The 72,089-nt window shown below is 44.1% G+C and overlaps 3 protein-coding genes across 3 annotated transcripts; 1 reads left to right on the plus strand and 2 right to left on the minus strand.

Moving 5' to 3' along the window:
• Positions 1-34,830: 34,830 nt before the first annotated feature.
• On the plus strand, positions 34,831-36,362 carry LOC136462414 (leucoanthocyanidin dioxygenase-like). Its single transcript, XM_066461516.1, has one exon. It carries the CDS (start codon positions 34,923-34,925, stop codon positions 36,132-36,134), a length of 1,212 nt encoding a protein of 403 aa, XP_066317613.1. The 5' UTR covers positions 34,831-34,922; the 3' UTR covers positions 36,135-36,362.
• A 1,784-nt stretch (positions 36,363-38,146) lies between these two features.
• On the minus strand, positions 38,147-39,708 carry LOC136462415 (uncharacterized). Its single transcript, XM_066461517.1, has one exon. The coding sequence runs from the start codon at positions 39,529-39,531 to the stop codon at positions 38,419-38,421; it is 1,113 nt and encodes a 370-aa protein (XP_066317614.1). The 5' UTR covers positions 39,532-39,708; the 3' UTR covers positions 38,147-38,418.
• Positions 39,709-43,192: 3,484 nt separating this feature from the next.
• LOC136464969 (transcriptional regulator SUPERMAN-like) lies at positions 43,193-43,801 on the minus strand. The gene has a single exon (XM_066463891.1). The coding sequence runs from the start codon at positions 43,799-43,801 to the stop codon at positions 43,193-43,195; it is 609 nt and encodes a 202-aa protein (XP_066319988.1).
• Positions 43,802-72,089: the final 28,288 nt, after the last annotated feature.

The raw sequence follows: 72,089 nt of genomic DNA on the forward strand, positions 1-72,089 counted from the left end.
CCAGGGCTCCCTCCTGTACGAGAATCTCCTCCTCGTACTCTTCAATTAATTCCTCGTACTCCTACTAGCCCACGATCACGAACTCTACCAACTCGTTATCTGCATGCATGAAATGATGATGCAACACTTAGCAATACGGCAACAACAACTCTTAAAATAAGAATACATCTACCAAGCTAACTCTAATGACTAAGATGCTAAGCTACCCATCCTTTCCACTAAACAGGTATGAAACATTTGAGTATTATCTTAGGAATCAAAATGCATTTCTTACTTTATTTATGATTTCATATATACTAAAACAAGGAGTACTTATCTACCCTATTTATCAACCTATCCTAAGGCTACAAAAATTATAGTGACCACATAATAATACAATGAACCTACTGTAAAAATTTCATGGTCAAAGCTATTACCAATTTGCCACAAACATTCCTATAAATATTAATCTAAATAATGCCAAGCTTTCCTAAATGAATTAATGAACCTAACATTATCATAGATAACTATAAACTAACTACACCAACAGACATATCACATTTTTATAAACCTAACAAATTTTGCTTCACTATTTTTGGACACCTACAAAATTTACTATAATTTTCCAAAGATCAACTCAAAACTAAATTAGAAAAATATTTGCTAATTTGCTAGAAAAAGGAAAACCAATCCTCGTGCGTCCCATCCGCGTGGTCCACATGTGCACACGCATGACCCATAGACGCGGCCCACATAGGACGTGGCCCATGCGAGCAAACGGCCCACGACGGAGGAGCCCGTGTGCGCGTCGACCAACTTGCAAAAACACCCCTAAACTCTAGACAACTAACCCGCAGTCCATGTCACTATTCCTAGAGAGAGCAACTATGCAACAAAACCCTCTGACACACCCTCCTTTACAACGGCGTGGTCCTCAGCCACCCATGCGGCGGCGATGGCATTAGACGGCCACGTCGGCCAGTTTTGACCTGCGCTAGCTCCACTAACAGGCCGACCCACCATCTACAACCCTAGCGCCTACACTAGCCTAGGTTACAGGAGCGGCAGAGCTCACAAAAGTGGCGACCATGGCATGCGGCCATGCGCGATAGTGGCACGACCATGCTAGCCAGCCTCAGCCACCATGGAGAGAGCTAGCTAATGCTATAGCATCACTATCGTACCTAGGTTGTGTCTATCTTGATGGTTTGGCTGAGGATTCCCTAAACCGGGCTGGCCACGTGCGGGTGGTGGAATGGGGTGGCGCTCTGAGATGACACGGTCGAGTTAGCGGTGGGGTGGAGCTGGTAGCGACTAAACCAAGGCATGCATGATGAAGAGGAAGGCAAGGCACACCTACAGGCGTGGGCAATTGGGCTTAGGTGGAGAGATGGGAGGCATGCCCTCGGTCATGGCCGCGGCGTGGCCTTAACGGCATACCAGCGGGAACCATCATCAAGATGGTGAGGGGTCGAACGATGAGGAGACATGAGGGTGGAGGTGCAGACGAGACGAATTGAATAGAGGTGACCTATCTCTGGCGCACTCATGGGCGTAAGGCGATGGCGGTGGCAGAGAGAAATAGAGGGGGAAAGAGGAAAAGAGAGAGACAGCGTGGTAGTGAGCTCGGCTCGTCCACGCCTTGGTGGGACACGAGCAGCGAGACTAGGAGGCCCACACGCTAGCGCTAGCCGACGAACGTGCATGCCCGACTGGCGTGGCCCGCGTGGCCGTAGTGCCATAAATGGCATAGCGATGGCAGCGCGCCCATGTGCGCATGGCATCAAACTAGGCCAGCGACGAAGAGCGGGCGCAACAAACAGACATGAGCTTGATGGATGGGATGACAACGGCAGTGACTAAGATGTGGCATGAGGCGGTGGTGGTGCATCAGCGTGCGGAGCAGGGCAATGCCACCTAGCCGTGCGAGCAGCAGCAGCGATGACACCACGTAGTCGAGCCTAGGCAGCCAAGACAGGGCAACCATGGCTAGCTAATCATGGCAACACGTGTGCACAGACAGAGCACACCGACCCGGCAATGACGTGCCCCCGAGGCACGGTGACCGCGCCTACGTGAGGAAATCGAGTAAGGACGTGCCATGCACACTTTTTAAAGCATCCAAATCAACTAATCGGTTGGCGAAACACCCAAACCATCTTTGCTATACCTAAGAGGGTATATTAGGCTACAAAAGCAAACCATAATACAATACCACTCCTTAACCCCATTTGTCTACAAAAATTACCAAACATATCTTTGTCAATTTGTTTTGAGACTTAAGAAATCGACTAAGTCTTGAGTTGGATTTGTTTCAAATTTGATTTCCAAGCTATTTGAAATGTTATCTATTGTTACAATATTGTGAAAACAAAAATTGCACTATCTTCTACAAAATGTGTGCTTCAAACTTTATTAAGGTGTCACATATATGTTTCATAGCACTTTTGCTTAATAAAAATTGGTTTTAAACCCTAAGTGATACAACATAACTATCAAAAGAACTTTTGTTTCGCATTTCTATCGATCGTTTTGAGTTACGGAATTTGATCTACACACTCTATTACATGCATTAACACATAAACAAGATGCTCATGACATGTTTTAGTAAATGATTTATAGTGTAACACAGAGGGTGTTACAAACCTTGACTTGTTAGATTTCTCAGTGCTCTACTCAAACTCATTGAGTATATAGCATGTTGCTTAACTACCAATCTAAATTGAGGCATTGATGGATATAGTGTGTCTACAGACATGTCAGGATTGTCTCTATCATAGAAAAACAAGCTAGGGCTCAGTTGCTTCATTGTCATCAACAGGGATATCTGTTGTATCCATTTCTTCTTACAACTCAGGAGGAATCTCTAGCACTGGAATCTCTGTTGGACCATAACCACCTACTATCCCCTCATCTATAGCTTTGAAACCCATGGCTTTATAGATTTGTTCCTCATCCACTAACACCGTAGCATCCCCATCCAAGTCTTCCTTAGGTATTATTGTGAAAGCTGACCAATCAATAACAACATCATCTGATTTAATATGGTATGGACTACTACAAGCATCATTTGTGCATTCAACATTTCCTTGCTCTACTGTTACACCAGATGTGGCATGAACACTATGCTCATTTGGCACATTTGCCTTTCCTGCATCCCTATTGTTTCTGGATGAGACCTTGTCCTTGTCAAGCACTTCATAGCTCACATCCATTTCCTTCTCATCCCATCTAGCCTCTATCATCTCCCTGAACTGCTCATAAGTAGTAACCTTCCATTTTGTCCCACTTTCTTTGTCTAAACCCCAAAGAATTAGCTACTGGTCCCTACACCAAATGATCTTTCCAGCCATTTCATCCACAAACTTAGATAGAGAGCAATGACTGGTAAGATCAATCCAAACATCATGCTCCTGGTCATCCATTTCGATAGATCCATAATCAACATTGGTTGTGTACTTAGCAATGCTAACAAAACATGTAGGAGTTAGGAGACGTCCAACTCCAAAACACTATGGGATCCCATAAACTATAGCACATCGAACTTATCAAGGAGGACACTCAGTCCACTTCATCTTAACGCATACGTATGAATAACAAGGGCTACCACAACATCACTACAATCAAATCGACCACCAATCAAATCAAACCCAAATCAAATTGAAACCTTAGCATACGAGATTGGGGAATGAAATTGGAGAAATTTGGTTTAGGGGAGTGCGGGCAGTACTTAGTATGGTCGTCATGCGTCTGTCTCACCCAATTTTGCATAGCAAAACCAAGTACTCATATATGTGCACCTAGGATGTCCAAACACACACATATATCACAAATTGCAATAGTATCAAAGTAAAGTACTTATTACATCGCATATCTCATCATAAAGTTAATACAAAGTTTGCTCAAAGGCAATATTATTACAATCACAATGGAAATAACTAGCCCAAACTGCCACAGGGACTCCAACTGGTGAACGTCTCCCTAATAGTCCTGGACATCCTCTGGAAACTCTTCATATCCATTATCTGTTACCCATCTGGGATTTTCATTGTATGTAAAGCAAGTGTAAGCTCACCATGCTTAGCAAGTATATCAAAGGGATCTATGAGGCTAAAAAAGGCTTGACACTGTTTGACTGTGGTTCGCAATTTTAGTTGATCAATTTTTAGCATCCTAAAATACTACTTTAATGAACAGTTGAAAGGTCCTAATGGCTAGAAGGGGGGTGAATAGCCTATTAAAAATTTCTACAACAATACTTAACAAAATGGTTAGACAATTATGAGGCGAAGCAAGTGTTGTGCTAGCCTACTCAAAACGCAAGCCACCAATCACAATTCTAGTTTAGATAGTGTCTATTCACACAATAGCTATGACACTACTCTATGTTAGTGTGCTCTCAAAGGCTAACTAAAGAGCCACACCAACCAAGCATGCAAGCTCTCACAACTAGCTACACTAAAGGGCTTGACAACTAGTTTGCGGTAATGTAAAGAGAGTGATCAAGAAGATTATACCACCACGTAGATGAAGGAACCAATCAATCACAAGGATGAAAAACAATGAAGGCCAATCACCTCGAAATCAATGATGAACACAATGACTTTTTACTGAGGTTCACTTGCTTGCTGGCAAGCTAGTCCTCGTTGTGGCGATTCACTCACTTGGAGGTTCACACGCTAATTGGCTTCACACGCCAAACCCTCAATAGGGTGCCACACAACCAACACAAGATGAGGATCACACAAGCCACGAGCAATCCACTAGAGTACCTTTTGGCGCTCTGCCGGGGAAAGGTCAAGAACCCCTCACAATCTCCACGATCAGAGCCGAAGACAATCACCACCCTCCGCTCGACGATCCTCGCTGCTCCTAGCCATCTAGGTGGCGACAACCACCAAGAGTAACAAGCGAAACCCGTAGCGAAACACGAACACCAAGTGCCTCTAGATGCAAACGCTCAAGCAATGCACTTGGATTCTCTCCCAATCACACAATGATGATGAATCAATGATGGAGATGAGTGGGAGGGCTTTGGCTAAGCTCATAAGGTTGCTATGTCAATGCAAATGGCCAACAGAGTGAGCTTGAACCGGCCATGGGTCTTAAATAGAAGCCCCCACAAAATAGAGCAGTTGTACCCCTTTACTGGGTACAGCGCGGGGTGACCGGACGCTCTGATCCGATCAACTAGACTTAGGACCAAGCTTCCAGTCACTCGATGTCAGCCACGTGTCACACTGCGTTCAACAGGAGTCGTCTGATCTCAACGGTCATCTGTTGACCAGACAATCTGCTACAACTGACCGGACTATGAGCCTCCAGTGTCTGGTCATTTCCAGTAAGGTTCCAGAAACATATTTTGCCGACCGGACTCGTCCGGTCAAGCTTGACCAGACCTTGCCAGCGTCTGATCAGACAATGTCTCCTCTATGCGCCTCATGTCAGCGTACGTCAGCACTGACCGGACGCACCCTGCCAGCATTCGATCGTAGAGCGACCTAGTGTCCGGTCATTTGACCGACGCCAGCGTCTTCACTGTTACACCTGACCGGACACGCTGGTTCAACCATGGCCAGCATCCGGTCACTCCCAGTGACCTCTGTCTTTTCTGTCTAGGGCGTCGGTGGCACCATCGGACTATCCGCACTCTATGGGCGGACACTTCGCCGGTGGAGTTTCTTACCCTTGCTCCCAAACTTCACCACCCTTGATCAAATGTGCCAACCACCAAATGTATCACCTTGTGAACATGTGTTAGCATATTTTCACAAACATTTTCAAGGGTGTTAGCACTCCACTAGATCCTAAATGCATATGTAATGAGTTAGAGCATCTAGTGGCACTTTGATAACCGCATTCCGATACAAGTTTCAACCCTCTTAATAGTACGGCTATCAATCCTAAATGTGATCACACTCTCTAAGTGTCTTGATCACCAAAACAAAATAGCTCCTATGGTTTATACCTTTGCCTTGAGCTTTTTGTTTTTCTCTTTCTTCTTTCCAAGTCCAAGCACTTGATCATCATCATGGTATCATCATCATCATGCTATGATCTTCATTTGCTTCATCACTTGGAGTATGCTACCTATCTCATGATCACTTGATAAACTTGGTTAGCACTTAGGGTTTCATCAATTCACCAAAACTAAACTAGAGCTTTCAATCTCCCCCTTTTTGGTAATTGATGACAACCCTTTCACAAAGATATGAATTGAAATTCAATTGAATCCATGTTGCTTGCCCAAGCATATTTACCATGTGTAAAAAGATATGGACAAGTTTCATGAACCCCAAATGGTAGCAATTGCTCCCCCTACATATGTGCTAAGAGTTTGGATTGTAGCTTGCACATATGCTTGGATAGGAAATATAGGAGTCAATGTCTACCAAATGATGCTAAGGTATAAAAGATGGACCTTTGAAGCATGATACCAATCAGAGTGCACCATTATACCATCCTTAGCATCATGGTTAGCTTGATACCACTTGGAAACAACACTTTGAAAATGAAATCAATATATAACCTATGCATGCTAGTATTTCATTTCATCATTCAAACCTACAACTAGCATACACCACACAAGCATGGATATCAAAATTTAAAACTTGTGCCATGCAAGCAAACATATGAAATGCACATTCAAATACACCATACAAGTTCATGAGCTTGCTCCCCCTACTTGTGTGCTCAAAATTTTAATTGATTCCTTTCCTTTGTCATATCTCTCCCCCTTTTTACCATCTTAGTACACTAATATATCATTTGTCTTTTCTCCCTATATACTAATATCTTTGTTGTTTCTCCCCCTATCACTTATATCTTTGTTTCTCTCCCCCTTTGTCATCAATGACCACAAAGGTTTAAAAAGTAGATAGGTTAGGATTATCAATGTCAATCAATGGGGTAAGGATCATATTCCCACAATTTTGGTCCAATCTAGATCATTTGCCAAAGATATTTAACTCGGTTTGATCCAAGGACAAGCTTCTTCATACCTCCAAATAAGGGTTATCTTGTACCATGTTGAGTTAAACACTTAGAGCTCATTTTCTAGATCAAACACTAGGTTTACAAGCCCACAAACATGTCATATGCTACCACTAGATCAAGTTAGGCATAGAAGCAATAGTGGTACCATACAATCATCAAATTCATTTGATTTTCATGAATAAGCCTAATTAAATAGAACCACTTGAAAGGTCCTAATAAAATTGAAAATGCGACTAGATGCACTAATCATGTCCTTAGCAAAGATGTATGTCATGCCAATCAACTTTTACCTTGGATTGCTCGAAGGAGAGGCATATCATATGAGTGGGAGGTGCATCAATACATATTTGAGAAATCCAATATGTTCAACTCATTCCTTAGCTTGCAAAACCTTTTCTCATCCAATGGCTTGGTGAATATATCGGCAAGTTGATCTTCGGTGCCTACACTCTCAATGCAAATGTCCCCTTTTGTTGGTGATCTCTTATGAAATGATGGTGGACATCAATGTGCTTTGTTCTTGCATGTTGAACTGGATTGTTGGTCAATTCGATTGCACTCTCATTGTCACATAACAATGGCACCTTATTGAACTTGATTCCAAGATCACTTAAAGTGGCCTTCATCCAAAGTATTTGTGCACAACAACTATCGGTGGATATGTATTCGGCTTCGGCGGTTGATAATGCAACACTATTTTGCTTCTTTGATAACCATGAAACAAGTGATCTTCCCAACAATTGACATGTGCCCGAGATGCTCTTCCTTTCAACCTTGCATCCCGCATAGTCCGAGTCAGAGTAACCAACTAGCTCAAACTTTGCTCCTTTGGGATACCACAAACCAACATTTGGTGTATGCTTCAAGTACCTCAATATCCTCTTTGTAGCCTTCAAATGACTTTCTCTTGGTGAGGCTTGAAATCTTGCACACATGCATACACTAAACATGACATCCGGCCTTGATGCGGTCACATAGAGTAGGCTTCCAATCATAGACCGATACAACTTTTGATCCACCATATTTCCACTTGCATCACTATCCAAGTTGCCATTGGTTCCCATTGGTGTGCTAATGACTTTGCTATCACTCATGCCAAACTTCTTGATCATGTCCTTGATGTACTTGCCTTGACTCACAAATGTACCATTCTTCAATTGCTTGATTTGAAGACTAAGGAAGTAACTCAACTCTCCAATCATGGACATCTCAAACTCATTAGCCATCATCTTTCCAAACTCATCACAAAAATCTTGATTGGTTGATCCAAATATGATATCATCAACATAGATTTGCAAAACAAATAGATCTTTTCCAATCTTCTTGATGAAAAGAGTGGTGTCCACCTTGCCCATTGTGAACCCTTTAGAGAGTAGGAAATCCCTCAATCTCTCATACCATGCTCTAGGTGCTTGCTTTAAGCCATACAATGCTTTCTTCAACTTGAACACATGGTTGGGCTTCTTGTCATCTTCAAAACCAGGAGGTTGCTCAACATATACTTCTTCATTGATGTAACCATTGAGAAATGCACTCTTGACATCCATTTGATATAGCTTGATGTTGTGGGCATAAGCATAGGCTAGCAAGATTCTAATTGCTTCCAATCTAGCAACCGGGGCATATGTTTCTCCAAAGTCAAGACCTTCAACTTGTGTATATCCTTGTGCTACCAATCTTGCTTTGTTCCTTACTACTATCCCATCTTGATCTTGCTTGTTTCTAAAGACTCATTTGGTTCCAATCACATTGTGTCCCTTTGGTCTCTCTACTAATTCCCATACTTGATTTCTTGTGAAGTTATTCAATTCTTCATGCATAGCATTCACCCAAACAACATCCTTCAATGCTTCATCTATCTTCTTTGGTTCAATGGATAACACAAATGAGAAATGCTCACAAAATAATGCCAATCTTGATCTTGTTTGTACACCTCTAGAAATATCACCAATGATAGTATCTAATGGATGATCTCTTGCAACATTGGTTGGTTGGAGGATTGGAACTTGATTGCTTGCACTTGCTTAATCATTGGGTTGAGATGATGTACTAGCCACTTGATCTTGTTCATTGTCATGAGAGCCACTTGCACTAACTTGATTTGTATCATCTTGCATATTTGAGTTAGAGAGCACTTGCACTTGATCATCTTCATCATCATTCACTTGCCTAGGCCTTGATTCACCAATATCCATGTTCTTCATGGCATTTGAAAGTTGAATGCCTCTAACATCTTCCAAGTTCTCATTCTCTACTTGTGAACCCTTGGTTTCATCAAATTCAACATCATGAACTTCCTCAAGAGTACCACTATCCAAATTCCAAACTCTATATGCTTTGCTTGTAGTGGAATAGCCAAGTTGGAATCCTTCATCACATTTCTTGTCAAACTTGCCCAATCTTGTGCCTTTCTTCAAGATATAGCATTTGCAACTAAAAACCTAAAAATATGCAATGTTGGGCATAATAGTACGGCTATCAATCCTAAATGTGATCACACTCTCTAAGTGTCTTGATCACCAAAACAAAATAGCTCCTATGGTTTATACCTTTGCCTTGAGCTTTTTGTTTCTCTTTCTTCTTTCCAAGTCCAAGCACTTGATCATCATCATGGTATCATCATCATGCTATGATCTTCATTTGCTTCATCACTTGGAGTATGCTACCTATCTCATGATGACTTGATAAACTAGGTTAGCACTTAGGGTTTCATTAATTCACCAAAACCAAACTAGAGCTTTCAACAGTCCCAATTCCCAAGTGGTATTAAAGTATAATCATGTTTATCTCAATTCCCAACCATCCATAGTAACCACTAATCTTGAAGGATCCAGACCGCTCGTATCCGTGAGCACGGCTATTATAACAGGTTAATTATTTCTGTAGAAATTGTACATCTTTACCCACCGAGCCATGATCCCTAATGCCGGGGTTCACAAGACCCACTACACCTCTTCCCAGGAAGTGTGGCAAAGTTTCACTATGAAACCCTTAGCTAGTTCCACTAACAGTCGTAGCTACAAAGGAATGGCACACGTGGGCATCGCAGCACGATGCACACCCTAACAGAAAAAGGAAAGATACCCTCTTACCCCTTACTGGAGCTACAGACGAGCTAGTGCAATCTAGTTAATAGGTTAAAGTCAGAGCCATATGACACTCGGGGTTGTACGGTCCCTTCTGGGTTGCTACTTCAGGATTAAGTCCTTATGGTGAGGCACTAGAGTACTCAACCCCGTACTCCAGCCCCCTATCTGTTGCTAAAAAGCTTCATTTTATCACATTGCATGTAGCCTTTAATCATGTTTAATAATTATTTCATGTTAAGCACTGCAGCATCTATCCAAAATGCCTACCCAAATACCTTAGGTATCAAGGATATTTGGTACAAGTAATCATCTAGGTAAAGTCCTTAAAGGCATTTCAATTAAACACATGCATGAATATGAATGGTAATAGTTCATAGGTAACAAGGGGCCTTTGGTACACTTGCCTTCCTCAAAGTCGTCCTAGGAGTACTGCTGATCCTACTGTGGGTCCTCAGTCACCTCAGAAGGCTCACCCTCTAATCGTGATCCAATCATCAATCAAGCATCATACCAATCATTACATGCATACAAGATAGACTTTCATTAGAATAGTACACCAAACAATAAAAACATAAGTTGAAAAACTTATAAATCTATTCTACGTACTGCTACGAACACATGAGTGAAAGAATCACTCAAATCAAACTTAAAATGCAAAAGTTATGCATGAAATAAGATGTAATGGCATTCCTGTAAATAAACTAAATCTATTTTTGAATTAAAACAATTAAAAATATGAATTCCCACGGTTATAGGACTGCGGGCACTAAATCTAGAAAGTATAGGGTCTAAATTGGAAGAAAACAGGACTACATAGAAATATTTCTAAACTGATGAGTACCGCGGGTTGATTCTGAGAAAACCGAAGGGCTAAATCGCAAAAGTGCTTGGCGGGTCACGGTTGACTAACTGGGCGGACGCGTGGCACCCTCTGGTTGGTGCGGTGCAACACGCATGTGTGGGCGCGCTGATGTGGCGGGGTGGACCGGGTCCATGGCCCAACTGGTGGACCGATTACGCATCAAACCGGTACATCTAATCCTGACCATCCAACATAGATCCGATGACGCCAGTGCATGCGGTGATCCTCCGGCGACTGTACAGTGACTCTGGTGAACTTGCCATGGCTGGCGGCGATGGTGAACCATGATACGGCATTCTAGCACACGAAACAGAGAACGAAAGGCACGGGAAGGGTCGAGAGCTCACCGTGAGTCCGGTGAAGGCGTTATCGGCGTTCGAGATGGCTTCAGAGGCGAGGTCGACGGCGGCGATGGGATTCGGCTATGAATAGAGGATGGGAGAGGGAGAAGGGATGGCATAGGGATTTATAGGCCAGGCGGTGAGCGCTAGAAGGAAGGGAAGCAGGCAGATTCGGGCGGGGTTGGCCGCTTTCCTTCTATGGGCGACGGCGGTGGGATTTCCTGCATGGCCGCGCCATCGGCGGTGACTGGAGAAAGGAAGGTGTCGGGCGGAGAAAGGAAACGCGGGGAAGAAGAAAGGAAAGAAAGAAAAGGGCGCTGACAGGTGGGGCCGGAGCATAGTGAGAGAAAGGAAGAGGCGGGCGAGCGGGCGCACTACGGGCGATGAAGGCCGAGCGGGCCGATGTGGCAGGCCGCCGAGTGGGCCACATGGTGCAGTTGCGGTGTGCACGCGGGAGAAGGAAAAGGGCCACATGGCGTGGGCCAGTGCTGGCAGAAAAGGAGAAGGGAGGAAGGGCGCTACTGGGCTACCAGTGGGCCAGTGCATTAAGAGAAAGGAAAAATAGAAACTAGGCTGATTCCTGGGTTGGGCCAGAATAGAAGAAGGTAATTTTTTTCAAAAACAAAACCTTTTTCCAATTCCATTTCCTCTATTTACAATTCTAAACCAAATTCAAATAAGGTTTGAATTCAACTTCAAATCAACTAGCCCTACACTCATCCAAAAACCATATGCTTCGGCATGAATGCAACAAACATGTTTCTAAACCTTATAGTTTATTTTATTTATCCAATATTTATTATTTGGCCTAAGTTAAAAATATCTAGAAAATGTAATAAAGGTTAAGAATAAATTGCTAATTTGTAGTAGAATTTTTGGGGGTTACAAACCTACCCCTCTTAAGATGAATCTCATCCTCGAGATTCAGATGGTTCAAAGAGATTGGGATAGTCAGTTCTCAGATCTTCCTCTCTTTCCCAAGTTGCCTCATCCACAGAGTGTCTGTTCCAGTGGACCTTGCACATTCTTATAATCTTGCACCTTGTGATTCTCTCTGCTGTTTCCAAGATTCTCACTGGATATTCTTTGTATGATAGATCCCCTCGGATATCCAGTTCTTCCAAAGGTACTTGTTCCTCAGGTACTCTTAAACATTTCTTAAGTTGCGACACATGGAAGACATCATGAACACCTGAGAGCTGCTCCGGTAATTCTAGCTGGTAAGCAACTTCTCCTCTTCTATTGATGATCTTGAATGGTCCCACATACCTGGGTGACAACTTCCCCTTGGTATGAAATCTCTTAACTCCTTTCATAGGTGAAACTTTGAGATAAAGAAAGTCACCGATTTCAAACACCAAATCTCTTCTCCTCGTGTCTACATAGCTTTTCTATCGAGACTGTGCAACCTTCAAGTTTTGCCTTATTGTTTGTACTTGTTTTTCTGCTAGTTGTAAAACGTCTGGTCCAAAGACTTGACTTTCCCCCGTTTGATTCCAAAACAATGGGGTTCTACACTTCCTGCCATACAATGCCTCAAACGGTGCCATCTTGAGACTCTTTTGGTAGCTATTATTATAGGAGAATTTGGCATAAGGTAAACTCTTATCCCAACTTGTCCCATACTGCAGAGCACAAGCTCTTAGCATATCCTCTAAGATCTAATTTGTTCTCTCGGTCTATCCATCTGTCTGCGGATGGTAAGCTGAGCTAAAGTTCAACTTCGTATCCATGGACTCATGCAATTTCTGCCAAAAATGTGATGTGAACTATATACCCCTATCCGAAACAATCTTCTTTGGTACTCCATGTAAACATATAATCCTTTCCATGTATAACTCTACCAACTTTGCACCCGAATAAGTTACCTTGACCAGAATGAAATGTGCCACTTTTGTCAGATGGTCTATAATCATCCAGATAGAGTCAAATCCTCTCTGTGTATGGGGTAATCCAGCTATAAAGCTCATTCCAACTTCTTCCCATTTCCACTCAGGTATCTTCATAGGCTGTAGCAAACCTGCTGGCCTCTGATGTTATGCTTTTACTCTTTGGCACGTGTCACATATGGCCACATGTTCAGCTACATCTCTCTTTAGTCCATACCACCAGTATCTCTCTTTAAGATCAAGATACATTTTAGTACTTCCTAGGTGTATGGAATAGGCTGAGTCATGAGCTTCCCTCAAGATAGACTCCCTAATAGATTTCACTTCTGGCACACAAATCCTTTTGCCAAACCATACTGTCCCTTGATCATCCATGTGGAATACTAGGGCTTTACCAATCACTATATGCTCTGCAATATCCTTGATCCTCTCATCATTCAACTGTCCCTTACGAATCTCTTGTTCTAGAGTAGGTTCTACCTCTAACTCCATGGTGTTGGCCACAATACCCAAATTTAGGTATTTGAACTCCTCACACAACTCTTTAGGTAGTTGAGTTGTATAGGCCATGTTCACATAACTCCTTCTACTCAAGGCGTCTGCTACAACATTAGCCTTTCCTGGGTGATAGTGTATATCCAAATCATAATCCTTGATTAACTCTAGCCATCTACGCTGCCTCAGATTTAGATCTGATTGTGTGAATATATACTTTAAACTCTTATGGTCCATATAAATCTCACACTTATGACCAATCAGGTAATGCCTCCAAATCTAGAGAGCATGTACCAAAGCTGCTAATTCTAGATCATGAGTCGGATAATTTAACTCATGTTTTCTCAGCTGTCTAGATGCATAGGCAACAACTCTGCCTTCTTGCATAAGAACACCACCTAGACCTTGCCATGAGCCATCACAATAGATGGAGAAACTTTTGGTGAGATCAGGTAAGATGAGCACTGGGGAAGAAGTCAATCTCTTCTTCAACTCCTCAAAATTGTCCTGACATTGCTTAGTCCATACAAATTTGGCATTCTTTTCTAACAAGGCAGTCATGGGCTTGGCTAACTTAGAGAATCCCTCGATGAATCTCCTGTAGTACCCAGCCATACCCAGAAAACTCTGAATCTCACTAACATCCTTAGGTGGCTTCCAACTCAACACATCTCTAACTTTCTTGGGATCTACTGCTACTCCTCCATTAGAGATTATGTGACCAAGGAAAGATACTTCTTTTAGCCAAAACTCACATTTGCTAAACTTGGCATAAAGCTGATGTTCTCTAAGCTTCTGCAACACCAACCTCAAATGTTCTTCATGTTCTTCTTCATTCTTAGAGTACACTAATATGTCATCAATGAACACGATGACAAACTTGTCAAGGTACTCCATGAACACTTTGTTCATCAGATACATGAAGTAAGTAGGTGCATTCATTAGACCAAAAGACATGACTGTGAACTCATATAGCCCATATTAGGTCACAAAAGCAGTTTTGGGGATGTCAGTACATCTTATCCTCAACTGATGATATCCAGATCGAAGGTCGATCTTGGAAAACACACAAGCCCCTTTCAATTGGTCAAACAGGTCATCAATCCTAGGTAGTGGGTACTTGTTCTTAATTGTGACCTCATTAAGTGACCTGTAATCTATGCACATTCTCTGTGTACCATCTTTCTTCTCTACAAATAGTACTGGTGCACCCAAGGTGAATAACTAGGTTGAACATAACCCTTATCTAACAATTCCCTTAATTGTTTCTTAAGTTCTACTAATTCATTCACTCTCATTCTATAGGGTCTCTTAGCTATGGGTGCAGTTCTAGGTAAAAGTTCAATTATAAACTTGATGTCTTGTTCAGGTGGCATACCTAGCAATTCCTCAGGGAGGACATCTGGGTACTCATTTACTATCCTTATATCTTCTAAGGTTGTGCCCTCCAACTGATTAACCCGACATATTTCTGCAGCTGACTGAGTTGCCACATACACAACTTCCTCTCTAGATGAAGTGGTAAGATTTATAGAGCTATTGCCATAATTAATAACTGCTTTCTGCAACCTTAACCAATCCATACCCAAGATGACATCAATACCGGTGGAGATTATGACTATAAGATTTGCTTGAAATTCTACCCCCTTATGCTGAGACTAGCAGCTAAGCATATCCACTCTGCTTTCATTACCCCTCCAGGTGAGCTTACTAACATGTGTTTCTTCATAACACTTACTGGAATACCATGCTTCTTTATGAATGTATATGCTATGAAGGAATGCGAAGCACCATAATCAAAAAGTACTATAGCAAAGTTTGAGTTGACCGGAAACGTACCGATCACCACATCTGGTGCCTCCTGAGCTGTTTCAGCAGTCACATGGTTCACCTTCCCCTGAACATAATTCTGCTACGAGTTAGCCGTCTTCTTGGGGCATCTATTGGAGTAATGTCCCGGCTCTCCACAATTGAAGCATTTATTATCATTAACTGTATTTGGCGCTTTTGGTGTGCCATTCCTCTGTGGAGCATTAGGGGCATTGTTCCTCACAGGTACATTGTTGGGCTGCTACTGGCGCTGAGCTGGTGCCTTGTACTATTGCTGCTGTTGTGCATGTTGGGGTTGCTGGTTGCGGTTGGGACCTGCCTGACCTTGATGGCGTTGCTGAGGTTGAGCTTGTTGAGGGTTGGTACGGAAGTGAGAGTTGCTCCCGGATTGCTGTCCTTGAAACTTCCTCTTTTTGTCCTCCATCTGGCAGCGCTTGTTCTTGATCACTAATGCCTTATCCACCAGCTGCTAGAAGTTAGCAAAAGTATGAGATAGCAACTGGTACTGGAGGCCATCATTTAGACCCTCCATAAACAGCTCCTGCCTCTTTCCATCCTCATCTACATCAGTCGGTGCATACCATGACAATTGTATGAACTTGTCATGATATTCAGAAACAGTCATGCTCCCCTGCTTGAGAGCCAAGAACTCCTTCTTTAGCTTCATCAGTCCCGCAGGCACGTGGTGAGAGTGGAAGGCACTGCGGAACTCAGCCCAAGCGATGGGATTAGCTTCGGTACGGCCGAAGTGGAATGAGTCCCACCAGTCCAGTGCAGCTCCTTGCAACTGTCCATAAGCATATAAAACCTTCTCCTTATCATCACACTGGGCAATCTCTAGTTGCCTCTCAATGGCATGTAGCCAGTCGTCTGCCTGGAGTGGGTCGGCCGAGTGCTTGAATACAGGTGGGTGTCCTTTCAGGAACTCTCCCCTCTTATCTCTAACATGAGGGGGTGCATTCCCATTCCCTTGCCCCATGTCTTGCATATTCTGGGCCATCTGCTGAAGCAACTGTGTCTGCATCATCATCAGCTGCTCCATGGTGACTAGGGGAGGTGGTGGCAGTTCCTCGCCTCTCTGGTTGTTCCTCCTGGTGTTCACCATCTGTAGATGCATCATATAAGTCTCACATGTCCAAGCATATAACTCTTAAAAGATACTGGTGTAACAAGAGTAGGTGTCACAAGATCAAGACAAGAGATATATGTAGAGTATACAAGAGGATATTTGTGCTGATTTTTCCGGCGAGTTGGACATCAGCAGTACAGTAAAACGAGCATATCTCACTCTATGTTTATCACCTGATTACATATTTTACCTTTATGGAAAGCTTATGAAATTCTCTACAACTTTCATTTAGAATACTTTTTCATATTCTGATGTTTACTTAGTCAAATACAGACGACAAGCAGTACTGTTTCAGAATTCTGACAGCACAGAAACCTCAACTTACAACAGCTGTATCTCACAATTTATAATAGGTATTGAGGTGATTCTAGAGCCAAAAGAAAGATGTTGAAGTCTACTTATCTCCATAAAAATTTCATGATCATTGGACATGTAGATTATGAGATATGAACTGATAAAGACAGACTGCTCAGAATGATACAGAATGGACAGCATGATAAAACAAAACCCAACTATTTATTCATAATATCCTTAAACCTTAACCTTAACTAAATGACCGTGGACATGCCCACAAGTCATCACAATCATATCAAAGATCCAAATCAAACATTGTTCATAATGATAAACATCCAACCATGAAAGTAACACTTGTTCAACCACTAAAAGAAACTAAACACTCTCTCGCGTAACTACACGTGTTTATTACATATTTTTAAGACTCTCCTATGGGTACGGGTTGACGTTGGTGCTGGTGTTGGGGTCTCCAAACTCTTCTCTGTTCCTCAGGGGTGACTGAGCAGGTACTTCTGGCTCTTCCACATCTAGACCTCCTAGCTGCTGCTTCAGTGTAGCGTTCTCACGGGCAAGCTGCATATAGGCCTTCCCCATGACATCAAGCTCGTCCAGGGTCTAATCCAAGTCGGTGTTGGTCTCAGCCAAGCATAACAAGGTAGGCCTCAGCCTCAGGTTCACCTCTCCAAGTTGTGCAGTGATGTTGCATGTAGACTGTCCGCTCCGACGGCGGGGAAGATATCGGTCGTCCTCCCAGGCAATGTGGTCGAAGTGGCAGTCGCGGTTGACCAACAACGCCTATCAAGCTACATCCCTGATGACGGCCACACGTGTGAGCCATGTAGTGATGGCGCGGTGGATGTAGCGCACCTGAGTCCCCTCTCGGATGTACACTTCTATCTCCCAGAAGCTGGTGTAGTCGGGGTGGGTCCAATGCTTTGTCCTGTACTGAATAATGCCTCCGGGGTGGTAGCGATGTATAAGTGCGAAGTGGTAGTAGGCATCACCCTCCAAGTCATAGTGGATCTCCGCGGTCCATCCCTGAGCCAACAGTGCATTGTGATCATCATCACTGTCATCACCCCCATTTCCACCGTCTCCACCATCTCCACCACCATCTCCACCATCTCCACCATCTCCACCGTCATCACCTCCATCACCATCAGAATCATTAGAGTCATCTCCATCATCAGGGTCACCAGCTCCCTCCTAGCCACCTTGTTCATGCTTCTCCATAGGATCCTCCTCAGACTCCTCTATCTCAATGGGCTCCTCAAACATGGGTCCCTCTTATGTTTCTTCATCCATTGGATCTTACAGCAAGTCCTCTAGAGGTTCCCCCATGGGCACCTCCATAGGCGGTTCCTCCTCCTGGTTCCTCAGAGCTTCCACAAGATGTGCCAAGACACGCTTGCCCAATGTGAACCTGGTCCTCCTGGTGGGCATCAGAATGGTCCTCTTGCGCGGGGTCTGCTTGGTACGGGCCATCTACAAGAATGAAAAGGTTGAGTATTAGAACAAAATAATTTTTGGCAATAGATAAAGAACAGAATATAAGCAAAAATTTTATAGCAAATTAAAGGTAGTAAAATAAAGATAATGTGATCCTAGAAATGTCCATTTCTAACTAGGTTGTTCATCCTACAGTCAGTTATAGCTTTGATACCAATTTGTCGCACCCAATTTTGTATAGCAAAACCAAGTACTCATATATGTGCGCCCAGGATGTCCAAACATACACATATATCACAAATTGCAATAGTATCAAAGTAAAGTACTTATTACATCGCATATCTCATCATAAAGTTAATACAAAGTTTGCTCAAAGGCAATATTATTACAATCACAGCGGAAAATAACTAGCCCAAACTGCCACAGGGACTCTAACTGATGAACGTCTCCCTAGTAGTCCTAGATATCCTCCAGAAACTCTTCATATCCATTATCTGTTACCCATCTGGGATTTTCATTAGATGTAAAGCAAGTGTAAGCTCACCATGCTTAGCAAGTATATCAAAGGGATCTATGAGGCTCAAAAAGGCTTGGCACTGTTTGACTGCGGTTCGCAATTTTAGTTGATCAATTTTTAGCATCCTGAAATACTACTTTAATGAACAGTCCCAATTCCCAAGTGGTATTAAAGTATAATCATGTTTATCTCAATTCCCATCCATCCATAGTAACCACTAATCTTGAAGGATCCAGACCGCTCGTATCCGTGAGCACGACTGTTATAACAGGTTAATTATTTCTACAGAAATTGTACATCTTTATCCACCGAGCTGTGATCCCTAATGCCGGGGTTCGTGAGACCCACTACACCTCTTCCTAGGAAGTGTAGCAAAGTTTCACTATGAAACCCTTAGCTAGTTGCACTAACAGGTCGTAGCTACAAAGGAATGGCACACGTGGGCATCGCAGCACGGTGCACACCCTAACAGAAAAAGGAAAGATACCCTCTTACCCCTTACTGGAGCTACAGACGAGCTAGTACAATCTAGTTAACTAGTTAAAGTCAGAGCCATATGACACTCAGGGTTGTACGATCCCTTCTGGGTTGCCACTTCAAGATTAAGTCCATATGGCGAGGCACTAGAGTACTCAACCCTGTACTCCAGCCCCCTATCTGTTACTAAAAAGCTCCATTTTATCACATTGCATATAGCCTTTAATCATGTTTAATAATTATTTCATGTTAAGCGCTGCAGCATCTATCCAAAATGCCTACCCAAATACCTTAGGTATCAAGGATATGTGGTACAAGTAATCATCTAGGTAAAGTCCTTAAAGGCATTTCAATTAAACACATGCATGAATATGAATGGTAATGGTTCATAGGTAACAAGGGGCCTTTGGTACACTTGCCTTCCTCAAAGTCGTCCTGGGAGTACTGCTAATCCTGCTGTGGGTCCTCAGTCACCTCAAATGGCTCACCCTCTAATCGTGATCCAATCATCAATCAAGCATCATACCAATCATTACATGCATACAAGATAGACTTTCATTAGAACAGTACACCAAACAATAAAACATATGTTGAAAAACTTATAAATCTATTCTACGTACTGCTACGAACACATGAGCAAAAGAATCATTCAAATCGGACTTAAAATACGAAAGTTATGCATGAAATAAGATGTAATGGCATTCCTGTAAATAAACTGAATCTATTTTTGAATTAAAACAATTAAAAATATGAATTCCCATGGTTATAGGACTGAAGGCACTAAATCTGGAAAGTACATGGTCTAAATTGGAAGAAAATGGGACTAAATAGAAATATTTCTGAACTGATGAGTACCGCGGGTTGATTCTGAGAAAACCGAAGGGCTAAATCGCAAAAGTGCTCGGTGGGTCACGGTTGACTGACTGGGCGGACGCGTGGCACCCTCTGGTTGGCGCAGTGCACCACACGTGCATGGGCGCGCTGATGTGGTGGGGTGGACCGGGTCCATGGCCCAACCGGTGGACCGATTACACATCAAACCGGTACATCTAATCCTGACCATCCAACGCAGATCCGACGACGCCAGTGCGTGCGGTGATCCTCCGGTGACTGTACAGCGACTTTGGCAAACTTGCCATGGCTGGCGGCGACGGTGAACTGTGATACGACATTCTAGCGCACAAAACAGAGAACGAAAGGCACGGGAAGGGTCAGGAGCTCACCGTGAGTTCGGTGAAGGCATTCTCGACGTTCGGGACGGCTCTAGAGGCGAGGTCGACGGCGGTGGTGAGATTCGGCTGTGAACAGAGGATGGGAGAGGGAGAAGGGATGGCGCAGGGATTTATAGGCCAGGCGGTGAGCGCTAGAAGGAAGGGAAGCAGGCGGATTCGGGCAGGATTGGCCACTTTCCTTCTGTGGGTGACGGTGGTGGGATTTCCTGCATGGCCGCGCCATCGGCGGTGACTGGAGAAAGGAAGGTGCCGGGCGAAGAAAGGAAATGCGGGGAAGAAGAAAGGAAAGAAAGAAAAGGGCGCTGACAGGTGGGGCTGGAGCGCAGTGAGAGAAAGGAAGAGGCGGGCGAGCGGGCGCACTGCGGGTGACGAAGGCCGAGCGGGCCGGTGCGGCAGGCCGCCGAGTGGGCCGCGCGGTGTAGTTGCGGTGTGCACGCGGGAGAAGGAAAAGGGCCGCGCAGCGTGGGCCAGTGCTGGCAGAAAAGGAGAAGGGAGGAAGGGCGCTACTGTGCTGCCAGTGGGCCAGTGCAGGAAGAGAAAGGAAAAATAGAAACTGGGCTGATTCCTGGGTTGGGCCAGAATAGAAGAAGGTAAATTTTTTTCAAAAACAAAACCTTTTTCCAATTCCATTTCCTCTATTTACAATTCTAAACCAAATTCAAATAAGATTTGAATTCAACTTCAAATCAACTAGCCCTACACTCATCCAAAAACCATATGCTTCGACATGAATACAACAAACATGTTTCTAAACCTTATAGTTTATTTTATTTATCCAATATTTATTATTTGGCCTAAGTTAAAAATATCTTGAAAATGTAATAAAGGTTAAGAATAAATTACTAATTTGTAGTAGAATTTTTGGGTGTTACAGCGTCCAAGGAAGGGGAAGGGGAGGCGCTGCCACGTACGCCCCAGCCGTCGTCGCCATCGCCAGAGAAGATAATGGGGGGAGACGGGCTCAGTTGCGGGAGTGGACTGGGTTTGACCTAGGTTGGTCCGTCTGGAGACAAAAGAAGGAGGTGAGAGCAGCTTGGTCATTTCCCATGCTAAGTTAGGGCTTCTAGGCTCGCTGGCGTGCCCACCTGGCGTGCCACATCAGCGAAAATGGCAAAAATGTAGGTGGTTTACTATTTGTGATGACAATTGTGTAGGAGTGCGCGCAAAAGTGGCAAACAAAGGAGTATCCTCGGTAAGGATGACAAAACGTTAAATATCCTGTTTTATTCCCACATATTGTTTTTGTTTCCCTTCTTCTATAAAGAAAATTACCTCTCCACTATTTGTGTGTGTTGCTCGCTAACGAAAGAAGTCCTTTTTTAAACTCGCACGAAAGAAACAACTTTCTAAATGGTTGTTTAGCGTACATGGTGCCCCACTCCAGCCATCCTATACACAGCACCACGTCAGCCTTGAGGGTGGTAAACTTGGTCGTGTTAATAGTTCAGCGGTCAATGAACTTAACAAAAAAAAATATATACAAATATTTTTTCTTAACAAGGTTATGCAGTCTAATCGGCTATCTTTTTTTCGGCTGCTGCCCGCTAGGCCGCTAGAACAAAGGCAGCCGATCGGATTGATCCTAAAATCTAGTTTAATACTCCCTTCGCCCATAAAACATATAAATCTCATTTTTTAAGCTAGATTAGTGAAAATGTAAAAGTACACATGTGCCCTTCATATATCATTCTCTTCACGTGTCAAAACTCAAAAGCAATCATACTAGAAAGATAGTGATACCCTCAGGGCGTCTGTCCTTCTAGACGGGACTGACCCACCTACCACCATGCTTCGCGCCACGTGCCTCTCACTGTGGCCGCGATCCATCCACCTGCCGCAACCACTTCTGAGGTTGTGGCCCGTGGGCAACCACCTCCGCGCCACTCCTTGGCATCGAGCTCCGCGCCAACGTCGAGCTCAACGTCAACGAGCCTTCATTGGGCAGCAGCAAGTAGATGAGCACATGTTGCAACCGAATGTTTTATGTGTTTCAGATATATGTTGCATATGTTTCATCTGGATGTTGCAAAAGTAAATATGGTGTTGTTGCAATGGCTATCCACATATGTTGCATGTGTATATTTCAAATGTTTTAGCTGTTTCAAACATATATTGCAAGTGTGTTTATCCGGATATTATATATGTCGCATAGGTTATACATGTATGTTGCAAGTCTATGTTTCAAATGTTTTAGCTGTTTCAAACGTATGTTGCAAGAGTTTTATCTAGATGTTGCAGATGTTGCAGTGGTCATACATATATGTTGCAAGCGTATGTTCTAAATGTTTCATCTGTTTCAGACGTACGTTATAGCAAATTCTTCATGTTGCAAAGTGTTCAATGAATAGGCGTGGGGAGTGGGCGCAGGTGGAGGTGGTCCCCGCGTGCGTGCGGGAAGCGAAGCAGACGCAGCGGCCCCCACGTGCATGCACATGCATACCGCAGCAGCGGGCGGGCAGGCGGGCAGAAGCTGCATGCATATGCGTGGCGGACAACAGGTGCGAGTGTCCAGACACGGCGTCCATCCGATCGAGCGCTACCGGCGCCAAACTAGAATGTTCTTATGGTGTGGCAATTTTCCAATTGCATGTGATGCTTTTTTTTATTGGTGTGTTCCACCTAAAAAGCTTGTCTTCAATCCATGTTTACATTAATTTGAGGATAAGATTTAAATCATAGGATCACGTTCTTTCTGGGACGGAGGGAGTATTATAAAATTTATGAAAATTTTGTTTTGCCTAAGAAAAAAATTAAAACAGTTTCAAAAAATCCCTAAATTTTTTTTTGTTCTATGCTATAGTTCCTAGTTTTGAGTTATTTGAATCTTCTAGTAGATATTTCGTTGACATCGACACCCGGACTAAGGCTACGCAAGTTTGACCGAATTTTTTATTTTTAGCCCCTTTTTTGAAAAAAAAATCACAAATATGCCCCTGGAGGTAAGATTTCAAAATCTAGACCCTTAGCCCGGCGCCATCGTTGTTGGCGCTGAGCTTACACGTCTGACATGGCAGGAAGCTCGGCGCCAGTCACCCTGGCGTCAAGCTTGGTGCTGTAGTTCCTGGCGCTGAGCTGGGCGCCGTAGATCTTAGCGTCGAGCTTGGCGCCATGATCTATGGCGCCGAGCTAGTGTTTTAACCTCGACCCTAACCTTTCTACCCGAGCCTTCTTCCTCTTCTTTCTCCTCCCTCTCGGGGTTTTTCTCTCCCCACTTCGCCCTACCTCATGAATCAGCATATTGGACCTTGGAAACTTTGATTTGATCTGTAGATCTTTGAGAGCAAGGTATCCTCGCTCCCCTCCTAATTTTTTTCGTATCGATTTGATATATATTAGTCAGATTTTTTAACCTAAGAATCATCATTACTTAGGGTTTCATGCAATTTTTAATATTTACAATATACCTAGGTAACCGCAGCGCATGTTGTTATGTTTTATGGGTTCATTGTTGTGCATAACATTGGAAACCCTAGGTTTAGGGTTTGATGTTAATTGCTTTCGGTTCTTAGAATAAAATTGGTTGTATTGTAGTTATGGTTCTCATTGACATTAATTTGTGATGTTTTGATTTTTGTTTGTTAAATTACATCCATTTTGTTAGATGCAAGAAATGTATCGGGAGGAGTTTTGGCAAAAACGGGGTCGTCCTCAAGAATTATACCCTGACACGTCTAGCAAAGATACCCCCGTCCCTCCTGACCTCCCTGTCCCTAACTGTGACTGTGGTTTCCTGGCCCACGTGTTTCAATCGAAACATCCGGACACAGCGGCGCGTTGCTTCTACACATGCAGTCGTTTTAATGTAAGAAATTGTTTTCACTATCTTTTTTTCTTTATTTGTGTAAGTATGCTACTAGTATTTTGTTTGAATCTTGTTATGTATGACCATGAGAGGTGTTTTTTCTTTCAGTGGATCGATGGTGCAGACAAGTTTGACCCTAAGTACCTCCTTTTTGACGATTGGTTTAGAGGGAGACATCCACGTGAGCACTTCAAGCGGTGGGTTCCACCCCCCCTAACCCCCCACCAATGACGGCTAAGGAGAAGCACCTAACCATAGTTAGACGACTCGAGGAACCTCCTCTATGCGAATACAGAGATCGAGCTGTGATAAATCCTGAGAATACTTTGGAGTTTGTGTGTCCGAACAAACACGAAGTAAGTGGAAAGTGTATCTGTTTAAATGTTTAGCTCTATGTGTGCGTGTACTAATGTCTCCTATTTTAGGTGTATGGATTTGTGAAGTGTCATTTCAAGGAGTGGCTCTATGGTCCTAAGAATCAATGGCCGGAGCCACCAAAGGCAAAGGAAAAGAGGAAAGAAAGGTTAATTTACAAAGCACCTCCAGTCAAGTGCGAATGTGGTGTTATATCCAACTACGGTCTAGTCCCTTCGAAGCTTGGAATAGGCCATTATTGCGGCCATATGGTTGACTATGATGAGGTTGGTTATTTTTGTGGTAAACATGAAATCATATTTTGTTTTTTTTTTGCTAAGACATATATGATATAATTTTTCGTTTGAACAGAGCACTAGAAAATACAGGTGGGAATGTTATGATGGTCAGCTAAGTTCTTGGATGAACTAAAGGGGAGGCAAGTAATTGCACGGAAGAGGGGATATGGACCTGACTACGTCAACCTATTTGTTAAATATCACAACGACAAGATGCGTAAGTTTGCTAGATAGCGTGGTATTCGTAACCCGATCGATGTTGGGCTTGACAAATGGGGATTGGAGAGACGGAGGGTGTTAGAGGAGGAGAGGGCAAGCAAGGAGGCAAGGGAGGAGACAAGAATACAGATGCAGGTCTTGAACGAGCATGTTGTTGCATTATGTGCTAGTGAGTGCTTGAAAGCCTTTTTTTCATTGCCTAATTTTAAATGTAATATAATCGCGTTGCTAACTGATTGTATTTTATACATGAAGGGATTGGATGCAGCGAGGACCATGACGGAGAGGTGGCTTGTGCAAGGTATGAGGAAAAGAAGTTAGATGAGCACAGAACGTGAGCTAGTCATTGTGTTGTCTGATGAGGGGGACAAGGATGATGATGACACTACCAGACTAAGCGAGCTTATCACTCTAGCAGAGGTGGGCTTGTAGGCGGAGGAGGCTGAGGACAACACTGGTAGACTGAGCGAGCTCATCGCTCTAGCAGAGGCGGGCTTGCAGGCGGAGGAGGCTAAGGATGACACTGGCAGACTGAGTGAGCTCATCGGTCTAGTAGAGGTGAGCTTATAGGCGGAGGATGATGATGATGCGTTCTTCACTCAGGCCACAGAGGCCATAGATGAAGCGGAGGCCGCTTACTACAGGCGACACACAAGTCAGAGCAATGTAGGTGAGCCTAGCCACAACAACAACGTTATGGTAGAGGACTGGTGCTCGGATGATGAGTTGCTTACTTAGTATGTTTCAGACTAAGGATTTGAAAGTGCATTTGCCCCCTATGTGGGTTTTGGTGTATTGATGACATCTAAATTAGGGACTAATGTGATCTTAATGAGATATGTCGCGGCTATTACTCAGTATGTGCTCTCCAAAGGTTTTATTTTTGTTTTTGAGTTTAGAATCCACCACACTATAAAGAGGGATGCAAACTTAGTTGGTCTGAGAAAGATAGAGTGCTCAAGCATAAAAATAAAATCAAAAGAGAGACACTCTAGCACTCCACGAGCACGTAGAATATTTTTTAGTGACTGTTGGTGTCGGAAGTCCCGACGTAAGCTGAAACTCCCGACAGTCGGAAGTCATGACTCATGCCAGAAGTCCTGACACCTAATCATTTAGCCTGCGCAGCGACTGTGGCCATCGGAAGTCCCGACGTGAGTCAGAACTCCTGACAGTTGGAAGTCCTGACCCAAGTCAGGAGTCCCAACCCAAGTCTGTATGATATGATTGGACTATACATGTTCTAATGAATTTACATTTAATCTATGTACTAGATTTGTGCCTTTTCAACACACAAAACACATGAAAATGGCATGTGAGATCATGTACCGAACTAGGGTACAGAGTTCCTTCGACTAAACCTAACATGCCTTAGGTAATTAAACCAAACAACAAACACATAGATGTGCCATGTGAATAAGATAAAGTCATCCTAATAGTGTGGTCTAGGGTTATGTTGCACCTTCTCCACAGTAGTGTCCCATTGTTGGTGGTGGTGGTGGCGGGGGTGACGGTGGAGGCCCCTTGTTCTTGTGGTTAGGGTAGGTGCAATATGGATCATTGTAGAGTGCCTCCTATGAATCAGCACCATTGTTGTTGTCGTCCTATCTGTCATCCTTGTAACCGCTGCTAACTTCCCTTTCTAGATCGAAGATACGGTCCTATAGATAGTAGATATACTCCGCATGCGTATAAATAGGTCAAGGATCGACCCACCTAGTGAACCGATAGTTTTCTTCGGCCAAGGAAGACCATAATAAGTATGTCATGTAAATTGTATAGAAGAGGAACATTTTAAAGAAACAAATAGTAATAGCAATTACCCATGCTCATGGGCATTTGAAGAAACGACGACCTCCATCTATTCCTTCGGTGAACATCTACACTAGGCAGTCCTCACCATGCATGCATTTTGGCCACTCTTCTTTCCGTTCATCGTATCCTCTCAGTGGTGCCTCTTTGGAGAAATCACTTTTGCTCTCAACTGGGAACCTCTCATAAAGAGCTTCCTCAAAGAAATCAGGACCAAGAGAACCCTCCCACACAATAGTAGTTCCCTTCCCCTTTCCTCTCCCTCTGAACGACCCTCCAGACATTGGTACTACAATGAAAGAAAATACTAAGGAGTGCTCTTCTTCCTTGTTGTGTGTGAATGAGAGGGAGTGAGGGGTTATTTATAGGTTGAGAGGAGGAATGGAGGCCTCTCAATGAGCCATGTCAGTGATCCGTGTGCCTCTTCACCTCAACCCTTGGATCAAACAGTCATAAGATGGATGGTGGAGATGGAGTGGAGTTGTGCTTCCTTGCATGCCAGCACTATATAAGTGAAGTGATAAATCGCTGATGTCATCGTACTCCTCGTCCTTGTAACTGAAAAGTGTATTTTCATTATCTGAAAAGCCTAGATTCGTTCACTGTTACTTGAAAATGATACGATTGGACTATACACGTTCTAATAAATTTACATTTAATCTGTGTACTACATTTGTGCCTTTTTAGCAATGTAGTATGATTAATGATTCATGGAAAAAATTTGCAAAAGTTTCCCTTATTTCAGGAGCATCCACAGTTACAAACAGAGACATCATTATATAAACCAAACATTTAATCCTCCAAAGAGCAAAATGCAACCACAACAAACATCATAATCAACATAACATGTCCTGCATAGTGCAAATAGTCCACAATATTTATACAGTCCTAAATAGTTACAGGAAAGTAAATACAAAATGCATAATAGTACATACTAACATCTACTACAACCCTCACTACCTCCTAGTCTTACCCTTACCTTTGTGACTGAGAGCGCTCGTACCTGGAGTTTAAGGGTTAGGTGGACGGCATCGCCTAGTGCCTCGAGGCTGTGTAGGCAGAGTCGAGGGAGCATCATGGAGCTAAGAGGGGCCAAGCTCCTCGTGCCTCTGGTCCATGTCATCATTGTCGTCGTTGTCCTCGTCCTTGTCCTCATCCCCTGTAGCTGCTTGGCTAGAGGAACCTAAGCCTCTCTATCTGCGGAAGGAACGTACATGTCTTGCGTCGTGTCTGTCCTGTAACCACAACGAGCAGCCACACGGCATAGCCGACGTGACAGCCTCTATTGTACAAAATTATGTTAACTGAAAGAATCTAATGTATTAATAATATGTTTGAAAGAATATTTTGAATCTTACGTCTAGGAAGCTATGCATGTCATCGTCCTTGACTCTCGGACGAAAGCGCTCAATGTCTTCAATGGAGCATTTGAGTGTATTGCCCTGCAACAAAGTTCTCAATAATAATACTTCTGAACAGATAGCAATAGGTTTTATTTTCTTTTGTACAAGAATTTAACATATTATAAGGATGCTACGACTCGAAGGTGGCACTAACTAAAATAGATACCTCTAATGCCTAATGTATTGGTATGCAACTTAACATAGAAAAATAAGGCAATTGACTTACCACTCTATCCAAGATCGGTCCTGCCTCCACCTGCCTTCCTACACGAGTAGATTGGGCGTACACCGTGTCTTCATCGTCAGAGGACTCGATGTCGGCATAGTCATCTTCTGTCCATTGTACCCTTAGCTTGCAACGTGTCGCATGTTGATACCAAGCTTGGTACCGCCTAAACTCACGGTTCGTGTGCAGCTCGTTGTTCTCATCCACATTGTCATGCATCTACTCCCATTGCTCAATGTAGAACTGGTGATGCTTCTCCTAATCAAAAATCTTTTTGTTCTTCTGATGATCCAACCTGCACGTATGTCATCGTTACTTAAATCCATGTACATGTCACCATATTAATGGAAATGGACCATCACGAGACATTTGAAATAGCAAAACACTTACTTGTGTAAGTCAACGCTAGTCAAGAACGGAGCCATTGGCCAAAGCTGTCTCACTCCAAATTGGCGTGCAACTCTATCTGGTAGGTGGAACTAGACAACATAGAAGCATATTAGAGGGCACCTCATCCTATAGAAGTCATCGTCGAACCCACACATGTTGCTCAACTGAAAAGGAAGTGCCCCCTCTCCATCGTATGGCTCCCACTCCACCTGCAACATGTCTAAATAAGATGTTAGATGGTATACTAATCCATTTCAAACCAGCATTGGAAATAAAATTTACTTACACTAGACGCCGTGAGCATGTCTAGCTTGTTCGTGACCTCAATGTACGCACGCTCTAACCTCGCGTGCAGAACCCTGACCTGGTCCCAAAGGTACGCCCACGTCGGCTGCCGACGTGGAGGCTGACCTAGGAACCACTCATGATGAGCCAGAACCTTGGGATGGCCAACTGGTAGACGAGCCCACATCCACAACTAGAGTAGGTACATGCATCCACCAAGTGACTCTATGGACAAAGTCTAACAACACCGCTCGCAAAGCTACCAGTAAAGGAAACCCAAGACTGTAGAGCCCTAGCTATACTGACCCGCTTGGTCCCAGACACTGAGGTAGTGGACCCACATCCATGACGGAGTGTCACCCATGGCGTCAGGGAAGAGAACGTAGGCAAACAGGTGTAGGATCCACGCCCTACAGTAGTACCCAATTGTCTCCTCATCTGCCTCCTCGGGGCACTGTGCAAACTCTTGCCAGAGCCAGGAGATGAGAACTCCAGAAGTGCGAGCCCCTTGCTCACCAACCTCATGCCCAAGGAAGGCCTCCACTCATGCTCTCTAGCCTTTTGACCTACACTACCCGGTGACCATGTTGCCATGAATCCTTAGGCCTAGCATCTTCTGACAATCCTGGAGCGTGACTGTCATCTCCCCAAAAGGTAGGTGGAAGCTATGAGTCTCCGGCCGCCACCTATATTTTAGGCAAAGCAAGATTACATGTCAAAAAGGCAAGCGCATGAACAAATGGCCATGAATGAAGGCAATGATTGAATATAATACCTATCAACCAATGCAGTTATAGCCATCGAGTTGAACTTCGGCAACCCACGACGAACCTGAAAAGAGATGACATCTAGGCCAGCTCTTTATAGGAAAGGAGTGTACCTGTCATCGTACTACATGTCCAAGAACTCACTGTGGGTTCTAGGATGAAGGAGCGGAAGGTCCTGTATGGAATAAAACATAGTCTCCTGTTACTTCACAAACACATGTACACTCACCAAAATTTGAACAAAACGTATAGGTTATTACTTGCCCCTGCGCTATGAGACGTCCTCGATGGGTCGCCTCGTACGTCGGGTCGAGCAGGTGGAATTGCACCATCCTACAAAAAAAGTCAATGAATTAGAAATTCAATATACAATGAAACATGAACTTAGAAATGTACAAGTAATTGACACAATTGCATGCATAAATTGAGACATGCATAATTAATTAAATGAATACGGCAAATATGAAATAATGAAATCAACCAATAGTCGCACCTCACTACTCTGTCAATGGCAACTTCATGAATTGTGGTCAAGTCTACCACGTTTGCCGCACTCGTACTGCTCGGGGTCAGTAACAAATGGGGTTCCTCTCCCATGCCTCGTTCTTTCGTGTATCTGATCCATAACCATCTTGTGCCTCGTCCTCTTCCTTGATCCACGCTTGTTCCAACGATAAGCTAGATCTGCAATGTACTTCCACCCATCATATGGAGGCCACTCTCTAGGGTCCCAGAAAGGCACGAAGCGGGGGCTCCATGTGTGCACAAGCGTGTCGATACTAAACTCGTGAGGTATCTTGCTCTCGATATTATAGTTGCGATGCCTAGCTGCTGTCACCAAATGGGAACATACAAAGTGGTACTGCCTTGGTTTATCACAAGTGCATTTGAAATCTTGGAGGATAACCACATGCATCCTTGACTCTCGGACCTCACCATCGAACATTGTACCACCCCTATGCTCCATCTAATAAGTCTCTGTGGCATGGTCAAAGCATGTAACCTCATCTGTGCCAGCTCTTTCATTTGCCTTCTCTAGGTGTGCCTTTGGTTTCGAAGCCCATATCTCTCCATTACTCCACAACTTCAATGCATGGGCGTGTCTATCGTTGAACTAGGCAACAAGCTTGTAGAAGGTGAATTGAACGATTGCATTCATGGGCATACCATGTATCCCCAATAGCAACTTATTGAATGACTCCACCATGTTGCTGCACCAAACTCGTACCTCCATCCACCGACGTCGTGAGCTCTCATCCATTTCTCTAAATCCCTCATCAAACCTGTGAGCCATTATCTACCTTCTGCATTTGATGTGGTTCTGACCTGCTCCAACTTTTTCTGAAAGTACTTGTCCTCAAGTTGTCGAGCAGCCTCCTAGAACAGATCAAAGTTACCCTTCACACCATCCTTCTAGAGTAGATTCTCGGCAAGGTGTCGAGTACACCAACGATGGTGCAAAGGTGCATACCCCTCTATCTTCTCTCGCGCGGCATTAAGTATGCCCTAGTGCCTATTAGATATGATGCCAACCTCCCTGCTAGGCCCAACCACATGTATCCGGACTAGCCTCAAGAACCATCCTCAACTGTCATTGTTCTCCTTCTCATCCAAAGCAAATGCCAAAGGAACCAACTTGTTATTCGCGTCATAGGACATGGCTATAAGAAGTGTGCCCTAGTATTTGCCAATCAAGAATGTACCATCAATGGGGAAGACGGGATGATAGTGCCTAAAGGCCTTGACACACTGAGGGAAGCACCAGAAAGCACGGAAGAATATCTGCCTCCCATCCTTCTATGCATTTGGTTTTGGGATGTACTCATAATGCATGCCTAGATTCATCGCATTGATTGCATTGAAGAGTACTGGCGGCTGCTCATACCTATCCTCCCAGTCCCCATATATCATCTTCCACGCTCACTGCATAGCCCTCCAAGCTTTACCATAAGTTATCACATAACCTCCATACAACGACTCAACGGTCCTGATAATTATCATAACCTTCATGTTGGGTTCTTCCTGCAATATTCCCATCAATCACTTGGCAATGAGGGTAGATGTCAACTACCGATGCCTCAGTGTCAGCACATGGTCAGCACAATTGTGTGGCCCGACAACTTTTGTGATCTTCCACTTTTTGGTGACCTTTTGCTTCCTTGCACAAACCCTCCATGGGTAGCGTTCCTTGTCACACACAACTGTGTAGCGGCGCTCTGCATATGAATGCAAGACCTTATAAGGTCTCTTTTGTATCACTGCAAACGCCTACAACCACCTCTTCAATGTAGGGATGGCCTCAGGAGCTTCTAGGAGCTCCTTGAACACCCTCCCATTCTCAATTACCATGTTAGGGCTGGCCTCAGGAGCTTCTAGGAGCTCATCATCACGTCCTTCTGCATATGCTTGATTGGAATGAGCAAGATCGCTGAACTCGTGAACTCTTGGATCACGGTGGCCGCGAAAGATACACCTCAGTATCTCAACATCACTCTTTGTCAGCTCTCCAACAGGGCAATCATCATCAGAATCAAGAGCCCTTGCTATCTCATATGGCTCTGAATCATGCATAATTTCAACACTATTGGAGCCACGAAATCCATCTTCACAGTGCACTTGCGCAGCAACAGGGGGCACATCCACATTCTTAGGAATGTCTCCTGCAACATAAGTAGAGAAATGAGGAAAGAATAAAAGAAATAGATGTAAGGAAGGGGTAAGCTCCTAATAACCATATGGTTAAGACACTTACTTGGATGATTCTGTGTCAAAGGGATCTCATGAGGAGGATCTGCCACAACAACATGAGTCTAGCAAGCATCTCCAACTACCGCATTAGGGGCAGATTGAGCATCGGGAACCGTAGGTGCACCCTCTACATCCATATCAGGTTCCGAGACAGGAGGGTCGATGTGTGCCTGCTAACCCATTGGTGGGGAAAACCCATGAGGGATGGGATCGACTAACACCCGACGCACAACCACGTCCAAACATTGCAACTGGCTCTTCATAGCCGATCTTACATAGTTCTCCCACTGATCCGCACAACTAATTGGGATCATTTGCCTGAGGATGTTGGAAGGAGAACCTAGGTGCAGTACACCCTCAACTGCAATGACATCATCTCCAAGGCAATGCAGCTCCTCCCGAGCCCTTGCAACCATCTCACTAAATGAAGGCCTATTATTGAATAGCACAGGCACGCTTTGCATGTCAACAAACTCAACATATCCATAGCGATCGTATTCAACGGTGCCTCCATGATATATGATCACTAGGTTGTCCATCTAGTTCAAACATATAACGAAACACATGTCATTTAGTCCAAATTAGACGATAGATAGTACCTAACAAGTACTTTCTAACTACAAACTAAGTAAATAAGATAATAACTACATACATAGATACAGTGTACTAACTAAATAGCTAGATCCTATTTAGTTAACTAAATATATAACTACTTATCTAAGTAGTTATCTAACTATATCTATGTACCTATATTTCTATCTATCTCACTAGATCACTAACTAAATCAACTACCTGAGTCATCACATTAACTAGTAAATAACAAATGCTAAAACTACTACACTAAAATCAAAGCTAACTAAGTACGCACATTACAAATTCACAATTTTTACCTGTCCGACGACAGAGTCGCGGACGTCGACGGAGTCGCAGCGGACGCCGGGCGTGGGTCAGGGCGACGAGCGGGGCTGACGGTGGCACGGTCGGGCGCTGCAGGTGCTGGGGCAGGTGGGGGCGGCCGAGGACGGTGGTGGCACGTGGCGGGCGGGGGAAGCCCGACGCTCCGCGCGGCGAGGGCGGCACGGTGGGCGCGCCCGAGGCCGGCGGCGGCGGGCGGCACGGTCACGGTCACGGCACCGGTGCGGCGGGGCGCGGCCAGATGGCACGTCGGGCGAGGCACGAGCGCGGGGACCGGCGCGGCCGCGGGGCGAGCGTGGGGACCCACGCGGGGCGGGGGCGGTGGCGGCGCGGCGCGGGGCGCGGGTGAGGGCGCGCGGGCATAGGCGGCCGGGGGCGGGAGAGGACGCGGGCGGCGGCGGCGGTGCGCTGCTCGGACGAGGGAGGTGCGAGAGAGAGAGAGGGGGAGAGGAAGAAAGAAAGAATTTGGGCCATACGTAAGACAGACTGACGCCGAGTTTCCTGCCATATCACCACCACGTCTGCTTCGAGCCTAAGGTGGCGCCAAGACGTGTAAACTCGGCGTCAGCAGCGATGGCGCCGAACTAAGGGTCCAGATTTTGAAATTTACTTTCAGGGCATATTTGTGAATTTTTTTAAAAAAAAAGGCTAAAAAAAAATCGGCAAGTTTGACAACACGTACAAGTGTGGCCGGTGCGGGTGTGCGACTGTGACGGTCCAGGCCGTCCCGGACGTCCGGACCGTCGGATTGGCACGTGTTTCCGGTGGTAGCTGGCTCCATCCAGTTGCTAGGGCCGGAGAGTGCAGCACCAGCGCGTGCCGCACACCAAACACTCCAAACCCTGTCGTCGTCGCAATCGCAACCACCAGTCAAGACAAGAGTGTCGTGAGTTAGTTTGCAGAAGAATTGCAGGTAACAACACCAGGGCATGCAAGGAAAGCAGAGCATGCACGCGATGCGCCACGCTGCATTGCAGCTATTACAGTACAGAAGAACAGCAAGTGTGTGTCTATCTATCTATCTATAAAATCTCAAGAAGCAGAGATGCATGGCACCGGGCATCGACGATCATCCATCTATCCATCAAATCTCCAAAGTCGGCAATAGTGAATTACTAGCTAGATGGTGTCGCCGTCGCCGCTGCTGCAGCTGCCGGCGCGCGTGGAGGCTCTGAGCGGCCTCTCCGCCATCCCGCTCGAGTACGTCCGCCCCGCCGACGAGCGAGCCGGCCTCGGGGACGCCTTCGACCTGGCGCGCACCCATGCCAACGACCACACCGCGCCGCAGATCCCCGTCGTCGACATCTCCCCCTTCCTGGACGCCACCAGCAGCCAGCAGCAGCGGGACGCGTGCGTGGAGGCCGTGCGCGCCGCCGCCGCCGACTGGGGCGTCATGCACATCGCCGGCCACGGCATCCCCGCCGAGCTCATGGACCGCCTCCGCGCCGCCGGAGCCGTCTTCTTCGCCCTCCCCATCCAGGACAAGGAGGCCTACGCCAACGACCCCGCCGCCGGCCGCCTGCAGGGCTACGGTAGCCGCCTCGCCACCAACACCTCCGGGCAGCGCGAGTGGGAGGACTACCTCTTCCACCTGGTGCAACCCGACGGGCTCGCCGACCACGCGCTCTGGCCCGTGCACCCGCCCGACTACGTCCCCGCCACCCGCGACTTCGGCCGCCGAACACGGGAGCTGACCTCCACGCTGCTCACCATCCTCTCCATGGGGCTCCTCGGCCCAGACCACGGCGACGCGCTAGAAAAGGCGCTCATCACCCACTCCCAGGCAGAGGCAGGAGACGAACATGAACAGAAGCAGCAGGACCTCGACCTCCTCCTGCAGTTCAAGATCAACTACTACCCGAGGTGCCCACAGCCGGAGCTGGCCATCGGCGTCGAGGCCCACACGGACGTCAGCGCCCTCTCCTTCATCCTCCACAACGGCGTGCCGGGGCTGCAGGTGCTCCACAGAGGCCGCTGGGTCACGGCGCGCGACGAGCCGGGCACCATCATCGTGCACGTGGGCGACGCCCTGGAGATCCTCAGCAACGGCCGCTACACCAGCGTCCTCCACCGCGGCCTCGTCAACCGGGAGGCCGTGCGCATCTCCTGGGTCGTCTTCGCCGAGCCGCCACCGGACGCCGTGGTGCTGCGCCCGCTGCCGGAGCTCGTCACGGCAGACCAGCCCGCGAGGTTCACGCCGTGCACATTCAAGGAGCACCTGGATAGCAAGCTTTTCAAGAAGAAACAGAAGGAGCAGCAGAAAGCAAAGGAGGAGGAGGATGGCAATGGTGTCCACCACCACGACGAGCCGCTGCCTCAGACTCAGACCAACTGATCTCCCTCTCGTCGATCCATCAATAATAAGACAATCTATCTATGCATCCGGCCACGCATATCTTCGCTCGCTAGTAACTAATAAGGAATTATCCTGCATTTTCATATATTTTTGTGTGGATCATATCGATCAATTTGTGCTACCCTCAACCATTCATTCTGTCCGTTCCATTTACTCAATTTACTACTGTCGACTTTTGAAACTTGATCAAATCATCGCTTAGTTAAATTTGTCCCCTTTTCTTGTTCCTCGTTATAAAATTGTGTTTTTCGTTTCGAATTTGTGGGTGGCAAAAAACATAAACAAAGGACAGAACCTCTAGAGGAGACAGGAGAGTAATAAGGAGTTTTGTGGCTCATGGACCATGGCCGGCCGGCCGGCTATCTTCTTGCATGATATATCTATCCTTTTCTTAGTTTGCTCCTCTACTTAACATCGATAACATAGGAACAGTCCACAAATTAAACAAATCTGCTTTTTTGAGAAAAATTAAACAAGTCCGCTGCTAGATTGTGACGATCTCTTTTCTCAATTTGCTGTTGTAGTACTTTTGTAGATTTATTTTGGACTTTGTGATGTTTGCCGGCTTGTTCAGACTTCAGAGAGCCCAATATGAACTTATAGAGAAGACTGGAGCAGTCTCTGAAATGGTCTGGGCTTCCAAAGGAACCTTAGAGTTTCAAATACATTGGTGAATTGGGCTCTTTCTCTCTGAAAAAAAGACTGAGGCCTTGTTTAGATCACCTCCAAATTCCAAGTTTTTTCACTCTTTCTCCATCACATCAATTTTTAGCCGTTTGCATGGAGCATTAAATGTAGGTAAAAAAAATAACTAATTGCACAGTTTAGTTCGAAATCACGAGATGAATCTTTTGAGCTTAGTTGGTCTACGATTGGACAATATTTACCAAATAAGACGAAAGTGTTACTATTCATCAGGTTGAAATTTTTTGCAATCTAAACATGGCCTGAGATTACGGTGGTTTGGTTGTAGAGCGCACAAACTTCAAGGTTCTAGTATTTGCATATTACAAATCAATGGCAGGAAATAGAGGAAATGAGGTGCTAAGTTAGAAAGGCTAAAAATTTAACTAGATTTGAACCAAATTTTATATTGAAGATAAACTACACACCTTAGGTGATAACCAATACTTATTGTTTGGATGAGACGATAACTACTCCCTCAGTTCCAAATTATAAGATGTTTTTTACTTTTCTAGATCCATAGCTTTTGCAACACACCTAGACATATGTTATGTCTAGATACATAGTAAAAAACTTTGAATCTTGAAATGTCAAAACGTCTTATAATTTGGGACGGAGAAAGCAACTAATTTTCTATATAGCAGCTCTGATTTAATAGTGCTAATGATGATTTTCTTAGGTGGACCGGTGCTGCAGCGGTGCAGCCCCGGCAGCACCAGTCCTTCCTCCGCCCGTGTCAGAGTACGCCAACAAAACCAAAAATAGCTGATGAATAACACAAACATAAAAGGGGCTCAAAACTAGGTAATGCAATGGAGCTAGTGCATTGTCAGTATCACAGGTCATGCAGCAAAGGTGCAAAATAGTATGCTCAAACTTTCATATAATCAAACTTTCCTGCATACTGAAATTTGATCCAACCCATAAAACTGAAGTATAGTGGATTGCTGGTGGCACACATGTTCATAATGTCAGAGACCCAGAAAATAACAGGTTAATATGGAAAACCATCAATCGATATATTCAGAAGCAATAGAAAAGAGTAACTCACAAGCTCAAAACTAAAGCAGCAGGCAACAAATAGCTACAGGTTGCAAGTTGTAAGAAGATCCTGCCACAACCAAAATCGCACAGCCAGTTGGTAGAATCTATACAGATTCATGGTTTACCTGTACACTACTACGTGTGCATATAGCAAGTTCGCCAAAAAAGCTCAAGGACATCCAAATAAATTACCTGAGTTACAACATGCAAACCAACTTGAAAACTTCATTGACAGTCAGTTGCAAGCAGCCGAGAATGAAATCATAATCGGTTGGTATTAATTGGCCAACCACAGCACAGAATTGCTCATTAGCCATAACAGAGTAGACAGGTGGGAATGAATGTACTCCAGCGATTTGTTCCATTTTCAACATATATATATAACAAAGAATGGGGGAGAATTATCAGCCCTGCCCTATCGGCTTATTACCATGCTAGTTTACAATTTGAGGTAGTTTGTAGTTACTGATTCTACAACAAATTGTGTAGCCAAGCAGTCAGAAGCTATATTATGGCTGGCAGGTCCTAAGAATTATCAGCGTTGATATCTTTGTGTAGCAAAGAAGCCAGCAGGAAACCTTCGGTGGTTCTTGTGTGCGGTGGTGCTCCTGGTGCTGCTGCTTCTGCTTCTGAAAGGAGTAAGACCAGCATCCACAGTGCTGGTAGGAGGTGAAAAATAGTGAACGCTGCGGCTGCGGCGGAGCCAGTGGAGCCTGTCCTTGAGGCGAGGCCGGCAATGGTGGACATGTGCATGTCCAACAGAATCACCGGGGAGTGATATCTCAGAAGAGTCCATACCATTCCCAGCGGAAGACGCGGAGTGGCTGCCGTTGAGTCGGATACCTTGCGACTGGGACGAAGAGGATCTTGCAATGGCGGCGCCCCCAGGGTGGAGAGCGTACCTTGACCTGGAGGACTCGGAGAAGGACCTGTTGAGCAGATGTCCTGCGGGCTTGGCGAGGAAGCCCTTGATTGGCCACAGTTGGTTCCACCTCAGGCTCCCCGTCCTCCTCTCGACCATGGCAACGCAATTGCTTCCCGCAGAAGCAGCGGCGTTGTTTGGGTGTGGATTAGTAGGCGCCAGCGCCACACCAGCAGCAGCAGCAGCAGCAGCTGCGGCAGAGGTGGTGGAGGAGGAGGCGTCCAGGGACTGACGGGACGGTAGGCAGGAGGAATGGTTGGCGGCGGCGGCATCACAGCAGGCGATCCATTCGCTGCAGGAGTGACGAAGAGAGCGCTTGCGCTGGAGGTGAGGCGGCGGATCTTGGGCGTCGGCGCCACTGGTGGAGGCGGCGCCGTCGGTGCCGGTGCCGGTGCCCTGCTCACGCTCCTCTCCTTGGTCCTCTTGCTGGAAGAGGCGAAGGAGCGTGGTTCTCCCTGCCCCTATCCTTCTCCCCACCGCTGGCGGTTCCCCTGTTGTCCCTGTGGAACAAGAAGCAGGGAACTCCTCCTCCGGGTCCTGGTGGAAGGGAAGCGAAGGCGGACGAGGCGGCGGCGGCCGGGAAGGGGAGGCCACAACCACACCAATTAGATTGGTAGCGTGGAGCCTGTCGAGGAGGCAGGCGGAGCAGAAGCCGGTGAAGGGCGGCTCCGACGGATGCTTGGGGCACCTCCTCCCCATCCCCGACGCAGCATCGCCATCGCCCATCCAGATAGGATGGGATGGGACGGGGGATTCCGCTTCGAATCAAGTGCTTGGATTGGAATCTTGGACTGGTGAGGAGGTGAATTGGAGGCTGGATTGGATGCCGGAGATCAAACGGCAAGGTTTGACTAGGGTTTTGACCAGCGATCTGGTCAGGTCGGGTGGGTGGAGCGTGGAGTAAGTGGGGGGACGGCCTACACGGCTAGAGGAAGATGACGAATAGAGGAGGGAGCCGTTGGCCCGTTGCGTTGCGTCGCGCTCCTTGCTCTCCTCCTCCGCCTCCGCCTCCGCCGCCGTTGGATCTGGAGGATGGATGGATGACCAGGATCAAGTCACGCTGCCAAGTGGGCCCCGTTATCAGGATAGAATTCGCCTATTCCATTTCCATTCCTATCGAAAGACAAGTCCTAACTATCTTGAACAAGTCATTTTATTTATCGTTTGACCTAGACTATACAAATTGGTCCAATTTATCTCTAACTGACGTTTTCTCTCCATGAAATTTGTGTTTTGGGTTTAAACATTGGTGAGGTGATGCATGACACCCACCACATTAAAAAAAAATACCGAGTGTTTTCCATGCATTCTAATATCTCAGGTGATATCAAATGCTAACCGATCAAAATAACCACAACTCTAGAAGTAATCTATTTTTTTTAACTCTTGACATACAAACTCACAAAATTTTTACATCCAACTTTATGTCTCACTGTGTGACCAAAAAAAAATCGTTAGGGGGTGAATTGGAACGATAAATGATGTGATTAGTTGGATGTATATGTCCTAGCCAGACTCGTCGGATGCAAGTTCCTACACATACATAGATTTTGAGCATTTGTGATGACCAGACTCGTTGGATGCAAGCGCTTACCCATGTAAAGATGTTATTAGTATATAATTAGTACTTCCTCCGTCCCAAGATAAGTGACTTTTTGACTTTTATACTTTTTATTTGACTGTTCGTCTTATTTATTTTTTTATGTAAATAATAAAAATAAATAAGTCGATTTTAAAGTATCTCTAATGATAGAATAAGTCATAACAAAATAAATAATATTTATACAAAAATTTTTAATAAGACTAACGGTTCTGGGACAGGAATCACTACCGGTTGATAATATAACCCGACAGTAATACTATCATTGGCAGTGATAACTATCTGTCACTGCCTATTATTTTTTAAAATTTATCAGTTATTTTTAAATTCAGCAGTGATACGTTTGTCGATAGTAATTTATCAGTGAGGGCCAACATATTATAGTTGGGTATTCCCGGTTTATCCAAGAAAAATGAAAAAAGTTCAGTCCATAAGCACAAAAATGTTTAAATACTAATGATTAAATTTAGAAGTGATCAAGTTCCAAATATCCACAAAATAAACCTACAAAATATTTAAAGAAGCTACGATAACATTAGCGTCGTGCTCCTTGAAGCTACTGATGATATGGCTACCTTTAACATGCAAAAGGGACTCACACTTAACAAATGAGACCAATGACACTCTCCAGCTTATGAATTCTCGTTCTTATTTCACAAATTATTCTTCACACATACTCCCTCCGTCCCAGAATATCTGTCGTTCTCGCTTCCCGAGAAACAACTTTAACAAAATATATATTAAAAAATATTATTATTTATGGTATATAATTAGTATCATCGGAAAGATCTTTGAATCTAATTTTTTAATAAATTTATTTGGAGATACAAATGTTGCTAGTATTTTCTACAAATCGAGTCAAACTTGTGGCACGAAAACCGGAAACGACAATTAAATCGGGACAGATGGAGTAATTTAGTGAGGAAAGGACTCTCTCAGTAGTACTAGTATTGCTTAGGCAATTGGAGGTACTAGCACCAATAAGAAGCTTATAAATAACAACAATTTGATTTGTTTCTTTATTTTAACAAAAATAATAATGAAAAGGTGACCCTTGGGTGGCTGAGACACTACAGGCCCTGGATATCGTCACCCACTCAGGAATAAGGCTAAAGACCTGCGTTCTGGATCGGAGCGGAGGCCCCCCACTCCCGGGCATCCTTGCCGACCGAATTTTTTACATTTTCGTTTTTTTTTGAAAGTTTCTCACAGATAGATTTTTGTCGGAAAGATTTCAGAAAATGAACCTTTAGTTCGGCGTCATTGGTGCTGGCGCCGAGCTAACACGTCTCGGCGCCAGCGTCTCTGGCACCGAGTTCCTGGGCACGGTACATGACATGGCAGTGATTTCGGCACCAGTCACTCTGGCGCCGAGCTCGGCGCCGTAGATCTTGGCGTCGAGCTTGGCACCAGAGTGACTGGCGCCGAGCTCCCTGCCATTTAACCCCGGCCAACCTTTCTGCCCGAGCGTTCTTGCTCTTCTTTCTCCTTCCTATCGGGTTTTTTCTCTCCCCACTTCACCCTACCTCACGAATCGGCATATTGGACCTTGGAAACTTTGATTTGATCCGTAGATCTTCGAGAGCAAGGTATCCTCGCTTTCGATAGGAAGGAGAAAAAAGAGGAAGAACGCTCGGGCAGAAAGGTTGGCCGGGGTTAAATGACAAGGAGCTCGACGTCAGTCACTCTGGCGCCGAGCTCGGCGCCAAGATCTACGGAAAATTTACTACTGTATCTCATGTAGTGTTAGCCCTGAAAGAAGCTAGCACACCATCTCAAAATTGGTCTCCACCCCGGATCCCGCCTTTATTATTGTAGTGGGCTTGCTGATCCTCGTATTTATGTGGTGATTGACTCCACAATGCAAACATGTAAATAGTTTCCTACCCAGATTTGGTACTAAACTTTGTCAGCTCAACCTTTATGCTAGCTAATTAGCTAGTTTTTGTCATTAAGTGCCTTTGTAAATCTATCGTGTTGGTAGTCTGCAGTAACCTCGCGCGCTCTACATACTTAATATACTCAATAAATTGCAGCTAGTTCTATTGAAGTTTTGTTCCACAAATTAAACCACCTGATGCCATACAACTCATATATCCTTCGGTCTAGTTTATTTATTATAAGATGCTTTCTAACCTTGCCTTGCACGGTCTCCTAATTTATACTTTGACCATCGTAAATGGTCTCGATAGTGTTGAGGTGCCAAATATACCCGATTTTGCAGTTTGGGGTACCATAAGAGTTTAGGGGGGCAAAAATAGACTCAATCCTATAGAATGTAACACATATATTCTATTTCATCGCATCGCCCATAAATAATCTTAGAACATGCATCGCTCTCTCTCTCTCTAATAATGTTTTCATTCTCATAAATTACCATCCTAAAATTGGCACAGCCACACGCGGAGAGTTAAGCTAGTTTATATATAAATAAATAATAAATAAGAACGTATATATACATAGAAACGACAGAGATGTGAAGCCAAGCCACAACATTTTAATTTCCTAATAACGAAGTTAGTACATCGATCAAGCGACTAGCTATGTAACTGAATCAAAGAGACATGCATACAATCCTAGGCATGCATCATCATCATCATCATCATCATCTACTACTACTAGGTAGAGAACTAATAGAGATAGCTAGACTGGTGTCTTCATCTCTATCTTGTGGTAGCACAACTTCAACTTACACATAGGCCGGCTCAACTCGGATTTAGTTTATGGATGGCTTGATTCCGATCCATACATGCATTGCACAGGCAGAGCATATACATCATGCATGGGTTACATATCATGCACCGGCCGGCCGTATACGTGTGTGTGATGGAAGGATGAAGAAGAGACACCCAGCCTGAGCTCAAGGTCGAGATCGCCGTCAGCATCCTCCGGGGCACCACCTGCTGGAGCATGCGCAGTAGGGGTAGTAGAAGTGGCTGCAGCAGTGTTGCAGTTGCTGCACACCGCTCCAACCCCCAGCTCCAGCTCCATGGACGACGGGCGCTTACTGTCACCATCACGATCAAGAAGCTTCTTGCTGCTGCTGCTGCTGGGGCGATGGCGATGGTACTGTGGCGGTGGATAGTTCAGGTTGGGAATCATCATCATCATCGCCGGCGGTGCCCTGGCCGGTGGTGGTGGTGGAGGAGGAGGAAGAGGAGGAAGAGCAGGAGGTGAGCCGTGCCTGAGCCTTGCCCTGTCCCTCCTGTGGACATTCATGTGGCCCCCGAGTGCCTGCGCGGACCTGAACTCCCTCTTGCAGAAGCTGCAGGGGTAGGATCGCGGTGGCCAAGTGAAGCTGCAGCTGCTGTAGCTCCATGACGATGCTGCTGCCTGCTGCTCTCTGCTTGATGTGCCCTGCTGCAGCTGCTTCTTCCTGCTCTCCCTCTCATCCATGCTAGCTGCTACTGCTAGATCTAGCTCTGCTACGTACTTCTCTTGCTTGCAATGTAGCCAGAAGGTATAGCTAGCTAAGAGATACTATGCATGGTGTAGTGCTTTGCTAGGTGGTATGTAATGGCCGGTATTGCTGGTGCGTAGTGATGAGTGGAACGAAACGGTGTTGCTAGCTAGCTAGCTATTTGTACACCGATCGATGTCCCGCTACCTCCATCACTAGTGCAGTAGTGAGTGCTGCCTGCTCTCTGTCTCACTAGCCGGCCGGTCATGGATCGGATAGATCGATCGTCGTCGTCATTTATCATGCAAATCCACTACACGACTCACTCACTCTCTGTGCGTGTCTCTCTCTCTACTGAACAGTTGTGCATGCTATCATGGCGCGCGTTGGACTTGACTGGGCGATCTCTCGCTCGCTCGCTCTCTCCCTCTCTGTACACACCCGCACAGACAGACAGAAAAAGATGGAGTGTGCGAGGGAGTCCGGGCCGAGCCAGCAGCAGAGAGGAGACGACGCCACTGTAGACGACGGTGCATTCATTCATTCATGTAGCAGTTGCATTTCACTGGTTGTGTGATGGACGACTACAGGAGTACATGAACATGTGAGCTAGAGCTAGCGAGGAGTCGGAGGAGAACCCGAAATAGCTTCCTCGGTATCCCCATCTCTCGTTTGTCAAAGGTGAGCAGTGAAAATCTTTCCTTGCACAACAAACTGAGACTGCAGGCTTGGCCTGGCCACCCTCAGCACAGCACTCACCACTTCACCAGTGACCAGTCCGTCGTCCTCTTTGACCACTGCACGTACATGCACGTGCACATCACTAGCTCTGCTAGCAATCCAGTAGCCAAGACGATCCATCATCAGCTGTGTGCCTGCCTACCTTGCTGAAGCATATGCATCCCGCCAGTTCTAAATCCTAATGCAGGTACGCACTACGCAGCTTATACTAACTAGTTAGAGGAAGAAGTTCCCCCCACTTTATTTCAACGAAACAATGTGCATAATCATCAAGCACCATACAACCGATTCGAGGCATGCCCACCGCCACAGGTATCACTCTACAAACAATAATTAACTACATTGTAGATCTCTTCATAGTTCATACACAAAAAAAAGAAAAGCAAACTACATGTTGATCGATCTATAGCATATCACTCATCATATATATGTACTCGGAAGGATCTAAAAGGCAACCAAAAGAATAATGGGCCATGTTTAGTTCACCCCAAATTCCCAACTTTAACACTATGCAAAAAGAAGATTCTCCGTCACATCAAACTTGTGGTACATGCATAGAGTACTAAATGTTGACGAAATCAAAAACTAATTGCACAGTTTGGTTGTACTCTGCGAAACGAACGTTTTGAGCCTAATTAGTCAACGATTGGACAATTATTACCAAATACAAACGAAATGATACAGTGCAGCTACAGTGTGCTACAGCGTTTTTGGCGTCGCCAAATTCAGGCAACTAAACATGGCCATGGTGAATAAGGCTCCGTTTGGCACGGCTCAACTTCACTAGTGAAGCTGTTTTTTTGGGTTTCGCTGGAGCCGTTTTGGTAAATCATTTGGCAAAACAGCTCCACATACAGAGTTTCTTAAAACATGCTCTCACAGAGCGTCATGCAGGATGAGGTGAAGCCACTATTTTTTGCTCCATCCCAACTCAAACCTCTGTGCGAGCACGATTTAAGGGACTTTCTGGATGAAGCCGTTTGTTTTACCCCGTTTGACACAAAGCGGCTCCAAACGGCTCTTGAAGCCATGGAGAAGCCCTACCAAACGGGAAGAGTTTCAATTTTTTCTCGCCGACTATACGAGTTATATGTTGGCTATGTTCAAAGGTAAACATTAGCCTATTTTATAGCTCTTGCCAAGTTCACGTAGTCATAAGGTACCTACACCTTATGAACAAGGCTATAGAGACGGTGCAGAAGCCGAACAAGCAAAGAATGGAGAAGGACACCAAAGTACAATATAGAAACCGGTCTGGCCTCCTTCTCTAAAAATAATTTGAGTAGGCTTTCGATGGAAAAGCAAAAAAACCAATCAAACAATCTCCAAAAAAAATTGAACAAAAAACTCACAACGTCATGATGAATCAATCCCCAGGAGATCTACTCCAAAAGAGAAAGTTGCAAAAACTGGCACAATCAGTTTCACATAATCAACCCAACCTGTTTCTCCAAAGGGGGGGTCTGCAAAAATAATCAAACTTGGTCCATACCTTGACGAATTCGTGGTGGTAATCCCATGTGATCTTTCCAGAAAAGTCCAAGCTTCATCACGAATTGAAGAATTTCTCTCTTAATTTGGGTTTTTTTCAAGAAAGCGCAAAAGAGGGAATTGAAGGCACTTGTGGAAAATCAATTCAAGGGAAAGTCTAGATACATTCCTAAGATCTCATAGCACCTAAAACCTAGTCAAGAACACCCTAATAGCTCCATCTCAAATATTTTCATGAAATCCGCCACTACCTAAGCCTTCTTATGGTGAGCACCACCAATGAGCACTACTGGAGACGGCCTCTTTGCCGAGGGCCTGAGGCCCTCGGCAAAGGCCCATTAACCCTCAGCAAAGGCTTTGCCGAGGGCGGCCCTCGACAAAGAGCTCTCGGGGAATTTTGAGTCGGCGAAGAGGGTCTTTGCCGAGGGCCCTTTATCGGGCACTCGGCAAAGCCTTTGCCGAGGGCTGGACCGGCACTCGGCAAAGAAAAGCAGCCGTCACGGCGTCGGCGCCTGGGACGGAGTCTTTGCCGAGGGCCGTCTCTGGGGACCCTCGGCAAAGAATTATTCTTTTTTTTTTGAAAAATCTTTGCCGAGGGCCTCCAACCATGGCCCTCGGCAAAGAAATGTTGCAGAATTTTTCCAAAAAATCTTTGCCGAGGGCAATGGGACGGCCCTCGGCAAAGAATTATTCTTTTTTTTTTAAATCTTTGCCGAGGGCTTCCCCGCAGGCCCTCGGCAAATAAATTTTAATTTTTTTAAAAAAGTCTTTGCCGAGGGCCTCCAACCATGGCCCTCGGCAAAGAAATATTCCAGAATTTTTCTAATGAATCTTTGCCGAGGGCAATGGGACGGCCCTCGGCAAAGGACCCTTCTTTGCCGAGGGCCTTGGTCATTGCCCTCGGCAAAGAGGTAGAAATTTAATTTTTTTTGTTTTTTGCATTCCATCGACACAAGCATTTCATATATATACATATATATATCAACCATCACATATATATATATCACACAGAACCTATTTTCTCACAATATATCACAACCATAATTGTGAACCACAAATCACAATATATTACAACGACAAGTCACATGTTCATCATCATTCACATGTTTATTACGATAAGTTCATGAAATCCAAGCACAAGTCAGAACCATAAACCACAAATATTACAATAAAGTCCAACCACATCACCTAGCACTAGTCCTCATCAAGGTAGCCTATGAGACGGTGGTGAAGGAAAGGCGGGATCACCCGGTGACGCACTACTGGGATGATTAGAACCCGCGGACGGAGGCTGCACAAAGGAGCAGAGATTGCATGTGTGAGTAATCTAGGAAAACAGTTTTGGAACTTAGAGATTGCATCTAGTAATCTAGGAATACAAAAAGATTAGACTCAATTGAAAATTTCGGCAGCACCTCCCCTACATGGGGAGGTTTCCAAAACCTGCAAGAAACAATGGCACGAACGCCGACATCCACAACGGCACGAAGGCCGACATACATGCAAAGCACAAGGAAAAAGTGAACTTTCATACTTACAGGAGTAGCTGCAGGAGTAGGAGGTGGAGGAGCTAAAAACTACACAGGTACACCCGATGCTTGCCCAAGACTTTGCATGATCACCATCATCTCCGCTATCTGCTTCTGCGCGTCCTCGAACGCGACCTACTGGGCCTGCAGCTGTGCGGTCAGTTCCATGTTCTGCTCTTGACTTTGCACTTTTGTTTCTTGCAGCTCAGCCTGCAATATTTCACTCCAATGTATCAGTAATGCAAATCTAATTTAGGTGTGTAAATATCAACGTACGACGAGTAAAACAGGAATTACCTAGAGTGCATGGACCTGCTGCAGTGCTGGAGAAGGCCGTGTGCGTATGGGCTAGCTGGAGCTCGTGCTCCGTGCTCGGATAGCATCGAGGGAGGGAACAGTGGTGGAGTCGATGGCGCCGTCTACAATCCACAGCCGCCCATGCTTCTTGCCTCCTCCAAGCCTCATGATCATCTCTACATCAATGGGTTCAATGCGCACATTGTAATCTTCCCCATAGATCTCCCTTACCGAGGACGTGTACTCTTGGACTTTAGTGTACATGTTCAGGTTGGAGTACACCTAGGGCAGGGCGGCCGGGTCAAAGGAGACAGAGGACGACGCCCTGCCCATGTGGGACATAGCCCATGCAGAGAACTCCGAGACCTCCTCGCCCGGGTGCGCAGCCTCCTGCGAGAAAGACGGAAAGATGGTGAGAAATCAAGCAGAATTGAGCATCAAAATAAATGAAAGAAATCACTTACGTATGCTTGTTTGTATCCGGGGAGGCTGTGGCTGCCTTGATGGTGAGTTGGACCTTGCCTCATCAGACGCTGTTCTCGCTGCCTCTTGTGCGTGTCAATAAAGTCCTATGATAACCACTTGTCCACGATCATGGCCCAGCACTCGGGATACGATCGGCACCACCAGGGAATCACCTACAAGTCATCGAGTATTTGACATATAAGAAGATGAAATTGAACCTACTTAATATCAAAACGAATCATTATGAATGTTATTCGCCTACCTCAAGGTACTGGTCCCAGGTCAGCGTAATCAGTCTTGCTTGAGGCTTGGGGAGGGACTGCTTAAGTACCGACCTATAGTAGTCTATGTGGGCTTGGACGTGCCCATGGTGGTGCATCTCGGTGACATACTTCCTACAAGCTACGGCAGCCGCCTGATCCGCCTGGGCCTCAAGTCCTTCTTCGGCCTTGAAAATTTTCTGCATACAAAACCAATGTATCCATTCATTATTTCAATAAAACATTTAACCAATGAATGAGATGTATTAAGCAATGTTGTGCGAGAGAAACTTACCTAAAACTCCACCAATACCCGCTCCTGCTTGTTGCGGTAAGTGTCATCCATGACCAGCGCATACCTGTCCTAGTTGGAGGCTGGCTCCTGCACCACCGGCTCTTCGGACAGTTGCGCAATGCCGGGGTACCATTTCCTGCACAAAACACCAAGGATGCTCGCGGGGGTGTGTGCTAGAGTACCTGACAAAACCAACCAGGCCCTGCACAAGTAGTTGTGATAACATCTATAGTTACTTACCTCTTTGCCATAGGCCGAATCACTGGGCGGTTGTGAGGAAGCGGAACCGGAGGGAGGCTCGTGGGACCTCGCTCGTAGGGAGTCCGGGTAGCGATACCCCCTCCCTCGCCCTCGAGCCCCTCGCCTCCCTCACCCTCGAGCGCCTCGCCTCCCTCGCCCATCTGCTGACCCCTCTCGTCCTCCGACGAGGACGTGGCCATGGCCATCTGAAAGCTCTAGTTTGGTTTTGGTGAATTGATGAAACCCTAAGTGCTAACCTAGTTTATCAAGTGATTATGAGATAGGTAGCACACTTCAAGTAGAGAAGCTAATGAAGATCATAGCATGACAATGGTGATGGTATGGCGATGATCAAGAGCTTAGACTTGAAAAGAAGAAAGAGAAAAACAAACAGCTCAAGGCAAAGGTATAACTTGTAGGAGCTATTTTGTTTTGGTGATCAAGACACTTAGAGAGTATGATCACATTTAGGTTTGATAGCCGTACTATTAAGAGGGGTGAAACTCATATCGGAATACGGTTATCAAAGTGCCACTAGATGCTCTAACTCATTGTATATGCATTTAGGATCTAGTGGAATGCTAACACCCTTGAAAATATTTGTGAAAATATGCTAACACATGTGCACAAGGTGATACACTTGGTGGTTGGCACATTGGAGCAAGGGTGGAGAAGTTAGAAGTGAAAACAGAGGTGATGCCAGCGTCGGTCAAGTGACCGGATGCTGGATCCAAAAGCACCGGACGCTGACTGCCTGTGTCTGGTCGCGTTGACTGGTGGTACAGAGGCTATGGTTTACCACCGAACGCTAGGCTATGTCCGGTCGAGGTGGACAGGACGCGTCTGGTCGAGGAAAACCAGGGTTCGACCCTTACTATACTCGACCGGACGCTGAGGCACCAGCGTCCAGTCAGTTTTACCGGAGTGTCCGGTCAACATAGCAACCTTGTGAGCCTAGCCAAAGTCCTCCCACTCATCTCCATCATTGATTCATCATCATAGTGAGATTGGGAGTGAATCCAAGTGCATTGCTTGAGTGATTGCATCTAGAGGCACTTGGTGTTCGTGTTTCGCTGCGTATTTCGCTTGTTACTCTTGGTGGTTGCCGCCACCTAGATGGCTTGGAGCAACGAGGATCGTTGAGCGGAGGGTGGTGATTGTCTCCGGCTCCGATCGTGGTGATTGTGAGGGGTTCTTGACCTTTCCCCGGCGGAGAGCCAAAAGATACTCTAGTGGTTTGCTCATGGCTTATGTGATCCTCATCTTGTGTTGGTTGTGCGGCACCCTATTGAGGGTTTGGCGTGTGAAGCCAATTAGCGCGTGAACTTCCAAGTGAGTGAATCGCCACAACGAGGAGTAGCTTGCCGGTAAGCAAGTGAACCTCGGTAAAAATCATTATGTTCATCCTTTGATTCCAAGGTGATTGGTCTTCATTGTTATTCATCCTTGTGATTGATTAGTTCACTCCTCGACATGGCGGTATAACTATCTTGATCACTCTCTTTACTTTACCGCAAACTAGTTGACAAGCTCTTTAGTGTAGCTAGTTGTGAGAGCTTGCTTGCTTGATTGGTGTGGCTCTTTAGTTAAGTTTTTGAGAGCACACTAACATAGGGTAGTGTCATAACTCTTGTGTGAATTGACACTATCTAAACTAGAATTGTGGTAGGTGGCTTGCATTTTAAGTAGGCTAGCGCAACACTTGCTTCGCCTCATAATTGTCTAACCTTTTGTTAAGTGTTGTTGAAGAATTTTTATTAGGCTATTCACCCCCCCCCCCTCTAGCCATTAGGACCTTTCAAGTGGTATCGGAGCTGAGGTCACCATGATTTGAGGCTTAACAACCTTCGGTGTAAAAATGGCTCAAATCAACAACACCAAGAAGCCACCCCAATTTGATGGCATAAATTATCCCTATTGGAAGGCTAAGATGATAACATATATCAAGTCAATCAATAGGAAGATTTGGAAGGTGGTAGAAACAAAAATTGAGATTGAAGATGAAGAGACTCCCATCGCCGCCGAAGAATTGCTACTCCAAAACAATGACATTGCTCTTAGTGCCATCCATGATGCTTTGGATGAGAGAACATTTGAGCAAATCAAGAACATTGAGAGAGCTCATGAGGCATGGAAGAAATTGGAAGAATCATTTGAGGGCACCAAGGCAATTAAAGGTGCAAAGGCATACATTCTCAAGGATAAATTTGCTAGTTTCAAGATGAAGGAAGATGAAAGTGTGCTGGACATGTTCCATCGGATGGAAGTGATTGTAAATGATCTCAAGGCACTTGGTGAGAAGATAGAGGACAAGGAGTTCTCAAATAAGTTCTTGAGATGCTTACCCACAAGATTTGGTACATTGGTCACTATTCTAGTGAGGTCCGGTTTGGATACAATGACACCAAATCAAGTCTTGGGAGATATCATGACCAATGATGCCTATAGAGATAATGATGAGAAGGAAGAAAAGAGAGAGAAGAAAGAAGAGAAGAAGGATGACAAGAAGAAGAGCGTGGCATTCAAGGCCACATCATCCAAGGGCAAAGCTAAGCAAGAAACATCAAGTGAAGAAGATGAATTATGGGATGATGATGATGATGAGAAGATGACTCTATTTGTCAAGAGATTTGGCAAGTTCATGGTGAAGAAGGGCTATCGTGCACGAAGAAAGAAATCTTCATTCAAGAACAAAGAAGAGTCAAGAAGGTGCTTCAAGTGTGGAAGCAAAGATCATCTTGTTGCTCAATGCCCATACAATAGTGAAAATGATGATGACAACAAGAAGAACAAGAAGAAGGACAAGAAGGAAAAGAGAGAGAAGAAGGACAAGATGGCCTTCGAGAAGAAGAAGGGTGGTTCATATGTAGTCACTTGGGATAGTGATGCTTCCTCAAGTGATGATGATGATGATAGTGATGATCACAAGACCACCAAGAAGAAGGTTCTTGCAAGCATTGCCATCAATGAAAAGCCTTCTCTCTTCGAATCTTCATCATGCTTCATGGCTAAGGCCACTAAGGTACAATCTTGCGATGATGAAAGTGATGAAGAACATGATGATGATAATGAACATAAAAATGAAAATGATAGCGATAGTGATGATGATGAACCCACAAAGGATGAATTATTTGACATGCTAAAAGATGCTAGAGAACACTTTGATATCAAGAGAAGGGAATGCAAAAGCTTGCGTAAGGAACTAAAAGCCCTTAAGCAAGCCTTTGATGAGCTCAATGCATCTCATGGGAGGCTAGAGGAAGCCAATGAGAAGCTTGGCAAAGCTCACAAAAAGCTTGAAAAGGCTCATTCCTCTTTGCTTGATGAGCAAAATAAAAAGCATGTTGAAACATGTAATGTAGGTTTAACTTGTGACATAATTGATGAACCACTATCTATGCCTATTATTGTCGCTCCTACTAACCCTTCTTGTAGCACTTCCACTTCTACGTCATCTAGTAGTGATGGTCTCACTTGTGATGCCTCACTAGTGGTTGAGAATGAGAACCTCAAGAAGGAGGTCACTAAGCTCACTCACAACCTAGCTAAGGCTTATGGTGGTGAGGACCGCTTGCTTATGTGCTTGGTAGCCAAAGAGCGTCTCTCTACAAAGAGGGATTGGGCTATACCCCCAAGAAAGGCAAGCGGCCTTTGCTCCTCATAAGACAAGTTTTGTGAAGAACAATGGTCGGTTTTGCACTAGTTGCAAGCAAGTGGGTCACAAAGAGCAAGAATGCAAAAATAAGAACAAAAATGCTAATGTATCCTTTATTAAGCTTGATTCATGCTATATGCTTACTAAGGGTACAAATGGTGTAAAGGCTAAGTGTGGCAGAACCTCCTAAGTTATTGGGCCCACATGCACCTGTCACTGTCCGACGACCTTTGACATTCATGCATATGTTTCCATTAACTTAAAAAGACTGTCGGGTGTCCTCGGGGAACCCCGAATCATCCACGATTTCCGAGCAGGATCACGTTACAGAGTCATTGCAGTATTACAACATTTATTCAAATATCACAACCAGAGTAAAAACAGCGGAAGTCTTACGATAACATAGTTTACAAACCAGTTGTTTCAAACCTTACAAACTAAGTTTGATAATTATCACAAACCAAAGTAGTAGTGGAGTGGCATAAATAACATATACTTAACACACAAAATAAACATCCTGCCCAAGGATCACACATTTACTTCTCGTCATCAGAATGAACAATAGTCATGCAGCACGATCCAAAACAGATCTGCTCATGAGGCTCACCTGCAACAAGGGGTCAACGAACCCTGAGTACGAAAGTACTCAACAAGACTTATCCAAAATATTAACTGATAAACTCAGTAATGCAGGCTCAGGGATTCAAGGCATAGCTTTAACAATGATCAAAGTTCTTTTGCGTAAAAGCTCTTTTACAACATTCTTTATATAGAAAACTTCTCGAGAATTATATACAAAGCTGACACGATCCGCACTGAGATCATAAAACTTCATACCCAACACCTTCACAAGCTTTATTCAAGTTCCGGTTATTAATTCTACGATGATGAACAGTGAGTTGAGTCTCCATAACCGAGGAGCAACGACGATTCGAACCGATTAAGACCCAGCTGGGGATTCCAGACCACACGACATATGCAGGTCCCCGACCTACATATACCAACCTACCCTCGGATCCTCTAAAACAAGAACGGGTCCGCGCCACCCGAGAACACAGTACTCCACCATTCTAGCCCATGGCCACGTGGGTACACTCTATTCCCGCCATCTCTCCACTCCCAGTGCGCGAGTAGCCATTCTCGTAATAGAATTGCCAAGTTCAGGCTTACCGGAGTATGTGGTTAGTACTACAAATTCTCACCTCATGCAATTCAACAATGGACGTGCCTTAACCGACACAGGCGGAAAGAACCTGCTCACAAGACCTCCATGTCTTGTGGCTCACACACACCGAGTCTGCCCGGTCTAGATTTATTACTCCACATTCCCATATCACATGCTAACATTATTAACCAATGTTCCATTTGTTTCTTGCAGGTGGCAGGTAGTCACCTGACCTTCATCGTTCCACGCATGGCTAAGCAAAACTAGGTATATAAGAGTTTAAAACTGGTAATATGGTAAATATGGAATAACAAGGGTGGTAATGCACCAATTAGGCTTTTACTTAGCTCCTAATCACTTAATGCAGTAACAGAAAGCAAAAGCAAAATTAATTTATAAAACACAAGGTAGGGTTGTATGCATTCGGGGCTTGCCTTCGTTGATGGAAAAGTCCGGTTCCTGCGACGTTACACAAGTATTCGATCCGACCTCAACAGACGGATTAACCTCTTCAACAGCTTGATTAACTACCACGTTTTCACCTTCGTTCACTACACGTAATAACAATGCCATGTTTAACATGATGCGGAATTCGAAACATGATGCTCGATGATGGATGAAAAATTACTAATTTGAATACAACTTTCCTTCGCGGTACAGTTGCAAGTCAGACAAACTAAATCTTTTTCGCAACACATGCATCAACTGCCAAGGATCATTAACAACAAATGACCCAAGGTCATCACTCAATCCAAAATTACAATCAAAACCTAAATCATTAAAGGTTACTATTCGCTTTTATGAATTAATTATTTAATTCAAAATTATGAAATAAATCAACTTATCCCAATTGAGCTCAAAATTTTAGTACATGTTCATTACATGTTAACTAAGTGGCAAAACAAATTTCATAATTTTTGGATAAATAAATAAGCCTAGAAAAATCCTAGAAATCCATTTATGAATAAATTGAGCAATTTTTATCACATTTAAAAATTACTGAAAAACAATATTTCATATTTTTCTTAAATACTATACATCTCAGAGAAGTCACACAAAAATTTTCATAATTTTTGGAGCTCTAAATAAATCTACACAAAAATAACAAAAACAGACACTATTCATTCAAATATGAAAATAGAAAAATCCATTTGAACGCTGAGTCACTGACATCGGACCCCACCTGTCATCTTCTACCTCCCGCGTGTTGACTACGACGACGACGGCGCTGACCGGCACAAACTCACCGACGGTGAGTCCAAAGGCGACGGTCAAGGTACCAAAATGACCACATCATCACGGCGCATCGACTGAAGGCACTAGCTAGACGAATTACTACGAGTTACGAGCTTGGCGTCGGCCATGGCGGACGCGGTGGCACGGCAGTGCTACACCGGCAAAACGAAGCTGAAAACGGGGAAACAGAGGGCATGGGAAGGTCCAGTAGCTTACCACGAACACGTTCAAGCAAGAATTAAGGCCAGAGAAACAACGGGGAAGCGGGGCGGCGTTCACAGCGATCACGGCGGTGCGAGCAATGACGATGGCGGTGTTCCAGTGACTGTGGTGGACAAAACGAGCAATCAACAAGATATTAAGCACCACGGCATCACGGAGAAGCTGAAATAATGCTTCCCGAGATTAGAAGCTCACCGTAGAGTGCTGGCCACGACGGCGCTCGCTCGACGGGGACTCTGCCGGCCGCGAGGAAGAAGGCGATGAAACTCGAGTTCTCGATGAAGACAAGCCAAATTGGTGGGTTAGATGGACGCGCAAAGTTCGAGCGGAGCTGGGACTAGCTTAACAGCAACGGTGGAGCACGACAACGACGGCACGGGCTCGCCGGAGATGGAGCAGCGGTGACGGGAAAAACAGAGAGCGAAGAAAGAAGAACGGCGGCGGCTCCAGAGCTTTATAGGGCGGCCAAGGAAGCGCAAGGAAGCCACGACGAAGCCTTCAGCGCGCCAACGCGACACCCAGATGGCCACGCGCGCGACTGGAAGCAAGCCGAAGCTCGCTGGCGGTGTAGCGCAAGCGGTGAACACTGTTCACAGTAATTACAAGTTTGCCATTCGCCAAATTTCACAAATTACTCTCAAATTTTCATAACAACTCAAAAATCTCCAAAAACAAAAGTTGTTCAAAATCAAAAGTTCTACAACTTTGCTTCTATAACCATCTCCTAATTTGGTCTAGATTTTGAAATGAACTTTTGAGTTTGAATCGAGAAATTTAACGAATTACGCCTTTTTGATTTACTCAAAATTTTTCTAAACAACTTGAAAAACTCCAAAGATAAACTTTGCTTAACTAGTCCAGCCCTACACTTTTGCTTCAAGGCTCAACCCCAAAATATGCTTAGATTTTGAAATGGATTTTCAGGGTAGGATTTACATGCTGAAACGCGGGGTTTTCTCAAAAAATTCAAAACCCAGACAAACTTTGAACTTGAGTCAAACAATACAATTCAACACTCATTACACAATTGTAAACTTGTTTTAGTAAATGCACATCAAAGTTTTCACCAAATGTCAAATGCTTTGCAATGCATATGATGACATGTCAGATTTTAATATTTAAACACCCGAGGTGTTACAATCCTTCCCCCTAAAAGAAATCTCGCCCCGAGATTCAAAGCCATAGGGTAAGTAATGGAAAAGGAAATGTGTCGCGAGAACACATACAAACTCTGTCCATAAAACAGCCGAGGTTACTATACAAAACACAACTTGTAGCAACCGAGCTCAACTAACATTATTCTATTCTATATTGACGCTAGAAATTCTGGAAACTTTTCTAACAAGTAATCTTCTGATTCCCAAGTAGCTTTCTCTTCTGAATGTTGATTCCATTGTATTTTATAGAACTTGATTATCCATCTTCGAGTAACACGATCTTTCTGATCTAACTCTCGGATAGGATATTCGGAATAGGTTAAATCCGGTTCTAGTTCTACTCCTTCAACTTCAACATTTTGTTCAGGCACTCGGAGACACTTCTTCAATTGAGAAACATGGAACACATCATGCATAGCTGCAAGATGTTCAGGTAATTTCAAACGATATGCTACTTTTCCATACCTCTCCAAAATTTGATATGGTCCAATATATCGGGGTGCCAACTTTCCTTTAACACCAAAACGGGTAACTCCCTTCATTGGTGACACTTTTAGATACATAAAATCTCCTTTGGTAAATACCAATGGTCCCCGTCTTCTATCCGCATAACTCTTTTGTCGGGATTGAGCTATTTTAAAATTACTCTGTATTTGCCTAACCTTGTCTTCTGTTTCTTTCACAAGATCAACTCCAAAGAATCTTCTTTCTCCAGGCTCAGACCAACTCAATGATGTCCTGCATCTACGACCATAGAGTGCTTCAAATGGAGCCATTCTAATGCTTTCTTGATAACTATTGTTGTATGAGAATTCGGCCAAAGGTAAGCATTCATCCCACTTATTAGAATAGTTAAGGACACAACACCTTAACATATCTTCAAGCACTTGATTAACTCTTTCAGTCTGTCCTTTAGTCTGCGGATGATAAGCTGTACTATACAGAAGCTTGGTACACAATGAAGAATGTAATTGTTTCCAAAAGTTGGAGACAAACTATGTACCCCTATCTGACACAATAGTCTTGGGTATTCCATGGAGACTCATGATTCTTGCTAAGTACATTTTGGCATATTGGATCGTAGGATATATTGTCTTGACTGGAAGAAAATGTGCTGACTTAGTGAGTCGATCTACAATAACCCAAACTGAGTCAAATCCCTTTGATGTCTTGGGTAGACCAACAATAAAGTCCATACTTATGTCCTCCCACTTCCAAGATGGAATAGGTAATGGTTGCAATTCACCAGCAGACCTCAAATGTATAGCTTTCACCTTTTGACAAGTATCACACTTTGCTATGTATCTAGCAATCTCTATTTTCATTTTAGTCCACCAGAATCTTTGCTTCAAGTCATGGTACATCTTATTACTTCCTGGATGGATTGATAACCTAGTAGCATGTGCCTCATCTAGAATTGACTGCCGCAACTCAGGAACTTTTGGTACCACCAGGCGATCCTTGAACCACAACACATCTTCATTGTCAATACTAAAGCATTCCGCTTTTCCCTTCTTGACTCTTTCCTTGATATGGGCTATACCCTTGTTTTCCTTCTGAGCAGCAATAACTTGATCTCGAATAGTGGCTTCAACAATTATGTTGGTCAAACTTCCTTGTTGAATTACTTCTACATTCAACTTTTCCATTTCTTGACATAAATTCAAACCCATTGTTCTCACTATCAGACAATTGCAATAACTTTTGCGACTGAGAGCATCTGCAACCACATTTGCTTTACCAGGGTGGTAATGTACTTCCAAATCATAATCCTTAATCAGTTCTAACCATCTTCTTTGTCGCATGTTCAACTCTGACTGAGTAAAGATATACTTTAAGCTTTTGTGGTCTGTATACATATGACACGTATTACCAAGCAGGTAATGCCGCCAAATCTTCAGAGCATGAACCACAGCTGCTAACTCCAAGTCATGAGTCGGATAGTGTTCTTCATGTTGCTTAAGTTGCCTGGATGCATAGGCAATGACTCGGCCTTCTTGCATCAACACACATCCAATACCAATACCTGAAGCATCACAATAAACCTCAAACGGCTTCTCGATGTCAGGTTGGGCTAACACTGGCGTAGTAGTCAACAGTCTCTTCAAAGTCTGGAAAGCCTTTTCACAATCTGATGACCAGACAAACTTAACTTGGTTCTTCAACAATTCAGTTATGGACTTTGATATCTTTGAGAAATCTGGAATAAACCGACGGTAATATCCCGCCAGACCCAGAAAACTCCGAACTTGATGAACTGTGGTTGGCGGTTTCCAATCAAGCATATCCTTCACTTTGCTTGGATCAACTGCAACTCCTGCGGCTGACAAGACATGTCCAAGAAATTGCACTTCCTTAAGCCAAAAATCACACTTGCTGAACTTGGCATAAAGTTGATGTTCTCTCAAACGGGTCAGAACTATTCTGAGATGTTCCGCATGTTCTTTCTTATTCTTGGAATATACTAAAATGTCATCAATAAACACCACTACAAACTTGTCTAGCTCTGGCATGAATACTGAGTTCATTAGATACATGAAATGAGCTGGAGCATTTGTCAAACCAAAAGACATTACCAAGTATTCATATAACCCATATCTTGTGGTAAATGCCATTTTGGGAATATCCTCAGGCTTTATCTTGATTTCGTGATATCCTGATCTCAAATCTATCTTGGAGAAAACTTTGGCTCCGGCCAGTTGATCAAAAAGCAGATCTATCCGAGGTAATGGATACTTATTCTTGATGGTCACTTCATTCAATGGACGATAGTCAACACATAACCTCAGGGTCTCATCTTTCTTTTTCACAAAAATTGCCGAACATCCCCAAGGTGAAGAACTAGGTTGGATAAACCCTTTCTCAATCAATTCTTGTAACTGAGTTTTCAACTCGGCCAATTCCTTAGGTGGCATCCTATAAGCTCTCCGAGAAATTGGAGCTGTTCCAGGTTGTAACTCTATATTGAACTGTACATCCCTATCAGGTGGTAGACCGGGTAAATCTTCAGGAAACACATCCGGAAATTCACACACTACCGGAATATCTCTAATCTCTTTGACAACAGTTGCACAAATCTTGCTCACTGATCTTCTTAGGGTTGGAAGTTGGATAAGAAGTTGAGAATTACTATCAGGCAAACTCACTCTTAAGGTCCTATTCAAAGCATCTATAACAGCCTTATGCTGATACATCCAATTCATTCCCAAAATTACATCTATATCCTGATCCTTAAGGATAATCATGGTAGTGGGAAAAATATGCCCACCCAGGTTTACGGGTACCTGGTATACCATCTCCTTAGTACACAGACGTCCCCCGGGCGACTGTATAAAGAACCTTTCCTTTGTTGCCCCAATCGAAATTTTATGCTTCACGACAAATGTTCTATTGATGAATGAATGCAATGCGCCAGAATCAAAAAGTATAACTACAGGGTGATTGGCAATAGGAAACATACCCATCATCACTGGCTCCCCTTCCGGAATTTCTCCAGCTTGAATATAGAACACCCATCCTGTCTTCCTCTCATCTTTGCCCTTCTGAGCATTCTGATTGGGGTTCTTGTTTGATGCCTGACTCTGTTGTTGATTGGCAGGAGCCTTCTGATAATTTTGATTAGCCTACCTAGGATATGGACATTCCCTGGAGAAATGACCAGTCCTTCCACAATTATAGCACGGATAGTTGTGACCCTGGGATGTTAGAGCATTGCCACCAGAAGCATTGGTTGACTATGAACTCGGATAGGTTATAGCAGGACGGACATTTGACTGTTGCCCGGCTTGGAACTGCGGCGGACGATAAGGAGGACGATTATGATGTACTGGATGATAAATCACCCTTTGCCTCTTCGGATTTCCCCCAAAAGATCCAGACGGCACACTCTTTTTCCTCAATTTCTTCAAACTTCAGGCTCGGTATCCATTCCGGAATTATTACCGCCTTCATCATCACTTTCATCGATCATTACTAATTCTTCAGGATCTTCTTCTTCTTCCTCTCCCGATTCATCATCATCGGCAAGGATGACACCGGGGTCCATGGCATCAGCTTGGGGCTCATGATTCGGATTCAGTAGATTGCTAAGCCTATGAACTTCCTCATGTAGATATGTATTATGTTCTTCTAAATCTTCTACATAGAATTCTAGCTCATGAGTTCTAGCTCTAGCTACATCTTCCCTGTGCCAAGCTTCATTTCTTCCTTCCACCATACGAACTAACATACTTTCGTAGTTCCTATGCGCGGTGGTGAGCTGCCTCAATTGACCCTATAATTCTCCTATTTGTATAACATCCAAAGCCCTATCTCTAGTAGATTGTGCTAACTCCAAAGAAACCCTCAGTACCTCTGCCTGGGGATCAGGCCTAGTACTGCTACTGCTAGCACCATCATTTCTAGGGGCAAGTTGGTGACGAGGAACTCCTTTGGGCTCAGTGGACTTACGGGGCGTCATCTTGGCACGAGCCATACCGTAGGAAGCCAATTTAATCCAAGTAAGACCATTTGATCATAATCTAAAAAGTAGCTAAGATGGATTACATTCCTCAAACCAGACTCACTACTTAACTCCAGACTAAGAGGTGAAGGAAGTAACAAGTGAATTATTCATGATGCATGAATCGTTCTTATGAACAAAAACATCAAAGTTTATAAAGCATATAAACAACATTTATTTTGTATATAGGGCATAGTAATATTACTACTCCACCACACAAAACATTTTAATCAAATAGGGAATGGTGAGAAAGAAATAAGATAAGTCAGAAGCAATTTGGACCAAATTATCAAGTTAAATTTAGTCATCCCAAATCATTTTGAAGTTTTCGTAAAACAATGCAACAAAAACCTTGTAACGATCGCTCTGATACCATTCTGTGGCAGAACCTCCTAAGTTATTGGGCCCACATGCACCTGTCACTGTTCGACGACCTTTGACATTCATGCATATGTTTCCATTAACTTAAAAAGACTGTCGGGTGTCCTCGGGGAACCCCGAATCATCCACGATTTCCGAGCAGGATCACGTTACAGAGTCATTGCAGTATTACAACATTTATTCAAATATCACAACCAGAGTAAAAACAGCGGAAGTCTTACGATAACATAGTTTACAAACCAGTTGTTTCAAACCTTACAAACTAAGTTCGATAATTATCACAAACCAAAGTAGTAGTGGAGTGGCATAAATAACATATACTTAACACACAAAATAAACATCCTGCCCAAGGATCACACATTTACTTCTCGTCATCAGAACGAACAATAGTCATGCAGCACGATCCAAAACAGATCTGCTCATGAGGCTCACCTGCAACAAGGGGTCAACGAACCCTGAGTACGAAAGTACTCAACAAGACTTATCCGAAATATTAACTGATAAACTCAGTAATGCAGGCTCAGGGATTCAAGGCATAGCTTTAACAATGATCAAAGTTCTTTTGCGTAAAAGCTCTTTTACAACATTCTTTATATAGAAAACTTCCCGAGAATTATATACAAAGCCGACACGATCCGCACTGAGATCATGAAACTTCATACCCAACACCTTCACAAGCTTTATTCAAGTTCTGGTTATTAATTCTATGATGATGAACAGTGAGTTGAGTCTCCATAACCGAGGAGCAACGACGATTCGAACCGATTAAGACCCAGCTGGGGATTCTAGACCACATGACATATGCAGGTCCCCGACCTACATATACCAACCTACCCTCGGATCCTCTAAAACAAGAACGGGTCCGCGCCACCCGAGAACACAGTACTCCACCATTCTAGCCCATGGCCATGTGGGTACACGCTATTCCTGCCATCTCTCCACTCCCAGTGCGCGAGTAGCCATTCTCGTAATAGAATTGCCAAGTTCAGGCTTACCGGAGTATGTGGTTAGTACTACAAATTCTCACCTCATGCAATTCAACAACGGACGTGCCTTAACCGACACAGGCGGAAAGAACCTGCTCACAAGACCTCCATGTCTTGTGGCTCACACACATCGAGTCCGCCCGGTCTAGATTTATTACTCCACATTCCCATATCACATGCTAACATTATTAACCAATGTTCCATTTGTTTCTTGCAGGTGGCAGGTAGTCACCTGACCTTCATCGTTCCACGCATGGCTAAGCAAAACTAGGTATATAAGAGTTTAAAACTGGTAATATGGTAAATATGGAATAACAATGGTGGTAATGCACCAATTAGGCTTTTACTTAGCTCCTAATCACTTAATGCAGTAACAGAAAGCAAAAGCGAAATTAATTTATAAAACGCAAGGTAGGGTTGTATGCATTTGGGGCTTGCCTTCGTTGACGGAAAAGTCCGGTTCCTGCGACGTTACACAAGTATTTGATCCGACCTCAACAGACGGATTAACCTCTTCAACAGCTTGATTAACTACCACGTTTTCACCTTCGTTCACTACACGTAATAACAATGCCATGTTTAACATGATGTGGAATTCGAAACATGATGCTCGATGATGGATGAAAAATTACTAATTTGAATACAACTTTCCTTCGCGGTACAGTTGCAAGTCAGACAAACTAAATCTTTTTCGCAACACATGCATCAACTGCCAAGGATCATTAACAACAAATGACCCAAGGTCATCACTCAATCCAAAATTACAATCAAAACCTAAATCATTAAAGGTTACTATTTGCTTTTATGAATTAATTATTTAATTCAAAACTATGAAATAAATCAACTTATCCCAATTGAGCTCAAAATTTTAGTACATGTTTATTACATGTTAACTAAGTGGCAAAACAAATTTCATAATTTTTGGATAAATAAATAAGCCTAGAAAAATCCTGGAAATCCATTTATGAATAAATTGAGCAATTTTTATCACATTTAAAAATTACTGAAAAACACTATTTAATATTTTTATTAAATACTATACATCTCAGAGAAGTCACACAAAAATTTTCATAATTTTTGGAGCTCTAAATAAATCTACACAAAAATAACAAAAACAGACACTATTCATTCAAATCTGAAAATAGAAAAATCCATTTGAACGCTGAGTCACTAACATCGGACCCCACCTGTCATCTTCTACCTCCCGCGTGTTGACTACGACGACGACGGCGCTGACCGGCGCAAACTCACCGACGGTGAGTCCAAAGACGATGGTCAAGGTACCAAAATGACCACATCATCACGGCGCATCGACTGAAGGTACTAGCTAGACGAATTACTACGAGTTACGAGCTTGGCGTCGGCCATGGCGGACGCGGTGGCACGGCAGTGCTACGCCGGCGAAACGAAGCTAAAAACGGGGAAACAGAGGGCATGGGAAGGTCCAGTAGCTTACCACGAACACGTTCAAGCAAGAATTAAGGCCGGAGAAACAACGGGGAAGCGGGGCGACGTTCACAGCGATCACGGCGGTGCGAGCAATGACGACGGCGGTGTTCCAGTGACTGTGGTGGACAAAATGAGCAATCAACAAGATATTAAGCACCACGGCATCACGGAGAAGCTGAAACAATGCTTCCCGAGATTAGAAGCTCACCGTAGAGTGCTGGCCACGACGGCGCTCGCTCGACGGGGACTCTACCGGCCGTGAGGAAGAAGGCGATGAAACTCGAGTTCCCGGTGAAGACAAGCCAAATTGGTGGGTCAGATGGACGCGCAAAGTTCGGGCGGAGCTGGGACTAGCTTAACAGCGACGGTGGAGCACGACAACGACGGCACGGGCTCGCCGGAGATGGAGCAGCGGTGACGGGAAAAACAGAGAGCGAAGAAAGAAGAACGGCGGTGGCTCCAGAGCTTTATAGGGCGGCCAAGGAAGCACAAGGAAGCCACGACGAAGCCTTCAGCGCACCAACGTGACGCCCAGACGGCCACGCGCGCGAATGGAAGCAAGCCGAAGCTCGCCGGCGGTGTAGCGCAAGCGGTGAACACTGTTCACAGTAATTACAAGTTTGCCATTCGCCAAATTTCACAAATTACTCTCAAATTTTCATAACAACTCAAAAATCTCCAAAAACAAAAGTTGTTCAAAATCAAAAGTTCTACAACTTTGCTTCTATAACCATCTCCTAATTCGGTCTAGATTTTGAAATGAACTTTTGAGTTTGAATCGAGAAATTTAACGAATTACGCCTTTTTAATTTACTCAAATTTTTTCTAAACAACTTGAAAAACTCCAAAGATAAACTTTGCTTAACTAGTCCAGCCCTACACTTTTGCTTCAAGGCTCAACCCCAAAATATGCTTAGATTTTGAAATGGATTTTCAGGGTAGGATTTACATGCTGAAACGCGGGGTTTTCTCGAAAAATTCAAAACCCAGACAAACTTTGAACTTGAGTCAAACAATACAATTCAACACTCATTACACAATTGTAAACTTGTTTTAGTAAATGCACATCAAAGTTTTCGCCAAATGTCAAATGCTTTGCAATGCATATGATGACATGTCAGATTTTAATATTTAAACACCCGAGGTGTTACACTAAGTTCATTGGTAAACCATGGATAGTCTCAAAGAAGAAAGTCATTTGGGTACCAAAGAGCCTAGTGACTAACCTTCAAAGACCCAAGCAAGTTTGGGTACCTAAAAAGAATTGATCTTCTTTTGTAGGTCAATTATAAAGCCGGAGGAATGCATTGGGTTCTTGATAGTGGGTGTACTCAACACATGACCGGTGATGCAAGAATGTTCAACTTAATTAACACCAATGGCAATGATGATTATGATAGTATCACATTTGGTGACAATGGTAAAGGCAAGGTCAAAGGGCTTGGTAAGATTGCAATATCTAATGATATGAGCATATCCAATGTGTTGCTAGTAGAGAGCTTGAATTTCAATTTGCTATCCATGGCACAATTGTGTGATCTTAGATTCAAATGCATATTTGGAGTAGATGATGTAGAGATCATAAGTGTAGATGGCTCTAACTTGATCTTTAAAGGCTTTAGATATGAGAATCTATACTTGGTTGATTTCAATGCTAGTGAAGCTAGATTGTCTACATGCTTGTTCACTAAGTCTAGCATGGGTTGGTTATGGCATAGAAGGCTTGGTCATGTTGGAATGAAACAATTGAATAGATTGATTAAGCATGATTTAGTTAAAGGCTTGAAAGATGTTGTGTTTGAAAAGGATAAGCTTTGTAGCTCTTGTCAAGCCAGCAAACAAGTTGGAAACACACATCCAAAGAAAAGCATGATGAGCACTAGTAAAGCATTTGAGTTATTGCACATGGATTTGTTTGGGCCAACACAATACACTAGTATCGGTGGAAATAAATATGGCTTTGTGATAGTGGATGACTACACTAGATACACATGGGTATTCTTTGTAGTGGACAAAAGTGATGTATTTGCAACATTCAAATCATTTGTCAAAGGCATTCACAATGAGTTTGAAACAACCATCAAGAGAGTTAGAAGTGACAATGGTAGTGAGTTCAAGAATACTAGAATTGATGAGTTATGTAATGAATTTGGAATTAGACATCAATTCTCGGCCAAATACACTCCACAATCAAATGGCCTTGTTGAGAGAAAGAATAGAACACTCATTGATATGACAAGGTCTATGCTTAGTGAGTACAATGTGAGTCAATCCTTTTGGGCAGAAGCTATCAACACGGCTTGCTATTGTAGCAACCGCCTCTATTGTCACCGGTTGAAAGAGAAGACATCATATGAACTCTTGAATGGTAGAAAGCCCAACATTGCATATTTTTGGGTCTTTGGTTGCAAATGCTATATCTTGAAGAAAGACACAAGATTGGGCAAGTTTGACAAGAAATATGATGAAGGATTCCTACTTGGCTATTCCACTACAAGCAAAGCATATAGAGTTTGGAATTTGGATAGTGGTACTCTTGAGGAAGTTCATGATATTGAATTTGATGAAACCAAGGGTTCACAAGTAGAAGATGAGAACTTAGAAGATGTTAGAGGCATTCAACTTTCAAATGCCATGAAGAACATGGATGTTGGTGAATTGAGGCCTAGGCAAGTGAATGATGATGAAGATGATCAAGTGCAAGTGCTCTCTAATTCAAATGTGCAAGATGATACAAATCAAGCTAGTACAAGTAACTCTCATGACATTAATCAAGGTCAAGTGGCTAGTACATCATCTCAACCCAATGATCTAGCAAGTGCAAGCAATCAAGTTCCATTGCTCCAACCAACAAGTATTGCAAGAGATCATCCTTTGGATACAATCATTGGAGATATTTCAAGAGGTGTACAAACAAGATCAAGATTGGCATCATTTTGTGAACACTTCTCATTTGTGTCATCCATTGAACCAAAGAAGATAGATGAAGCTTTGAAAGATGTTGATTGGGTCAATGCTATGCATGAAGAGCTAAACAACTTCACAAGAAATTAAGTATGGGAAATGGTAGAAAGACCAAAGGGACACAATGTGATTGGAACCAAATGGGTCTTTAGAAACAAGCAAGATCAAGATGGGATAATAGTAAGGAACAAAGCAAGATTGGTAGCACAAGGATATACACAACTTGAAGGTCTTGACTTTGGAGAAACATATGCCCTGGTTGCTAGATTGGAAGCAATTAGAATCTTGCTAGCCTATGCTTGTGCCCACAACATCAAGCTCTATCAAATGGATGTCAAGAGTGCATTTCTCAACGGTTATATCAATGAAGAAGTATATGTTGAGCAACCTCCTGGTTTTGAAGATGACAAGAAACCCAACCATATGTACAAGTTGAAGAAGGCATTGTATGGCTTGAAGCAAGCACCTAGAGCATGATATGAGAGATTGAGGGACTTCCTCCTCTCTAAAGGGTTCACAATGGGCAAGGTTGACACCACTCTTTTCATCAAGAAGATTGGAAAAGATCTATTTGTATTGCAAATCTATGTTGATGACATCATATTTGGATCAACAAATCAAGAGTTTTGTGATGAGTTTGGAAAGATGATGGCTAATGAGTTTGAGATGTCCATGATTGGAGAATTAAGTTACTTCCTTAGTCTTCAAATCAAGCAATTGAAGAATGGTACATTTGTGAGTCAAGGCAAGTACATCAAGGACATGATCAAGAAGTTTGGAATGATTGATAGCAAAGTCATTAGCACACCAATGGGAACCAATGGCAACTTGGATAGTGATGCAAGTGGAAATATGGTAGATCAAAAGTTGTATCGGTCTATGATTGGAAGCCTACTCTATGTGACCGCATCAAGGCCGGATGTTATGTTTAGTGTATGCATGTGTGCAAGATTTCAAGCCTCACCAAGAGAGTCATTTGAAGGCTACAAAGAGGATATTGAGGTACTTGAAGCATACACCAAATGTTGGTTTGTGGTATCCCAAAGGAGCAAAGTTTCAGCTAGTTGGTTATTCCGACTCAGATTATGCGGGATGCAAGGTTAAAAGGAAGAGCACCTCAGGCACATGTCAATTGTTGGGAAGATCACTTGTTTCATGGTCATCAAAGAAGCAAAATAGTGTTGCATTATCAACCGCCGAAGCCGAATACATATCCATCGGTAGTTATTGTGCGCAAATACTTTGGATGAAGGCCACCTTGAGTGACTTTGGAATCAATTTCAAGAAAGTGCCATTGCTATGTGACAATGAGAGTGCAATCAAGTTGACAAACAATCTGGTTCAACATGCAAGAACAAAGCACATTGATGTCCGCCACTATTTCATAAGAGATCACCAACAAAAAGGGGACATTTGCATTGAGAGTGTAGGCACCGAAGATCAACTTGCCGATATATTCACCAAGCCATTGGATGAGAAAAGGTTTTGCAAGCTAAGGAATGAGTTGAACATATTAGATTTCTCAAATATGTGTTGATGCACCCCACTCATATGACATGCCTCTCCTTCGAGCAATCTAAGGTAAAAGTTGATTGGCATGACATACATCCTTGCTAAGGACATGTTTAGTGCATCTAGTTAAATTTTCAATCTTATTAGGACCTTGCAAGTGGTTCTATCTTATTAGGCTCATTCATGAAAATCAAATAAATTTTGATGTCAATATGGTATCACTATTGCTTCTATGCTTGACTTGATCTAGTGATGGCATATGACATGTTTATGGGCTTGTAAACCTAGTGTTTAATCTAGAAAATGAACTATAAGTGTTTAACTCAACATGGTACAAGATAACCCTTATTTGGAGGTGTGAAGAAGCTTGTCCTTGGATCAAACCAAGTTAAATATCTTTGGGAAATAATCTAGAATTGAACCAAATTTGGGAAAATGATCCTCACCTCATTGATTGACATTGATAATCTCGACCCTACAAGTAATACTATCTACATTTAGAACCTTTGTGGTCATTGATGACAAAGGGGGAGAGAAACAAAGATAAGGGGTTTGGGGAGAGAAACAAACATAAAGAAAGATATCTTGATATATGACATAGGGGGAGAGATATGACAAAGGAAAGGGATCAACTAAAAATTATGAGCACACAAGTAGGGGGAGCAAGCTCATGAACTTGTATGGTGCATTTGAATGTGCATTTCATATGTTTGCTTGCATAGCACAAGTATTAAATTTACACATACATGCTTGTGTGATGAATGTTAGTTGTAAGATTGAATGGTGAAATGAAATCACTAGATAACTTTCATTTCCAAGTAAGTCTTTACAAGTGATATCTTTTCAAAATATGTCTCCAAGTGATATAGAACTAACCATGGTGCTAAGGATGGTATTTTAGTGCACTCCGATTGGTATCACGCTTCAAAGGTCCATCTTTTATACCTTAGCATCATATGGTAGACATTGACTCTTACATTTCCTATTTAAGCATATGTGCAAGCTACATCCAAATTCTTAGCACATATGTAGGGGGAGCAATTGCTACCATTTAGGGTTCATGAAACTTGTCCATATCTTTTTACACATGGTAAATATGCTTGGGCAAGCAACATGGATTCAATTGAATTTAAATTCATATCTTTGTATAAGGGTTGTCATCAATTATCAAAAAGGGGGAGATTGAAAGCTCTAGTTTGGTTTTGGTGAATTGATGAAACCCTAAGTGCTAACCTAGTTTATCAAGTGATTATGAGATAGGTAGCACACTTCAAGTAGATAAGCTAATGAAGATCATAGCATGACAATGGTGATGGTATGGCGATGATCAAGGGCTTAGACTTGAAAAGAAGAAAGAGAAAAACAAATAGCTCAAGGCAAAGGTATAACTTGTAGGAGCTATTTTGTTTTGGTGATCAAGACACTTAGAGAGTGTGATCACATTTAGGTTTGATAGTCATACTATTAAGAGGGGTGAAACTCGTATCAGAATACGATTATCAAAGTGCCACTAGATGCTCTAACTCATTGCATATGCATTTAGGATCTAGTGGAATGCTAACACCCTTGAAAATATTTGTGAAAATATACTAACACATGTGCACAAGGTGATACACTTGGTGGTTGGCACATTGGAGTAAGGGTGGAGAAGTTAGAAGTGAAAATAGAGGTGATGCCAGCGTCGGTCAAGTGACCGGATGCTGGTTCCAAAAGCACCGGACGCTGACTGCCTACGTCCGGTCATGTTGACTAGCGGTACAGAGGCTAGGGTTTACCACTGGACGTTGGGCTGTGTCCGGTCGAGGTAGACTGGACGTGTCCGGTCGAGGAAAACCAGGGTTCGACCCTTACTGTACTCGACCGGACGCTGAGGCACCAGCGTCCGATCAGTTTTACTAGAGTGTCTGGTCAACTTGGTAGCCGTTGGAATCTGACGAACAACGTTTGAAGCTGGTGATGCGTGGCATCCATCTGTGGACCGGACGCTGAGTCCAGGGTCTGGTCAGTAAGACCGGTGCGTCCGGTCAGAGCGCAGTGTACCCAGTGAAGGGGTACAACGGCTCTATTTCGTGGGGGCTTCTATTTAAGCCCCAAGGCTAGCTATGGCTCATATCTTTGGCCATTTTCATTGACATAGCAACCTTGTGAGCTAAGCCAAAGTCCTCCCACTCATCTACATCATTGATTCATCATCATAGTGAGATTGGGAGTGATCCAAGTGCATTGCTTGAGTGATTGCATCTAGAGGCACTTGGTGTTCGTGTTTCGCTGTGGATTTCGCTTGTTACTCTTGGTGGTTGCCGCCACCTAGACAGCTTGGAGCAGCGAGGATCGTCGAGCGGAGGTGGTGATTGTCTCTGGCTCCGATCATGATGATTGTGAGGGGTTCTTGACCTTTCCCCGGCAGAGAGCCAAAAGGTACTCTAGTGAATTGCTCGTGGCTTGTGTGATCCTCATCTTGTGTTGGTTGTGTGGCACCCTATTGAGGGTTTAGCGTGTGAAGCCAATTAGCGCGTGAACCTCCAAGTGAGTGAATCGCCACAACGAGGACTAGCTTACCGGCAAGCAAGTGAACCTCGGTAAAAATCATTGTGTTCATCATTGATTCCGAGGTGATTGGTCTTCATTGTTATTCATCTTTGTGATTGATTGGTTCTTCATCTACACGGTGGTATAACTATCTTAATCACTCTCTTTACTTTACCGCAAACTAGTTGACAAGCTCTTTAGTGTAGCTAGTTATGAGAGCTTGCTTGCTTGCTTGGTGTGGCTCTTTAGTTAAGTTTTTGAGAGCACACTAACATAGGGTAGTGTCATAGCTCTTGTGTGAATCAACACTATCTAAACTAGAATTGTGGTAGGTGGCTTGCATTTTAAGTAGGCTATCGCAATACTTGCTTCGCCTCATAATTGTCTAACCTTTTGTTAAGTGTTGTTGAAGAATTTTTATTAGGCTATTCACCTCCCCTCTAGCCATTAGGACCTTTCACCATCACGTTCTCCTCCTCCAGCACCTCATCACGTGGCGAGGGAGGAGACCGCTGCCTCATGTGGCTACTGCCCCTGGTCCTCCTCTCGTCACCTCCTGCGGATGCTGCCTCGGACGACGACCCCTCACCTCGAAGGAGAGGGCGGTCTCTCCCGTAAACCGAGGGCGTGTCATGGCGTGGACGTCTGCTCGCCATCTTTGTTCAATCACCTGCAATCACAAAGAATGAACAAGACTAATTAGTACATATATTAGAAATAGATTCAAAATATATAAACAAAACACAAATTAAAAAAACATAGTATTACACGTATTAGGAATAATCTTCATGATTGGGATCATAGGTCTCATCATCACTGTCAAAATTGTCCAAATGGGCAACACTATCCGAAGGTTCTATGTTGTCATCGTAGTCATTGCCTAGAAGTAATCGCTCAAGCATTGCTATGTCCTTGGCATTTACCACCACATCTCCATCGACCTCGCCATCAACCATTTCGTTGTCTACTTCCATTTCAATTGCTTCGGGTAAGACTATCTCAAACGTGCCTGGTAGCCCATCTTCTTGATAGAACTATCCATCATATGTGTTTGCATTGAAGTTGTAATCATCATCGTTTGGGGCAGGTAGTTTACCATGTGGAGATACCTGGTGCACAATAGCCCAACCCTTAAGATCCTCTTTGTCTTGGTTGGCGTATCGAGTATAATACACCTGCACAGCCTGTTGAGCCACAATGTAGACATCT

The sequence above is a fragment of the Miscanthus floridulus genome, chromosome 7 (assembly GCF_019320115.1).
Source record: "Miscanthus floridulus cultivar M001 chromosome 7, ASM1932011v1, whole genome shotgun sequence".
Classification (NCBI taxonomy): Eukaryota; Viridiplantae; Streptophyta; class Magnoliopsida; order Poales; family Poaceae; genus Miscanthus; species Miscanthus floridulus.

Coding starts and splice junctions, on each gene's coding strand:
- LOC136464969 (XM_066463891.1), bottom strand. CDS start 43,801: ATGGATGAGAGGGAGAGCAGGAAGAAGCAGCTGCAGCAGGGCACATCA.
- LOC136462415 (XM_066461517.1), bottom strand. CDS start 39,531: ATGGGCGATGGCGATGCTGCGTCGGGGATGGGGAGGAGGTGCCCCAAG.
- LOC136462414 (XM_066461516.1), top strand. CDS start 34,923: ATGGTGTCGCCGTCGCCGCTGCTGCAGCTGCCGGCGCGCGTGGAGGCT.